We start from the raw sequence: 60948 nt of genomic DNA, 5'->3' as shown, positions 1-60948 counted from the left end.
GAATGTATGAATGTATGTATGTATGAATGCATGTATGTATGTACATATGTTATGTATGTAAACATGGTCTCACTATGCAGTCCTGACTGGCTTGGAACTCTATACAGACCAGGTTGGTTTCAAACTCAGAGATCTTTCTGCCTCAGAAAGGCAAATCCAACCACACCAAGCCATGGATAAATAAGTTAAACAAATTTGGTGCTTGGAAGTGGAAGCAGAAGGATCAGGAGTTCAAGGCCACCCTCACCCTATAAAGCCAGTTTCCATTGAGACTATTGTATCCAAACAGGATAGCCTGACTGACAGACAGGATGGACAAACGAAGAAAGCTGAGTCTCAGTGATTTGCCAAGATGGTCCAGGTAATAAATAGCGCGGGCAGGCTTCAAATCCAGATTGTTAATTCCAAACCCACGCGAACTTCGCAACCTGGCGCCTTCCTAACTACAATGTCATTCCAGTCTCTGCACACAAAGGTTAAGGAGCGATGACTTTCCTTACCGGCTGCTGAAGCACGAGCGACTCAGAGAGACTCAGCCTGGCGCTGGGCCCGGCGGGTGACCAGCGACAGTGGGCGTCTCCTCCTAGCCTGGCTCGCGCAGGTTACACCTTTCCCGCCCGCAGCCCCACGCGCGGCCCGCAGCGAACTACACTTCCCGGCAGGACGCGGCGCGCGCACGCGCACGGGGGGCCTCCGCCATGGCGACAGTGCTGTCCAGGGCTCTCAAGCTCCCGGGTAAGGAGTCTGCAGCCCCGCGACCACGCTGTGGAGACATGGCCTGGGGAGAGAGGCGAGGCGAGGCGAGGCGAGGCGCGGCGGGGCCTGGCTGTTAGCTGGGAGGGCTGCAGTGTCCGGGGGACAGGAAAGGGGCGCCTGGGTGTGAATCGGGGACCGGGGACGCTCGGGGACACTTGGGGACTCTCGGGGACTCCCGGGGCAGACACTGCTGGAGGCGCGCGGGGTCGGGTCGAAGGTGGAGGGGCGCGACGGTGACTGTCAGGTCAGAGCGCATGTCGCTGTGGTCTCCGAGGGAAGGCCGGCCATTGGAGCATCCTTCCCTGAGCACCGGGACTAGCTGCTGCTATCTGGGGCTGGACCAGAGGGGGAGCCGGGGGTTGCAGGACTGTAAGTGAGTGGCCTGGGCGGAACAGCATCCACTTACTGACAGCCACCTTGCCGCTGTGAGCTAACCCAGGCAGGTGTTCTCCTTCCTCCTGTGTGGAAGAGGAAAGATTAGGAAAATGGCTAATTGAATTACACGGGGTCACACAGCAGGGCACTGTGCTGTTTGAATTGCACTGTTTTAACCAAAGCGTATTTATTCTGTCGTTAACCAATTTTAAACATTTAGGGCTTTCGAAAAGAAAAATCGTGGCTCCACTTAAAAAAAAAAATTAAACACGAAGTTATAAGCGTTTACTGGCCAATCACTTAAGAGGGAAGCAGTTGTTTCCCCTGCCACGTTAGAAAGGGTATCTCTGATAGTTAATCAGCTTGAGGCCCTAGGAGGGCTGCAGGGAGGGACCGCGTTCTCAGAGTTTCTAGTCTGCTACCTTGAAAAAAAAAAAAACGGCCTTGTGTCTTAGATGACTTGAGACTCCATGTCTTTAGATCTTTCTCCCCTTCACTGGCTGCTTGGAACACTGGAAAGGACATTGATAAGATCTGTCTCCAGTGTGTACATAATACTGAAATTAAGAGTGAGACGCATTTCCCCCGCAGGATTCATTTACTTTGAACCCCGATGGTTTGAATGCTATCTTCTCAAAGGCATAATTAAATGGCAGGCGTTTGTTTGTTTGTTTGTTTGTTTTTTAGAGTCCTTGTTTTATTTCAGCATAGATGATTGTTATTCTCTGAGAATAAAACTGCAAAAAGGGTATGTACCTCAGGGCACGTGCTTACTTACCACCCACAGAGCCAAGTCCCCAGCACTGAAGAAAAAGCTAGTAATAGTCAAGAGGAGGTGGGACAAGAGATAATACTGGGACGAATATGAGAAAAGCCACAATCCTTTTGTATACTCCTCAAAATATTCTTTTAAAAAATAAGGGGGGGGCTTCTTGCCTGTGCTCTTTTGTGTCTTCATTCTGAGAATGTGGTGCACACAGAATACTCCTTGGTCTATTGGGTTATAGTTATTTCACCAGCGGAGAGTCCCGGGTGATGCATTCCTGTGTTTGGAAGTCAGTTTGGCCCTAAGGGATGAGCTGTGATCAATACTAAGGCCTACATACAGTATCAATATTTACTAGATGTGATGTGGATTTTTTTTTTTTTTCTGTCTTCTGGCTTGTTTTTCTCCTGTTCTCAACTCAGCCCTTTTCCTTCACTACCCCATATATAATTTGTGGCTTTTGTATTAGGTAGAAGTTGCTTTCTCAAAGCTGTTCTTGGATACCTTGTAACCGGGACTGTGAGATTGCAGTCCTGGTTGTGTTACCTTAGTTAACTCTCTTACCACTTATCTGTGCTGAGGATCCCATCCTGGGCCTTGTGTTGTTAGGCGTGCAAGCTACCAGCTGAGCAGCTCAGACGCTGAGCTACATCCCCAGCCATGCCCCAGACTAAATGCATTCTTCACTTGCTTAGCTCTTTAAGCGTTTCTAGTTTCCTCATCTGCAATAGTGGTGTTGTTCTAGAACATTCTCCACATGCCACACGCTACTTCGCATATTTATCTCGCAGGGTTATTTGGAGTAGTAAAAGAAATAGTTGTCCTTAGGAATTTAATTAGCTCCTGACACATTAGCTCTATAGTTTTGGTCATTAGTAGCTCATGAGGGTGATACCTGACCGAAGGCCTCATCCAGCGGATCCGCGGACAAAGCTCTGCTGGGGATGCATTTCATAATCAAAAACCTGTTCACTGAGCACAGGTTGGAAAGGTGTTTGGCTCCCAGGCCTGGCATGAGGTTAATAAGTAACAGAGGGACAATGTGGCCTTTATAAAGCTTGTAGGGCAGCTTATCTTTTAGGTATATGCTTCTTTAGCTTTAAAGTTTGAAGGTCAAACACTGGAGGGACTGTTAAAGCACAATGTTATTGTTGTGGTTTGTTTTATAATATGCGACTTAGAGAGTCTGTGCCCCTAGATAAACTAACCTATACTGGGCGTCATTTACTTTAGTATAGGTACACATCCCATCGCACGTGTAGGTTCAGTATATGCTGGGCTGTCACAGGGTAGCACGCTCTTCAGTAAGGACATTTGGGCACAGCACAGCTGCTTCCTCCACAATGTTCAGGGACACCATTGAGTCACTGTCTCAGCTTTCTAGGAGGAAGAGCAGGCTCTGCAAAGCTTTTATGTCTGTGTTATGAAACCATCGTCTTCTCTTATATTCTTTTCAGACATAAAAAAGTTAATTACATAAATGTGTATGTGTCTGTGTCTCTGCGTGTGTGTGTGTGTGTGTGTGTGTGTGCCTGTGTGGGTATGTTCACGTGTTTGCAGGAGCTCCTGGTGGCTGGAGGCATAGCATCCCCACCTGGAGCTAGAGGTACAGGTTTCAAGCCTCTTCACGTTGGTTCGAGGAGTTCAGTGCAGGTCCTCTGCAAGAGCGGTGCATGCTCTTAGCTACAAAGTCATCTCTCCAGTGCCTCTTTGCAGACATTTCACTGGCTGAAAACTGGAGCCTGGGAAAATGCCTCAGTGGGCAAGAGAGGCTTTGTACATGCCTAAGGAACTGAGTTCGAATTCCTGGCACCCACATAAAGAGCTGGGCACAGCCACACGTATACCTAGTAACCCCAGTGCTAAGGTGGGTAGAAATGGGAAGATTGCTGGTGCTTGCGAGCTTCCAACCGAGTGTAGGTTCAGGGTGAGATCTTTCTCCAAGAATATAAAGTGGAGAGCAATGCAATAGGGTTCCTGGCATCCTCTTCTGGTATGTGCATACACATCAGCATGTATACATTGAACATATACCACACATGCACCCTTCTTATATCATACCACACACACATACTGCACATACATATACACCATCTATACATACACCACAATACACATACATACACAATGCACACACATATATACCATGTATGCATACACCACAGTAAACACACTGCACATACATATACACTATGTATATATGATATATATCATACATACACACACCATATACATGTATACCACACACACACATATAATATATATCACACATCACATGTGCATACCACATACACACACACACACCCCTGTGCTCCCTGGAAGCAGCAGAGTCAGACTGAGTCTGGCTCCTAGACTGTGAAGCACAGGTTCAAGTCTGGCCCGAGTATGGCCTAAGGCTAATCAGGGACTTCTTGTTCTGCTCATTCATTGTCTTTCTGTGAATAGAAAAAAACCCTTTGCCTAGCCAAAATTTGCAGTCTGTAGTAACTAAGCCAATGTTTGTTTCCATACTCTGTGTTCGTGTAAATGCAAATATTTATCATGCTCTGAAGGTTGGTCTAGATCTGTCCCCAATCTCCTGGGATCTTTTAAAGGCAGCAGCCAATGGTGGCTCTATGCTCTGGGGTGCTTACTTCCTACTTCGGAGGCCCTGCACTTTATATCATAAGTTCTTTCCCTGAGGACTTTGTAGTTCTATTACTCTCTTCCCACTATCCATGTAGCCTAGGCCGGTCTGAAACTCATCACACAGCAGAGATCGACTATAAATGTCTGATTCCCTGCCTCCACCTCCTAAATGTTGTGATCTTAGGCATGTGCTAGCACCTAGCAGAAATTAGCCTAGTAAAAGGTCTTAAAATACATTTATTCTTTTGTGTATGTACAGGAAAGGAGTCAGTTTATACCACGTGGTCCTAGGGATTGAACTCCGACTGTCGGGTTTGGCACCCACTGAGCCATCTTGCCATCCCTTTCCCAGGCCGTCCTCAAACTCTTGAACCTGCCTAATTAGGTGCTTGTCTGCACCCCATTGCCTTTTGTCATTGTTAGGACTTGAGTCCCCTAAGCCTAGATGGCATGCTGTATTCCTTTGTCCTTCCTGAAGCCTTGTGCTTCTATGAGAATGCTCAGTGATGGTTATTCTGTACTGGGTTCCCTTTGGCCCATGTGCTCCATTTATTCCGCAGTTAATTGCCTGTATCCCAGGCTTCTCCATCTTCCTTTGAATCTCCTTTAAGTACCGGGTCCGTTTTCTTTTCCTCTTCAGTTATACGTCTCTCTGTATTGATCAGTTTCTTGGTTTGTGTTTGGTTTGAGGTTTTTAAAATTGTTTTTTAAAAAAATCATGTGTATATATGTATGCGTGGGCTTACACATGTAAGTGCGATGCCTGTGGAGGCCAGAAGAGGGCGTTGGGTCCTGAGTTGTCAACCGCCTAAAACAGACAGCAGCTGAACTCATTGAACTCCTATTCCCTGGGAGAGGCCTGTGTGTGCTTAACTATTGAGCCATTTTTCCAGCTCTGGATTGAATGTCTTGGGACAGGGTCTCCTTTTGAAGCCTGGGTTGGTCTGAAACTCACTAAACAGCCCAAGCTGGCCTGGAATTCCAGGCAGCCTCCCACCCGACCCCCTGCCTGCCTGAGCCCGCTGAGTTCTGGAATACAGGCGTGAGGCTCCACACTTGGTCTGTTTGAAAGCTTTGACCTTGGGAGGTAGGAGGAGGGAGGCCAGACTGCCTCAGTTCGAACTTACTTGCTTTTTAACTATGTGGGCCAGTTTTCCAAATGCTCCAGCCTCAGTTTCCCCCTCCAGAAAATGGGAGGCATTTCTGTCTTTTTTTTTTTTTTTTTTCTTTTTTTTTTCTGGAGCTGGGGACCGAACCCAGGGCCTTGCGCTTGCTAGGGCTAGGCAAGCGCTCTACCGCTGAGCTAAATCCCCAACCTAGCATTTCTGTCTTAAAGCTGTCACACAGTTTCTTGAGGGGAGATATTCAAAGTGACCAGAGGAATGGCCATTTGTGTAATTTAGGAAGGTTTTGCCTTCAGAAATACCCTTTTTTTTTTTCTAATTCTATAATTTTCTTTTGTTGTTGTTGACTTTTTTGACACAGACTCCTAACCATGTAGCCTTCAAATTTATGGTTCTCCTGCCTCAGCCTGTATGCAGACTGGGGTGTCGGACCAGTAAGAATGTCTTTTCTAAATTTGCTTTGTTGTTGTTTTCCCGTTGTTCCTGGCTCCTGATAGTTAACTCCCATCTCCTGAACTGTGGTTGCCTCTTAGAAGTAGCACATCTCTTTATGAATCCTTATTTCTGAAAAGTCGTTAAGTACTCAACATTTTTTTTTTCACCTTCCGGTAGGATTGGTGCCCCCTCCTCCTGGGAGCTGAGCTGAGGGTGGAACCCAGGACCCCATGCATGCTGGGCAAGGGATAATCTCTGTTCCTACTTGCTGCTCCTCCCCTGATGTCTTCTTTTCCTGAATTTGCATGCAGTGTTTTGTTGTAGCCTTTCTCGAGCCTTTGTAGAACTCTGCGGAGTCTTATGGCGTGAATGCCAATGTTGGTTTCTTTCTCCAGACCGCTCCTGTTTTGATGGGGTAGCTGTGTTACTGGCTGAGTGGGTAGCAGGGTTTGCCAAGGCAGAGAGCTGGGGCAGTTGGAAGCTCGGATTTAATGAGGACTTGGAGCTCAGATCCCTTTCCCAGCAAAGCACTTCCTCTGCGGTCTCTGCTGTCCGGGCTAGCAGAGCGCAGGGGCTCAGAGTCCCGCCGTCCCGCTGAGACAGCGCTCACTTCTTTTGTGCTGGTTTTAAATCTCTTGAACCCATGAACCTCACACTTACCTTTGTTGCTTGAGTTGTGAAAGTAGATCTGGGCTCTTTTTTTTTTGTTTCATTGTTTATTCTGTTTTTGTTTTTGTTTTCTTTTGAAGACTGAGTTTCACTGTGTAGACCTGGCTGGCCTTTTCTCAGAGAGATCCACCATCCTCCCTCCCGAATACTGGGATTAAAGGTGTTCACCACCATGCCTGACATTCTTTACTTTTAAGATGTGCTCTCCCTATAGAGTTCGGGCTGGCTTTTTATGTAGACCAGGCTGGCCTGGAACCTGTGGCAATCCTCTTGACTCTGCTTCCCATACCCAGGTGTTTTGTTTTGGAAACAGGATCTTATGTAGCCCAGGCTGGCCTGGGACTCATTTTCCAGATAGGGCTCTGATCCTCCTGCTTCAACTTTAAGTGGGAGGACTGTAGTGCTATGACAGGCTTTGTGTGGGGCCTTGTGCTTGCCTGGCCAGGCAAGCCCTCTCCGAGTTTTCCAGTTTATGCTTTAGTTGCCACAGCTTTAAGTTTTCCAACCAAGATTATGGTTATTTTGCACAGCTTAGCGATATTTTGTATCGAATCCTCTGAGTTCTTGTCTGGTTTCTGTCTCCCGGCTGGTCTCTGTCGGTCAAAGCAACCAGTCTCTTCAGGATTGATGATGCCTAGAGTTACTTTCTTTTTCTTTTTCTTTTTTTTTTTTTGGTTCTTTTTTTCGGAGCTGGGGACTGAACCCAGGGCCTTGTGCTTCCTAGGCAAGTGCTCTACCACTGAGCTAAATCTCCAACCCCTAGAGTTACTTTCTAACCACTGGGCAGCTTGCATCTTGTAGAGATCTGGGTCACCAGCACTTCTTGGTTTTGTACTTCTGCTTGGTGTCATGTTCCGTGAAATGGGGCTCATAGGTGTTTCTGTGACCCTAGACTTCATTTTTAGGGATGAAATTATTGGTTGGTTCACATATTCACGAGACAAGGAAGGGTCTTAGAACAAGTGGGCTCTACGCTCCCATGCCTGGGTGTGAATCCCGGGCTTCGCTTCTCCCTCCTAGGTCCTGTGGTCGTTAGGCAAATTACCTCTGTGTTTCAAGGGTCAACATGAGGATTTGATGAATTAAGACGTCCCGGATATCCCGGCCAGTGCTGAGGTTGGTAGGCAGTGGAGACATTTTAAATTCTTACCACAGTATCATCAGCACCATTAATCCTGTGGACTCCGTTCAGGTACTGATGCACGCATCTCCCGCTACTGCAGGAGACGGAATTTCCCGAGCTGGGCGGCGATTGTTCATGCACTGTGTGTTGGGGATGTATTTCATTCTCCCTCCTCTCCTCCCCCCACTCCCTCCCCCGCCTCTTATTCTTTTTCTGTCTCCTCCTCTCTTCTGGTTTTAAGGAAGGTTCAGTGACAGAAGCACCTTCCAGGACATTATTAATTAGACGTGTGTATTCCTACAAAAGAACATCCACTAATTATTTTTTATAGATTCACTAAAATTGCGTTTCTATAGCATGTGGTGCCAGGGCCTCTTCCTTCCAGGCACAGCACAAGCTTCCCAGTAAAACCGAATGGCCTCTCAGTTGTTCTGCTCACTGGGTCTTGTCAGTGGATTCAGTTGGGAACCTTGGGAGGCAGAGACCACCAAGGTTGACGGACGTAGGTGCTGCTGCTAAATTTTTCACTTGGTTCTCAAGACCCAGGGCTAAGGGGATAGATAGGGTGGCCTGGGGGGTGGTTCAGAATCCGGGAACCTTTAGGAGGGTTGGTGTGCGAGGCTGCCAAGAAGGCTGCCAACCTTTACTGAAACAGTGAATTATCTGGAGTGTGATGGCATGGCTCTGTCCTGTCTGTGGCCACACCACACCCTTGCATTTCTTTCACTTCCAGAAAACCTATTTTTTTAAAAGTACGGGCATGCCACACTGTACAGAGAAGGGTCACCCGAAGCTCTTCCTCAAGCCGTGGGTTGAGGAAGGTGTAGGGGTCTAACCTGGAGACGAGAGGCTGGGCAAAGGCTGTTGACCCATTTAGGCAAAAGTAATAGAGGCCCGAATTGATTCTGACCATAGTCCGGGCACCGAGGGCCATCCGTATGGCCTTACCTAAGCCTTGTAACAACCAGGAGGTAGGAATGATAATTATTGTTTATAAGTGGGGAAGCTGGGGCCCTGTGGAGTTAGGAGAAGGAAGGGCATGCGTAGCCGGTAAGTGAGACAAACTGGTCTTTACGTAGTGAACAGCCGAACCCTTTTCTTTCGGGACGAGAATTCCATTAGCCCTGCAGCCCAAGCTTGTGTACACTCACTATGTAGCCGAGGCTGTCCTTGCCCTCCTGACCTTAATTAATAACGAGGCTAACGAGGCTAACGAGGCTGTCCTTGCCCTCCTGACCTTCTATTTAATAACGAGGCTGTCTTGGCCTCCCATATGGCAGATGGAGCTCGGTGGGTTCCCTGACACTGGTCACATTCAGCTGGGTGCCAAGTGACTGATTGTCGGATGTTTGAAAGGAGATACAGTTTGAAACAGGAACTATATGAACTTTTAAATTTCACCCCGGGATCAAGATTCGATATGTTTTCTTTGGTTGTCAGGAGTACTGTTTTTGAAATTATTTATTTATTTATTTATTAGGCTGGGCAGTGGTGGCATACACCTTTGATCCTAGCAATGGGGAAGCAGAGGCCTGTGGATCTCTAAGTTTGAGGAACATAGAAACCTTGTGTCAAAAAAAAAAAATCTTATGTGTATGGGTGTTTTGTCTACATGTATGTCTTTGAACCACAATGTGTGCCCAGTTCTTTCAGAGGCTAAAAGATAGCATTGGATCCTCTCGAAGGGGAATTACAGGCAGTTGCTGGGAGTTAAACCCTGGTTCTCTGGAAGGGAAGCAAATACTCTTAATTGATGTGCCGTCTCTCCAACCCCTTTTTGCTTTTAAAAACTTTCTATGTGCATGGTTGTTTTACATGTATGTATGTATGCATGTATGTATGTTCAGCTCATGCATGTAGTGCCTATGGAGGTTAGGAGAGTATATAAGACCTGCACAGACTGGAGTTACAGATGGTTATGAGCTTACCATGTTGTCTGGGTTAGCCTAGAACTCAATATATAAACTAGGCTAGCCTCAATTTTGGGTTGGTCCTCAATCTTTTTGCTCTGCCTCCAGTGTGCTTAGAGTCTGAGATAGGAAGATCCTGGGCATTTGCTGGCCAGCTATTCTATCCCAAAATGGTCAGCTCAGTTTTAGTGAGAGACTGTGTATCAAAAAAAAAAAAAAATGACAAGAAGATCCCAAAACTTGACCTCTGATCTCTACGTAGGCACATACACAGGCAAGTGCATCCAAGCCAAGCATGATGGCCTGCAAAAATCACCTCGGCATGTAGGAAGTCAAGGCACAAAGTAAGATAGACCCAACCTAATAAACAAAAGATCGAACTCGATGTTCACTGTATACAACGAATAGCTCTGAAAAACGAAAATAGGGAAATGGAGAGATGGCTCAGCAGTTAAGAGCACTGGCTGCTCTTCCAGAGGTCCTGAGTTCAATTCCCAGCAACCACATGGTGGCTCACAACCATCCGTAATGGAATTCGATGGCCTCTTCTGGTGTGTCTGAAGAGAGCGACAGTATACTCATATACTCATATAAAATAAATAAATAAATAAATAAATAAATAAATCTTAAAAAAAAAGAAAAACAAAAATAAAGAGAAACTCCTAGTTAATTGATTACCACATTACCTAGTGTAGTCCGTGTTTTTGGAAAGTGCTAAGTGCTGTAAAATGATCCTGTGGGATGCTGTTTGATGAACAATTTATTATACAGACGCTAAGTTTCACCCTGCAGGTCTCCCCCCACATCTGGTCTCCACCTCTGTTTTCCTGCTCTGTTTTGTGTAGTATGCACACAGAAGTAACATCCCTAGGGGTATCAGCAGACAGAGACCTGTACCAGGAATCGGTCCTCCTCTCTAGCTGGACTGCCTTCCCCTTTTTAACTGAGTTAAAGGCTTAACAGTCATTCTCACTAGTCATAACTTGCCTGGTGGTTTCCAAAGAGAAAAGCTTTGCTCAGCCATAGCCTGACATGAAGGCACAGGTCACCCCCTGGGAGCCAGGGGTCTGTGTGGGCATGTACCCAAGCCTCTCTGTAATTTATCCCTTGGAGTCAACGTAGAGTCTGAGTAGTAGCAGTGTGCAGGCCGTCTGCCACCTCTCCCAGGACGCATGCTCAGAATAGCCATCTTTCCCCCTCTAGTGAAAGCTGTTCCTTAAGGATATTCAAATCACAGGACAGTTCTAAGAAGCGAGGTTTTGTCAAACTTCTTTAGCTGCCATGTAGTATTCAACTTGCTAACTTGTTTCCATAGAAACAACAGGAAAACCATAGACACTCTGTGAGAGACAGCGTACAGATGGGAATTGTTCTAGAAGTTTGTCAGGAACAATCGCGCCTCATGGCTCTGAGGAAATCTAATGCAGGAACAGACTAGGTGTGAGGAAAGTTTGCTCAAGAGCCAGAGCCTTGAGCTGGCTGTGGGCATGCACACATATAATCCCAGCACCGGGGAGGCTGAGGTAGGAGGGTCACCATAGGCTCAAGGACAGCCTGGGCTACATAGTGAGTCCCTGCCTCAAATTTATAGATGAATACATGCATGCATACATGAATAAATAAATTAAAAAACATTAAAAGTCAAAGCCATGGCCATCTTTGGTAGTGATGTTCACTCGAATTCAGAAGCTAATAAGAGGTGCAGGTGTTTGGGTTGGCAAGACGCTCTGCAGGTAAAAGCGCTTGCCTCCAAGTCTGGTGATCTAGTTCAATCCCTGGGACCCACAGGACAGCCATAGTTATAGATTATGCTACAGAACGTTGGAGGTTATTTTCCTATGCAACTGCAGCTGGTAACAGCTGTTCTGTTCTTCTCTTTAAAACAAGTGTTTATTTGCTGTGTACGGGCATTTTGCATATTTGTAGGCCTGTGTACAAACATGTGCCTGGCGCCCAAGGAAGTCAGAAGAGGGCTGCAGAGCTCCCAAAACTAGAGTCACAGCTAGTTGTGAGCCACCTTGTAGGTGCTGGGAGTAAAACCTGGGTCCTCTGGAGCAGCAGTGCTCTTAACACTGAACCGCATCGCCAGTTCTGCCTTCATTTACTAAACCGAGAGTCTCTTACACAGCAAACTGGCCTCACACTAAGCTGAATTTCAGATTCTGCCACTGGTTCCCAAGTGTTAGAATCAGAGGCCTTCACCGCCATGCCTGGTTTCTGTGGTACTGGGGCAAACTCAGGGCTTTGTGCATGCTAGGCCAGCATTTCACCTTAAACTGACGTCCACCCCTGCCTCCTTTTATGTGTATTTGGGGGACAAGATTTATTTTTATTGTTACATTTTTAAAAAACTATATGTATTTGCATGGGAGTGAGGTCAGATGACAGCTCATGGACGTGAATGTCTCCCATTGTGTGGGCCCTGGGGATTGAACTCAGGTCACAGACCTGCCAGGAATTGCCTTCACCTACTGAGCCATATCACTAGCCCACGGGAAAGCCCATATAGCCCAGGCTAGCCTCAAACTCATGGCAATTCTGATATAGCATCACAAGCATTGATATTAAAGGTGTGAACCATTATGCCTGGCTCCCTGCTCTCATGATTACTGTCTTAGCTCTCACACGGGGGAGCATGTATCTGTCCACACCTGGCTTATTTTGGTTAACACAGTGTATTCTTCTTTAACCCTGGTCTTTTCAATTTTCTTACCCCCCACCCCAGAGAATAATTCTGGAACAATGGACTCTCTCTGACCCCCTCCTCCGCCACCTAATTATACAGAAGGCCACTGCAGTCTAAATGCAGTGAGGCTAGGTTTGTTGTTGTGATTTTGCTTCCCTATCTGTCTGTCTCTCCAGGGAAGAAGAGCCCAGACCTCGGCGAGTACGACCCCCTCACCCAGGCCGACAGTGACGAGAGCGAAGATGATCTCGTGCTTAACTTGCAGCAGAAGAACGGAGGGGTCAAAAATGGGAAAAGTGCCCTGGGAGACCTGCCAGAACCCGACTCGGATGCGGATGTGGCTGGGGCCGCAAAGCCACACCTTTCAGAAGTCACGCCGGAGGGTTTCCCCTCGGAACCCCTTGGGGGTCTGGAGCAGAAGGCCACCTCTTCCCTGGTGTCCTACGTGCGCACATCTGTCTTCCTGCTGACACTGGTGATCTCCATGGTTCTGGTACTCCTCTGCGCCTTCCTCATCCCCTGTCCTCCCAGAGACCTGCATAGCACTTGGAGCCGGCGCCTGGGCTCCCAAGGAGGTGAGTTGCGGGATTTTAAAGAAGTGAATCTGTAAATTTTCATATGTTAGTTCCCCTCTGAGTCATTCTGTTTTTGTTCTCACTTAGTTTAGTGTAGTTTAGTTTGTTTTCTTGAGACAGGGTCTCACTGTAGCCCTGGCTAGCCTGGAACTCACTGTGTGGACCAAGGTTTTGAACTCACAGAGATCTCCCTGCCTCTGCTTCCCAAGCGGTCAGACTAAGGGCATACACCCCCATTCCCGGCCTAAATAGATTTTTGGAGAAAGTGTCTCTTTCCCGTTGCCCTGATTGGCTTAGAGTTCCCTGAGTAGACCAGATGGCTTCCTGCCCTCACCTCCCAAGTGCCGGTGTCACAGCTGCACACCACTCTGCCTGGCTTCCCTCCAAATCTTAAATTAATGTGTGCCGTGCAGTCTTTCCCCCTGTGCATAGGGTTGCTTAGGTGGTAGAGGTTAGACATGAGACAGAAGGCTAGACCTCTGGGCCTCCGACCCTGCTCTCTGAGTTCCCCGGAGATAGCTTGAGTTTTCCGCCTTGCTGCTGCATCCATCACCCACCTGAGGAACATTGTGGAGGCCTTCCAGTCCCCCGGCCACATCCCTGTCTGTCCCCAGAAGACTCTGGCCCTGGATTCAGCCGGATTACTAGTTGGCTTGAAAGCTTTGCCACACTGATATAGACACTGATATGTTCATTAATTTTGTCTCCCTTTGAATTTCATATATACAGAACCATAGCTCTCTCTGATTTTTGTTCAACATAATTTTTGTTTCGGGGGACAGGGTCTTACTGTGAGGCCCAGGCTGGCCTTAGCCTTGTAACTTCCTGTCTCAGTTTTCTGAGATTATTGCCATTTGCCACCACTCCTTGCTCGTCGATGCGAGTTCTGTGCTTGTTTGTTCCTGAGACACCCTCCTGTGGGTCAGGTTAGGCTTGAACTTGTGGAGTAGCTGAGTCTGACTTTGAGCTCCTGATCTTGCTTCCACCTCCAGAGCGCTGGGTTACAGCATCTGGTGCCACTGACATAGTTTGGATTTTTTTTTTCCCTGTGCTGGAGGTTGAAGCCAGAGCTTCAAGCAAACTGTCTATAACTACTCTGACACTCTGCAGTCCCCGTCCTTTAAAAAGAGACGTTCCTGAGGTTGATCTATCCTGACGCGCTATAGCTAGAGTCCGTTCATTTTCCCCATGTTAGGATAGCACAGGCTTTACTTTTCTAGGGTGAGAAACATTTGAATGAGTTCCGATCTTTTTAAAATAAGCGATTCTAAGAACATTTTTCATACACCTCCAAAGGGTTATGCACAAGTTTCTCCAAGGCAGAAGCCTGGTAAAGTTGCCCCTCAGAGGGAATGGGTGTCCTTTCTAAGCAGTCGCCCCTGTCTGCTGAGGTGGTTCTGCTGAGGTGGCTGTACCCACTTGTGCTCCCACTCTTGTCTGAGCTCCCTACACACTTGGCAGGCATTCTCTGACTCCTCAGAGAGAGGAGGGGATCCTCCTCCCTCACCGCTGCTCTGCACAGGCCTCTGCTGCCTACTGAGGAGGAAGGCCAGGGCTGGCCGGGTAGAGTTTCAGACTTCCCTCCCCCACTGCAGGTGGGATGGCATTTCCCACCCCCACCCCACCCCTGTGCCTATTTTGGCCTCAACTCTGGTGGGAGGGGAGGGTGACATGGGCACCATGTTCTGGTGCCAGAACAAGGTTCCAGAAGTCAGGTTCTGCAGCCTTTGCTGTGGGGGTGGGGGTGGGGTCATTATTATCTATAGTCAGTTTGCCTTGCCAGGCTGCACCCTTCCTGGGCCTCTGTCCAGGGAAGCAGGTTCCTTAGAGCTGCAGTGGCCCCGTGGCAGTTGTGAGTTCTGGGTTATTTCATTATACTTTATCTAGTGTGGCCAGAAGCCCCAGGGAATTCTATACATTACTTTTCCTTAGGTCTTGCAGTCTCTAGTATAGCTGACTTACCATCCCCTCCTTTCAGAGCCTGTCTCTGCTTGCTTTACATATAATGCCCAGGGCTCTGGGCGGGCATCAGGGGAGATGCTTATCTCTGCGGTCTTATCTGGGAACAGGCAGTCCACCAGGGCTGGGAGGGGTGCTGGCGGCATTTGTGTCTGTCTTCTTTCTAACCCGGCAGAAGAGAACTAGTCTGTGGTAACTGGCTCAGGCCCTTTTTGTTTCATTATGTGTACGCCAGGCGGGGACCTGTCTCCCCTGGAGTTGGCTGACGTGAATAGAGATGGCCTGCGGGACGTGCTTCTCACCTTTGTGACAACCAGGAATGGGACTGAAGGAGGTAAGAGACACATCTGGAGGCTGCCACAGGAGAAGTGTCAACCGTAAGAAAGCATTAGTCAGCTTCCCAGGGCCAGTGCACAAGGAGGTCTGCAGGGAACAGGTCACTATAGGTCTGCCATGCGCAATGAGCCCCATCAGAGCAGTCCTGACGTAAATAAAGACCATTTCGAAATAAAAGATCATTGCAAGAAACCAGGGCCCAGTGTGATGGTGCACGCGCGCGCGCGCGCACACACACACACACACACACACACACACACACACACACACACCCCTTTAGTCCCAGCACTCAGAAGGTGGAGGCAGGCCAGCTCCTGTGAATTTGAGGCCAGCCTGCTCTACACTGAATTCCAGGACAGCCAGTGTTAGGAGGGGCCCAGTCTCAAAGTGCATCCCTCCTGCACATACATAAAAGGAAAGAATGGAGGAAGGAAAGGAAGAAAGGAAGGAAGACAGACTGAGGCATAGCTGAAGGGACTTTGAGTGGCCACCCAGACCAGTGAAGAAGCCAGTTCTGAGAGGTGACTTGCCCATACCTTGTAGTGACAGCCTTAGTAATTAGATGTGTGTGTGTGTGGTGTGTGTGGTGTGTGTGTGTGTGTGTGTGTGTATGTATGTGTGTGTATGTGTATGTGTGTATATGTGTGTATATGTGTGTGTATATGTGTGCGTGTGTGTGTGTGTGTGTGTGTGTGGTGTTCTTGGGGGCAGAGGAAGCCTCAGGTGTCATTCCTCAGGAACTGTCCTGTAAATGAATTTTAATAAACTCTAGGAGTTTATTAATGACCCGGATAGGCCCCCAATAACAGCGGCAGAGTTCTCTGGGTTTATTTAATCAGCTTAGTGCGATTACTGGGGGATTAGCCCTAATCTACTTTTCTATATGCTAGACTGTCAATTCCCCCAGCTGAGCTCCCCAAGTTCTTGCTGTTTGAGTCTTACTGGGTTATTTCTGCTCTACCAGCCTGTCCTCGGGGTTATTTCTCCCTGGGTCATTTCTGCTCTATCGTCTGTCCTCGGGGTATTTCACTCAGCCAAGTGCTGGTGCTCAGACACCTCTCTTCTTTCTCTTCCTCCTCCTCCTCTCTCTCCTCTTTGCCTGTGACCTGTGACCCCAGCTCAGTAACTGAAAATTCCACCTACCTCTGATTTCTCCAGTAAGTTACTGTAGCTGCTTTTATTTAACCAGTGGCTTTAAATTGGGGAGCAACATTTATATAGCATCACTAGGGGTGAGAATCTGCTAGTGGGACATGGTAGGGACAACCAGATTTTGGGGCCAGTATTTAGCATTTGAATACATAGCAGCTCTCCACACAGTCCACATGATGTCTTGAGACAGCGTCTCTCACTGGCCTGGATCTGACTAGCAACCCTCAGAGGCCGCCTGTCTGCCTCCCCAGCACTGCAGTTACAAATGTGCCACTTCTCCAGGCTTTTTCTGTGGGTTCTGGGGATTAAACTCAGGCTTTCTTGCTTTTGTAGGAACCATTTTGCCAACTGAGCCATCTCCCCAGCCAGTTCTCCAATGCCCCCTGGTTATAGTGAATGCTGCTTCTACCTTGCTCTCTCTGTCCTCGTGGGTTTGGTCATCACTCACGGTCATCACACAGATGAGTGGGCCCGTGGCCTTCCTTTCCCCTTTCAGTTAGTTCTCCAGCTTTGTCCTCCCTGGGAAGGCTAGACAACACGGAGGATGTTTATCAGCTCCCTAGCCTTGTGAGAGAGACTGAGGAGAGTGACTAACTTCCCTGCTTCCCTCACAGCTGAGTTTAGAGCAGGGTGGCTATGAATTTGGCCATGGGTCAGAGCTGGTCTCAAGTTGCCCCTCTTAGAGGACTTTCTTTTTTGTCCTCCTTTGTCCCTGGGAACATTAACAGCTTTGAGGGCCTATACTGCCACAGTGGGGTCCTACACCCTGACACACCTCTGTCAATAGTCTCTTTATTAAAGCCTCCATAGCTAACACATGATAAGCAACCAATCAACCAACCAATGAACAATAACGCCCCTTACCCCCAAACCCAAAAAAGTAAACAACAACAAGAAGCAAAAATGCCTCATTTCCATGATCGCTACACAGGGTCCTGGTTTGCCTGCAATGGCTACTGAATTGGTAATGACTACAGTATGTCAGCTGTGTAAGACCCTACCAGGAGGGCGAAGAAATCCTAGCAAGTGCGTTTTGATCATTAGACCCAGAGTGAGTGTCCAGGTATGCTTCAGAGATTTTCGTGGTGTGCATCTGCCTGGCATCACTGAAACACCTTTCGGAAGCATGTTTGATATATGGATGCAACTTCGTGACAGGGAAAGCTGCTGGGTTTGGAGCAGACCTTCCTGGGATCTTACCTGATGGCATGCAGTAGGGTGAGAGATGCTGAAGCTGTTTGAGATTTGCTCTATATCAAGATACATAGTGGCAAGACTGAGGGGCTTGGATACTATGTAGACAAACAGGATTTGCCCCCAGGTTGTAAAAGTAAGAACGTAACTATATTAGTAGCTTCTGTGTGCCTGTGACAAAATATACCATGACCAAAACCAATTTACAAATGAGTTTATTTTTGGCAACGAACTCTTAAAGCCCTTCCTCACTTGGTGATGTACTTCCTCACATCTTAAAGGTTCCATAATGTCCTAAAATGATACCACCAACTGGGGACCAAGTGTCCAAATACCTGAGGCTGTTGGGGACATTTCTCCCTCAAATTGCAACAATAACCACCATTAGGAACTTTGGGTGTGCTGAGCTCTGTTGTAGGTACATAGCCCAGGAGAATAGATTGCTTCTCAACACAATCTTACCAAGTAGGCTAGCATTGCCCCCTCTTCCAGATAAGGAAACTGAGGCACACTGAGGTTGAGGAACTCTTTAGAGTCCCACATCTGGTAAAACAGACTTGGAGTTCAGCTCCAAGTATGAGGTTCTTTAGTTCATCTCCCCAACCCTCATGCCTCATGGATGTTCCACTGGAGCAGAGGGATAGAATCAGTTGCTCATGATCCATTCAACAAGCGTGCATTGGCTACAGTAGGCCCTGTTCATCCTCTCTTGGTTCAGTGACTCTCCTGTCTTTGCCTTCCAAGTGCTGGGGGTAAAGGCATGTACCACCATGCCTGAGCCTCTCATTGGGTTTCTTAAGTGGGAAGACTAGCACAGGACTGGTCTGGAAAAGTCTAGAAGGTAGTACGGGAGGTCTAGCACAGCGAACCACATCCTGTTTCCCATCTGAGGGAAGTTAGTAGCACTGAGGAACAGGAAGACTGAAGCCTAGAAATTTTAGATGTCTGAAAGTAGAAAGCCTAAGTGAGTCAAGATGCCCGGACCTCAGAGTGAAAGTAGGACTGGCAGGAAGTGTCACGGTTACTAAACTGTTACTAAGTCACTCACACCCTGGCCTGAGCCCCTGTGGCTTCCTTTCCCTAGGACCGGGGTGTTCTTTTCCTGCAGAGGGCGAGACCTGCTTGCTGATCACCTCTCTGTAAACTGCAGGTCATTTCTGAAAACCTGCTTTTCTGTTTCGGGAGCCTTTGCTGCTGCCCACTGGGTTTAGGATTTAAGCCCTGCTCTGCACAGATTCTAGGTCAGCCTAGGCGTCCCTGCACATTCCTTTCCTGCCTGAGTGGCTTGGTTTTCCCCCTCAACAACTACGACATGCTGTTCTGGATTCTGCTCCTGCCTCTTGATTTTTAAATTACATTTATTTAGTGTGTGTGTGTGTGTGTATGTGTGTGTGTGTGTGTGGCGTGCACACATGCGTGTAACAGAGCCCATGTGGAAACCAGAGGATCACTTTTAGGAGTTGATTCTCTCCTTCTCCTTTGTAGGAATGCTGGGATAGTGCTGGGGGCTGGAGACTGAACTCAGGTCTCCATCCTTGGCTGCCGATGCCTTACCTCACCCACTTTGCTGGCCTTACCCCTGTCTTTTGCCCAGCAAACAACCGGCAGCTCTGTGTATCGGGCATCTTCTGATGTGCTGAGAAATCAGCTATTACTGTCTCTCTTTAAGGATGCCGCTGTTCAGTGCGGGCTAAGGTGGCAGACAGGTAAACAGATACGTTGGCAAAGGTGCCAAAATGGAGACGTGGTAAGGCAGTGTAGAGGCGCCCACAGCAGCTGGTCTCGTACTTGTCCTACACGAGGTGTGAGGCAGGAGAGATGACAAGTTCTGTGTTCACACCTTGTCAAAACCACAGGAAGGAGCTGAGCACACATGTGTGAGCTGCTGCTTCACCACCCACCCGTTCACGGTTGGCGTTTAAGTTAAGCACGTCTCGCTTCTCCTCCCTGACTTCCCCTCTGCCCCTTCCTCACCTCCCTTCCCTGCCTTTAGGCGGTGGCTCACAACCGACAGCAGATCTTGTGTGCCTTTCGGGGATGAACGGCAGCACACTGTGGTCCAGTCCCCTCCCAGAGGAGGCTCAAGACGTCACATGCTTAGATCTGATACCGGGAAGCGTGGCCAAAACCATCTGCCTGGTGACGGGGACGCGCAAGATGCTCAGTGCATTCAACGCAACATCAGGTAAAGAGTGGCCTTGAGCACACGGTGTTGCCTCCGAGAGACTCTAAGATTTGAGCAGCCTGCAGGGGAAAAGATGGTTGTCCTGTGGCAGGCTGGAAACGGCTTTGCTATTCTGGTTCAGAAGGTGGTTATTAAGGGTAAGAGATAAGGGGCGGATGGAGTAAGTAGATTCTTGTTGGAACCTGTTTGGTGATAAGACAGGGTTAAATAAACTCTTACCCAAACAGATGCTCTCCGGGGACCTGGGCTGTAAAGAGTGTCTGTGCTCTGGTCTTTGTACAACAGGCAGGAGAGTATCACCTCCTTGTCTTTGAATTATGCTGGTCTGTATGTGACCCTGGGTACTGGCTGGACGCTAGGGAAAAGAACACTCAGTCTTGCACTGATACGGCCTTTAAGCTTATTTCCTGTTTTAGCTTCACAGGCCAGCAGTGATGAAAATGAGTCTCGTATGAAAAAGATATCTCCATATACTATACTCTTCTATAATACACTATAACATACTATTCTATGAGCCATAATGTCAAGAGAAGTTAAATAATGACGTCCTTCCCACATCAGAGGTACCAAAATGGGGTGCTTGAGACATGGTTTTACACTGTACCCCAGACCTTGAATTGATGAGATCCTCCTGCCTCAGCTTCCCAAATGCTGGGGTTGTAGGTGTGAATACCATACTTGTCTAGTGGGGTACCTCTGAGTGGGGAAAATTTACACACACACACACACACACACACACACACACACACACACACACACACCACTTTGTAGAGCAATTCCTTAGCATGCACCAAGTCCTGAGTTTGACTCCCAGCAGACACAGGTCTGTAATCTCAGCACTCATTTCAAGAGGTAGAACTAGGATCTAAAGTCAGGGACATCCTTGGCTACATAGTAAGGTCAAGGCTAACCTGAGCTATATGAGTGCCTAGACTTAAAACAAATCGTCAGAGTGCACTTACTATCCTAGCTCAGGACTGAAGTTCTTGATAGCCTTCTGTGGTTTCTCTGGTGTGGGCTCCTTAGTGCCTGCAGTGTCCTATGACAGACACATTCCTCAGCCCTAGTAGAGTGAGCCCCGACCTGCCAGGAGGACACAGACATCTCTCTTTGATACGCAAAATCCAGGTGTGTAGGGCTGGAGACATGGCTCAACGGTTAAGAGCACTGGCCACTCTTACAGAGGACCTGGCTTCAGGCCCCAGTAACAGGGCAGTTACAACCAGCTGTAACTCCAGTGCCGGGGTTCTGATGCCCTCTGCTGACTTTCCAGGGCATCACCCACACGCGCTGCACAGGCACGCATGCAGGCAAAGCAGCCGCCCACATAAAACAAAACAATAAGCAAGTAAGCTAAAATCCGATGGGAGGCCATTGCACGCACATGCAGCCAGATGCCTGAGGATTTCAGATCCCACGTCCTGCTTCCTTTGCCGTCAGAAAAAAACTAATGGGAAGATATGGGGGGAAGCTGCTGTCTCCTGTTCAGCCGTTGAGTTTTCTCTTCTGGACCTGCCTTTTGCTGAGACAGAAGGTGGAAGTGATGCTTTACCTCTGTCTCCCTCTCTAGGGAAAATCCTCTGGACTCTAAACCCAAACTCTCTGTCCAACGGTACCTTGGCCGCCCCGGTCGTGGTGCTGCCAGACCTGGATGAAGACGGTGTCCGAGATCTGGTGGTGCTGGCCATTGGGGAGTTGCAGGTACGGTTGGTCTCTAGTGATGGTCACTGTAAGTGCCGCGTAGGCCTTGTTGTTGCAATGGCTTAGGCTGAAGGAGATTCTCTTGGTGAGGGGTAAGTGAACCAAGAAAACTCCAAGTTCATTTCCTATGATACACGGTGGTTCTGAGGACTGTGGTTTAGGAGTGCACTGGAGTGGACAGATGGCTCTTGTGTGAATTCCTTCTGTACCACTCTGTAGCTTTGTGGCCCAGGGCAAGTTGTACCCTATCCATGCTCGAGTTCCTTCACACGTCTACAAGAGAAAGTTCATCTTTCCCTGGAGGCCGCTTATGAAAATGAAAGCTAACAAATAAAGTCCTAAAACACTGCGTATTTTCTACTCTGTAAATGTAACATTAGCTTTACTATACTGTACATATTTAAAGTTTACTTCAATTGTAAAGCAGGGTGGACGGACAGAAGGCTCATAAGACGTAAGTTTGGATATAACTTAGTTGGGTAGCATGATGGCTTAGCACCCATGAAGCCCTTGTTTGGTCCCCTGCAATGCATAAATCAGGTGTGGTGGAGATACTCCTGCACTCAGGAGATCAGAGGCTCTAGGTCATCTGTGACAACATAGTGAGTTTGAGATTTGCCTGACACGTGTGTGGGGAGACCCCAACAGCAACAACAACAGCAGCAATAACAGCAACAACAACAACAACAACAACAACAACAACACAAGCAAATGCTTCACCCTTGTAATCGCAGCACACAAGAGGTTTGAAAGTTCCAGGTGAGCCTGGGTTGCACAATGAGACCTGTCTAAACTTGTAGCTCGTGGTTTTAAACATCCATACCACCTTTTCCTTCACTGGACTGAGCTCTGGCCACTCCCTGCTTTCCTTTTGCTTTACCCGGCTTAGCTCCTGGATCTGCTGCCACCACCTCTAACCTGCCCCCCCCCCCCCACAGCTCCGGTACCTTTTAATTTGCCTATTAGGCACAATTGCTGGGCACGGATCACTCCTGCCTAGAAAAGTGTGCCCTTACCAATTTATTATCTCCATTTTCCTCCTGCACCAAACGGAGTGGCTTGTTCCACCTAGTCCCTGCAAACATCTTTGGCCATCTTCCCATAGTGGAGGCCACAGGCCCTAGCTGCCCCTTGGGGCCTTACATGATTGCTGTGTCCTTCTTCCAAAGTATGACAGAACCACCACTTTCCTTCCTTGTGTTGTCTCCTTTTCCTCCTGGGATCTGGAAGTCCCACCTGTACCTTCCCACCCCTCCTCCCCACCTTCTTTATTGACACATCAAGAACCAATTGATGAATGGAATTTTAACATCAGGACCTCCCTCTACATAAACTAACCAGACTAAAATCCTTTCTGATTCATCAAGGACCAAAGGGAGTGCCAGAAGAAGACAGACTTTCAGTGTGGATGTGGTAGCTCATATTTATAATTCTAGCACTTGGAAGCTGAGGCAGGAGGATTGCTGTAAGTGCAAGGACAGCCTGGTCTACTTAATATGTTCTAGTCTGTCCAGTATACCACAGTGATGCAATGCCTTGATTTCCTCCCTTCCCCCTCAAGAAAGATGAACTTTGATTCCAGCACAGTGACCTCGTAAGCCACAGTTCAGACATCGTGGAGCATCCGCTCGGTACACAGATGAAATAAAAGACCTTTTCCCCAGACTCAGGGAAGATCAAATTAATGAGCAGTTATCTCAATTAAAATTTTGTTTGTTCTTTTGAGACAGGCTCTTACTATGTAGCCCCGGCTGGCCTCAAACTCACCTAGATTCACCTGCCTCTGTCTCCCAGAGGACTAGGAGTAAGGTATGTGCCACCGTGACTGGCTTGCAATTTAAATTCAAGCTATATGCAGCTGGGTGGTTGCGGTGCACATCTTTAATCCAAGCACTCCGAGGCAGAGGCAGGCAGATCTCTGTGAGCTGAAGGCAGCCTGGTCTACAGATTGAGTTCAAAGACAGCCAGGACTATACAGAGAAACCCTGTCTTAGAAAAAACAAACAAACAAACAAACAAAAGGGGGACTGTATATATTTTATTGTATATATGGATGCTTTACCTCCATATATGTCTTTGTACCACTTGTGTGCCTGGTGCTTTTGGAGAGGAGAAGTGGGCACCGGATCCCCTGGGACTGGATTTACTGACATTTGTGAGCCACCCTCAAGTCCCCTGCAGAAAACCCCATCTTTGCTGGTCCCGCCTTTCTTATCTTAAAGATCAATATCACTGACTCAGTCTGTTTTATTTTTATTTTTGAGACAGGGTCTCCTTTTGTCCCCCTGCCTCAGATTCAGATTTGCCTGCCTCTGCTAAGTCATTGGCCTGATACAGGAATTATTCACATAGTTTTATTTTAAATAATTATTTTCTATGTACGAGTGCCCTGTCTGCTAGTTCACCTGCTTGCTGGAAGAGGGCGTCAGATCCGGTTGTTGGAGAATTGAACTCAGTACCTTTGGAACGGCTGAGCTATCTCACTAGCCACCTCACCCAGCGTTTTTAAACTTTGTATCCTAGCCAGTATTCAACGTGGGGGTGGAAGGACTTTGTTCCTGCTATAGGACGTGACTTTCTGAAGGCATGAGAGTGTGGGAAACTGCTTTCTGATGGAACCCAGTTCTCACAGCCCAGCAAGGCCACATTCTTGTGCGTCAGCACATTTGGAGATCTCGGTTCTTTTGTTTGAGATTTTGGGGGACAGAGTCTCACTGTCATCTCAGGCTTGCCTTAGTCTTCTGACAAGTTTCCCTAATACTGGAATTTCAGGTTTATACCACCAGGACTAGCAGAAATCCTAGTCTCAATGCCCCGTCTGCTTCTTATGCCCAGGAATGTGAAGGGCGGTGGGCTAGGCTTTTGAGACTCTCCACACTACAGGGCCCTTGTGAGAGGAATCAGCTCGCCTGCTCTTAACTCTGACCCTACCTGTCTATTGGTCAGCTGTCCTCACAGAGTTTACTCATTTGAGCAGTAGTATGCAGATGATGTAAGAGTCTCCATGCTGCCTGAAAGTGACAGTTACGGGATGTTCCGAGAGAACAGATGGATTTAGGCCGCGCCTACTGCCCACTTCTGCCTTGATTACAGGCAATGATGAGTGGGAGGAGCTGTGTGAGGCACAGACATAGAAAGGGAATACATTTAGGACTGTGACTGAAGAGTAGACGAGTCCTTAGGTCTGGGAGGGGTATGAGCTGAACCTGGCAGAAGAGCCTGCTTCGGTACGTGGGGACCAGTCTGGTCTAGAATGTTATGGAGAAGGGACCTGAGAAGCCTGTAGCCATTGCAGTCACACTGTGTGTCGGTCTGAATGTGAGCCCAGACCCATGGCCCTTTGTGTCCTTCTCACGCCCCAGGCTAACGCTAATGGCACTGAGGTGTGAGCCCCCTTGCATTGCTAATCAGCTTGGGGCTGCAGTGTTGGTGGAGATGTTTATGCTCACAGCTTCCATTCAGAATTCCCACTTCAGTTCCCATTTGGCATCTTGGAGTGAATCGATCTCCATCTAGCTCAAACCCAGGGACTGCCTGACCCCACTAAGTCAGTTACTCCAAAGGCTAAGTATCCATTCCTGACACAGTCTCCTCAGAGACAGGGCGCTCCTCTACCCCTGAACCCCATCTGCCCATAGGTTCTTTAACATCCGCAAAGAGTTCTGTTCATGGTTACCTCCACCCGAGGATACCATTACTTCTTTTAATGCAGATTCAATTTCTGTTCGTAGCTGAAGACTTTCTAACATTTGCTCCTGGCTTATAGTCACCAAATGAGCTCTTCTCTTTTCATTAATCAATGTCTCAGTCAGGGTCTCCATTGCGGTGAAGAGACATCACGACCAGGGTAACTCTCGTGAGGTCAACCTTTAACTGGGGCTGGCTTTAGGTTCAGAGGTCCAGTCCATTATCACCAAGGCAGGAGCATGACAGTGTCCAGGCAGGCATGGCAAGGGAGGAGCTGAGAGCCCCACATCTTGATCTGAAGCTCACTAGAAGATGGATTCCCTCAGGCAGCTAGGAGGAGGGTCTCAAAGCCCACCCCCATCGTGACACACTTCCTCCAACAAGGTCACTAACAGTAACACTGTTCCTAACAGTGCCACTCCCTGGGCTAAGCATATTGAAACCACCATAATCAATTAATTGGTAAAATGATTTCTTCTTATAATTTTGATTCATCTTCCAACCTAAGGCCCTTTAGAGCATTAAGTTTGCTATATAGTGTTTTAGCTGTGCTATATGCTTACTCTAGTGATGTAGTCTTTGACAGGATGTTTTAGGACATACAAGAGCAGAGTGCTATGACCTTCCCTAAAATCTCCCCTCTGGTATTGACAGAATAAGTCATTTTTGATGTGTGTGCTGCAAACCACACTGGTCTATCTTTTCTATAAGAATTCATAATTATAAACCTTGTCAAGCACTTTATCGAGGGGCTGGGGCGGTTACTCGGTGATTGTGTTTGCTGCTCTTTCAGGGCACTGGAGCTTGGTACCCAACACTCGTGTCACATGACTCGCAGCTGCCTGTAGCTTCCGGTCATGGGGATCGGATGCCCTCTTCTGGGCTCTAAGGGCACCTGCTCACACATAGCATATACTACACACACACGCACATGCACACGCACACGCACACATACACATACACATACTAAAAATAATGGAGAAACAGAGTCTTTAGAGCTCAGGCTAATAAGCTGTGGCCAGTGGGTTGTTTGTCCCACTGTTGGTTTTCCCACATAAATTTTTGTTGGAGCATAGTCATTTCTTGTTCTCCCTATGACAGACTCATGCCAGGAGAATAGTAGAAAGCAGTTGCTACTGAGACCACGCCACTGGAGAGGCCTACAATATCCACCAGCTGGCCATTTGCAGAGAAGTGTTACTGATTTCCAGAGCGAACTTGACAGTGGCCAGGCCAGACATCTGACGTTACAGGAGAATTCTGTGGGCTGATACAGGGGCACACCAGTGTGTTAGCCACTGCTGAGATCTAATACCTGGCAAAGTCATCTGAGGGGAGGAAGGTTTCACTGTGTCTTACAGTGTCAAGAGGCAGGATGGGGGGAAGGCATGGTGGGGGTAGCAGAAGCTGAGGCACTGTCACATTGTATCCACAGTCAGGAGCAGGGAATCAGAAATGCCCATGCTCACTCCTTTCTTTCTATTGAAACTTCATTTCATTTATGTGTGTGCATGTGTTTGTATGTATGTCTGTATGAGTCTTTGTGCACACATGTGTGTATGTGAGTGTCCTTGGGAGGCAGATGAGTTTTGATCCCAGAGCCAGGGTTGCAGGGATTCGTAAGCTGCCTGACTTCAGTCCTGGGATTGAGTCCTCATGGTTGAACAACAAGTACTTACAACAGCCTTCTCCGCAGGCCCTGATTTTTTTTTTTTTTTAAATGTTTGTTCAGTTAAGACCCCAAGCTGATAGGATGAAGCTGCCCATATCTAGATTTGGTCTTCCTACTTGATTAAACTTTCTAGCTGGAGAGATGGCTCAGTGGTTAAGAGCACTGACTGCTCTTCCAGAGGTCCTGAGTTCAATTCCCAGCAACCACATGGTGGCTCACAACCATCTGTAATGGGATCCGATGCCCTCTTCTGGTGAGTCTGAAGACTGTGACAGAGTAGTCATATACATAAAATAAACAAACAAATCCTAAAAACAGGATACATAAGATAAATATTTAAAAAAAAAAGAAAAAGAAAAAAGCTTTCTAGAAACATCTTCAGACACACCCAGAGCTGTGTTTCCTTGGCGATCCGGATCTCTCTGGTAAAAACTGGTTATTGAGTAAAGACCCTCCCTTGTATCAGCATCGTATATTTAACTCTCCATCTTTAGGCGATGACACAGTCGACGACCACTGTGATTCCTCATCTGAGGAATCTTAGATACTCTTCATACACATCTAATCGGGGAGTATGCATTCGCCCCGGTTCTTATCTCTGGGGGAATGAGCAAGCACATTAGGCTTCGTGCTCTCCAACCACGGGGAGCGTCTCCGAGCCCTTAGCTCAGGAGGCCTTCGGAAATGAAAGGCTCCATTAATACGGCTCCTTTCTTTCACTTCTTCAGCCGGATCTGTGTTTCCTGCTCGTATCTGGCCGGACAGGGAGTCCCGTGGGCCGACCTGTGAAGTATAACATCGTGGGAGTGGGGAATCTGATTGGTCCCCAGGTTTACATCACCGCCAGTGGAGCAGTCTACATCCTGTTTGGCTTTGGTAAGAAGCAAGGCTGGCTTTGGCTTCTGCTCCCCTGGTATAGGTGCCCTGGCTCCTGTGAGACAGGGGCTGCTGGCGTTGGCTCTTTTCCGTCTCCATTACAGGGCCTGTCCCCTACTGCAGGTCATGAACTCTGCCTCCCCTTGATGCGGTCTCTGGAGAGGGACTGCCCGCATCGGCTTGATCACTTTCCCATCACTCCAAGTGGGACCGCGCTGGGGTGGGGTCCGCCCTGTGTCCCCTGCCCAGAACCCCACGCTGGGAGATAGCCTGGGCGAGCTCTTTTAAACCCAACTTCTCAGTGTTGGCTCTTCCTGTGGCACTAGGAAACATACAAGCCGTCGCCCTGCGGGACATTTTTGTTCAGGCCCAAAACCGCGACAGCTCACCACCCTCTCTGCAGATAGAAGAGCCCGAATGGGAGAAGCACAGATCTGTCAACCTTTCTGAGCTCATCGATGTTTACAGGTATTGCCCATCCATGTCTTTGACCGTAGAGAGGCCTTTTGGACTCATACATCATGGGGTCTCTGAGTTTGGGCTGACTAGTGAGTGAGGGCAGAGGTGTGGGGAAGGGGAGCTAACCTTAAAATACCAACCTACGCCAAACACAGTGAGGAATCGTGTCTCTTGGTGTGGAATGTTGGCTGTAGGATTACGTCATGCATAGACTATAAGGATTGGCACTAATTTATGGTTAGGACAGCTAAAGGATGCATTTATAAAATGGTTGGAAAGCTGTGTGGAAGCTCTCACCTTTTCTTCCCTGTATTTTCCTCCTAACCAAAGATTCATCGTGATAGACCAGGAACAGGATACATGAAATAAAATATTTTAATTTTTATTTACTTCTCAACTTGTGTTGTCATATGCAGTGATCTATGTATTTTACCTACACAACTCTTGGCTTGAGTAATAATTGTTTTGTTCCTTTCTGTCAGAAGTTGCAAGTCATGTCTAGCATTTTCCCTCCTCCGGTATTATCATGTTATTTTAGCGAATTTGATGGAATGGTTCCAGTAATGTAGAAAAAGAAATAATTTGATGAAGTCAATGCCAAGAGTTACTGCCCACGCTTAATGACAATTTCAGGCCACCTGTTCCCATCTCTGCCTGTCCTCTGTGTCCTTGTCCTTGGCTCTGTTACTGTCCCCAGAGGGTCCAGGCAGAGAGGATTTCCAACCAGGAAGAGTTGGGAGTCCACATCATGGACTGCGGTTCACTCCTCTGCAAATTGAAAATATTTGGAAAGAATTGTGTATGCACCCAACACGTACAGGCCGTTTTTTCTTGTCATTATTTCCTAAAGTGTGTAGATTGCAAGCATTTATACATTGTACTGAGAGTTATGACTAATCTAGGTTGACTCACATTACATAGGAGGATACTGGTTGTATGGCGACAATGTATCGTTCAGTGCAACGATGATGGGCATGTGAATTTGGTACCTGCAGTAGGTCCTGGCACCGGCTCCTGCACAGACACTAAGGGACAATTGAATACACAGTTGTCATCAAACATCAAACATCAAACTGAACAGATTTCTCATCCACACCAGAGAGTGACTGTTGGGTTTTTGTTCAATGTAGTGATGGAGTTGAGCTTCTCCAGTTGGTGAAGGCACCAGATTCCAACAGCAGCAGCCTCCTGATTACAACCAGACAAGGCCTGGTCCTGCTTAGGGGACAAGACCTTATGCCTCACTGGAAACTGAATCTTCAAGGCCTGCGCAGGTTTGCAGAGCACCCTCCGTGGCTGCTGTTCTGAGCAACTCTGAGTTAACTCTCTCGGGTTAAAATTATCTAAACCGATTGCTCGATTGCTCGTTGCCCGAGGCTGGTGCAGGGGAGGGGAGGGAGGGAGGCGCCCGTTTCTTTCTGTAAATACTGTTGATTGCCCCCTTGTCTGTCTGCAGCCAGCCCACTCCTGGGTATTTCACTGATGACCAGACATTGGACTTCCTTCTGCAGACACAAGACGGAGTTGGGATGAAAAAGGTAAAAAAGGGTCTCGAATCAATCAGAACATTCAGAAAGAACGAGCTCTGTGTCCAGCCCTGGGTGAGACACTGGGAAGAATAAGAACTGGAAGCCTGGTCTCTCCCTTCAGAGAACTCCAGTCTAGTGGATGGATAAAGTGGAAACTCACAGACCTTTGCTAACATCTGCAATAGCAGCTTTTTTTTTTCCATCTTTATTAACTTGGGTATTTCTTATTTACATTTTGATTGTTATTCCCTTTCCCAGTTTCCGGGTCAACATCCCCCTAACCCCTCCACCTCCCCTTCTATATGGGATTCCCCTCCCCATCCTCCCCCCATTATCACCCTCCCCCCAACAATCACATTCACTGGGGGTTCAGTCTTAGCAGGATCAAGGGCTTCCCCTTCCACTGGTGCTCTTACTAGGCTATTCATTGCTACGTATGCGGTTGGAGCCCAGGGTCAGTCCATGTATAGTCTTTGGGTAGTGGCTTAGTCCATGGAAGCTCTGGTTGGTTGGCATTGTTGTTCATATGGGGTCTCAAGCCCCTTCAAGCTCTTTCAGTCCTTTCTCTAATTCCTTCAACAGGGGTCCCATTCTCAGTTCAGTGGTTTGCTGCTGCCATTCGCCCATGTATTTGCTGTATTCTGGGTGTGTCTCTCAGGGGAGATCTACATCCGGTTCCTGTCGGCCTGTACTTCTTCGCTTCATCCATCTTGTCTAATTGGGTGGCTGTATATGTATGGGCCACATGTGGGGCAGGCTCTGAATGGGTGTTCCTTCTGTCTCTGTTTTAATCTTTGCCTCTCTATTCCCTCCCAAGGGCATTCTTGTTCCCCTTTTAAAGAAGAAGTGAAGCATTCACATTTTGGTCATCCTTCTTGAGTTTCATGTGTTCTGTGCATCTAGGATAATTCAAGCATTTGGCCTAGTGTCCACTTCTCAATCAGTAATAGCAGTTTTTCTAGACTAATTTTAGGTTCTTTCTGGAGCCTGTACTTTACAGTTAGGTGGGAGGGATCATTTACGAGTCTGGGTAGGGAAAGGTAGGTATAAATGGATGTCCTATTCCAATACAGTCACAATCAGGTTTAGAGAAGTCAGAGCTCAGTTTCTGGGCATGTGGGAAGCTTTTGCTAAAGGAAGGCGACATGGGTAGGGTCTTTAAGATTGGATTTATGCTATGCACAGCACAGAGAACCAGGTCAGGAACACTAAGACCAGAGCTCAGAGGCGGAGGTGCCGTGACAGGTTGAGGGATGCTGACCCACGGTGTGAGCATTTTGCCTTTTCTGCAAGGTTGTGTGTAGGCGGACGCAATGCTTTGGCAGCCATTTTCCATTCAGTGTTCAGAGTTATAGAGTTTTTGTGTTCCTTTGTTTTGCTTTTTTGAGAAAGGGTTTCTCCGTGTAGCCCTGGCTATCCTGGATCTCTCTCTGTAGACCAGGCTAGCCTTGAACTCACAGCAGCCCTCTTGCCTCTACCGCCTGAGTACTGAGATTGAAGGTGTGCACACTGCTGTACAGCTCCGAGTTTTAGTTTTAAAAAACAACCTGCCTAGATTTTATGTTGACAATCAAAGCCAACCAACTAGGGGCCGAAAACGGCCAATAGAACTGTTTATGCTTCAGCCTTGCAGACTTTCCTCTTACTATTTCTTAAGTAGCACGGCAACAACTGTTGATTTGGCGTTCATTACACTGCAGTAGGTCCAGCAGGTAACCTAGAAAATGATCTAAGTGCACACGAGAGCGTGTGTAGCTATGTGCAAATGCTTGCCCTGTATAAAGGGACTGGTTCCGTCCCCGTGTCATGTCAGGTATTGGAGCCCAGTGCCTCACAAACATGGAGGAAGATGAATACCCGCTCTCGGGATGTTTGCCTTAACGTCTGCTTTTGTGTGCTTTCTTGTCCTCTGCTCTCCTACAGACCGGCTCTCCCCATCTTCTCATTCACAGATGACGGTGGTAGACGGCAGCTCTGGCTCCATTGTCTGGAGTTACAGCGTTCCATGTCACATGAAGGAAACCCCAACCACTTCTGCAATCACTTCAGACCAGAAGTCCGTCTTCCTCTTCTGGGCAGAAGCGCTGACTGCTGTCTCTCTCAGTTCTGTAAGTGAGGGGGGATAGAGGGGTAGGCGGTGGGAAAGGGGGAGGGTGGGGCAGTTCCCTTCTCTGTCTCACAGCCATAGCTGCGGTGGCTCCACGGGGCTGACTGGGGCTCGTGATGTTTTCTCATCAGTCACCTTCTAAGGGCTTGAGTGGAAACAGATTTGTGCTCCCCAGCTGGTCTTCCCCTTTGCCTTCTCATGAAGGATGCGAACACTGGCTACTGCCCTCAACTGCAGACTGACTACAGTGTCCTTAACTACAGACTGACTACAGTGTCCTTAACTGCAGACTGACTGACTACAGTGTCCTTAACTGCAGACTGACTACAGTGTCCTTAACTATAGACTGACTACAGTATCCTTAACTGCAGACTGACTACAGTGTCCTTAACTGCAGACTGACTGACTACAGTGTCCTTAACTGCAGACTGACTGACTACAGTGTCCTTAACTGCAGACTGACTGACTACAGTGTCCTTAACTGCAGACTGACTGACTACAGTGTCCTTAACTGCAGACTGACTGACTACAGTGTCCTCAATTATAGACTGACTACAGTGTCCTTAACTGCAGACTGACTACAGTGTCCTTAACTACAGACTGACTGACTACAGTGTCCTTAACTACAGACTGACTGACTACAGTGTCCTTAACTGCAGACTGACTGACTACAGTGTCCTTAACTACAGACTGACTGACTACAGTGTCCTCAACTACAGACTACAGTGTCCTTAACTACAGACTGACTACAGTGTTGGTCACTGGTGGGTTAGGGATAAGAAAAGCACCGTGAGGTACCATGTACAGAACCACAGGACAATATGCTGCCGAGGACAAGGACGAGGAGAGATCATTGTTTGGATCATTGTTGGGCAGAAGTTGGCCAGACTCTGAATCAGTATATTTAGACAGCAGAGTGTAAGAAGGGCGGGAGAGTGCTGGGAGCTGGGTGCAGAGGAGGCCTAAACCGAGGAGTCGGTGGGAATCATGGGTAGGAAAGAAGCCCTGACACCTCGAAGGCAGATGTCAGTTTTTTGTTTCATACCGCGGTATCCGGGTGGAGTGTGTGAGCAGCGGGGTGGGGTGGGCGGGGTTGCTCGCTAGAATGTGTTGGAACTCAGCCGTACCCAGCTGACTTAGTCCAGGGGAATGGGAACGCACTCTGCCTCATTCGTTATGTGCCAGATGCTGGAACTATCTGTGGGAAACTGAGCTTAACAGGAACCTCTGGAGAAGGCAGGGGGTCCCGGGACAGGGGGGCATGGTAGACACACAGTTCTGAATTTGTCAGCCATGACCTCCCGACAAGTTACTTTGTTCTTTTTTTTTTTTTTTTTAAGACCCCCTGTTCTTTACTCACAGAGATGCTAATCTGTCCCCTCGCTTTGAGGATCAGACTTATCTGAAGTCTAGGGTATGGTTTTAGCTCAGCCGTGCCCTCAGTCCTGGTTTCCTCATGTACTAATGAGGGGATTGGACCAGATGCTCTTCCAAACGAACTCCTGTATGGAACTCCAAGAGTATCTTAAGAACATGGGGGCCCAGATATGAACTGTGGATGGGGCTGGCAAGAGAAAGATGTCCTTGTGAGTAAGTTGACCAAGGTTGACAACCTGAATTCAACCCCTGGGAACCCTGTGGTAAGAGAAGAAAACTGACACCCCTCCCTCCTAACCAGGAGTCTTCCGACCTCTGCTTGTACACTGTGGCACATGGGCCCATATACGCATACACACTTCATATGCAGGTGTGTGAACAAAAGAAGGGACATTGATTTTAGTCAAGGGCGATTAGGGAGTATTTTACGAAGGAGGTTGGTTTCAAGTTAGGGCTGAGGACGAGAGGTCGTATAGGAGGCTGCGGTGGGGAGGGTGCTTAGATGGGCGGAGACAATGTGAGTGATTGGCACTGGCTCTTTAAGGAACCAGAAGGATTTGGTGTGGATGGAGAATATCCTCAGAGGTTTCTTAAAGCACAGGGTTGGTAACAAACGAGTGCAGATGGAGTTTAGAGTTCAATGATGTGAGAGCGTTAGCTTTTTGTGTGGTCGGTCGGTTTTGCTTTTGTTTTCATTTTGCTTTGCTTTTGAGATGGCGTCTTTCTACATAGCCCTGGCCGTCCTGGAACTCACGATGTAGACCATGCTGGCCTTGAACTCACCGGAGTTCCTATGCCTTTGCCTCCCAAGTGCTGGGGTTAAAGCATGCTTCGTGGCACCCAGATTGAAACGCTTCAACTTCAAAGTGCATTCTGTAGGCGTGAGGGAAGCGTTCAGTTATTTTCATGTCATGTTAGCTGAGCCTATGGTCTGTCCCTCCATACATGGGCAGACAGAAATGGATTCTTCTGCTTTAAGGCCTCACCGAGGGAGTGTCCTGGCCCCGCTTCCCCGTCAGAAGGGTGCTTCTCATATAGAGTCCAAGGAGGCGGGATCCAACTGTCTCTGTACTTTAACAAGTGTGTGGCTGTCCACACATGGGCTACCACAGTCCGTCCATCCCCACTCAGAAGGCATGATGATAAAGTGCCCCTGTGGGTGTTTCTCCTGCTGCCGGTTTCGTCAGCACTCAGATCTTAGCACTTTGTATTTATAATTGGTGGTTTTCCTTGCTTTAGTAAGTCTGGCTCTCTGAGGGGCTGCTAGGTGATTCTGGTATTTACCCCGATGCTTGCTATTGCTGTCAAACCAAGTCTTTATATACGCTAGGCAAGACGACCATGGAGTCATATGCTAGCCCTGTGCAGTTGGTTTTGGCATACAACGAAAGGAGAGATACGTGGCTACTGTTCAGGACAGTTTTTCTCTCTGCAGAGCCTTACCTGCTGTAAGGATGAATGAGAATTCCAGCTCTGCCCTAGGTCGAAGACAGGAGTCTCCACAGACTTCCTCCTCTCTCTCTCCCCTCTGCGTTCCCTCCTTCCTGCTTACACGTGCAAGTGTTCTCTCCCCCCACTTCCCTTCTCCTTCCCTTCCCTCCTCCTCCCCTCCTCCTTCCCTCTTCCTTCCTTTCCCCCTCTCTTTCTCCCTTATACATTGTTGGCTGCAGACGATGGCTTAGAGTCGGGAGAAACCTGTGCTCTGGCCTCTGTGTAATCACACGGTCCCTGTAACTGGGATCAGGACAGGGTCTGACTGGACCCCTCTGCTCTGCTCCTTCCCCTGAGGGTGTCCCATGTGGGAAGTGTGGTCACCCGAGCTCTCCTTTTCTGTGACTGTTGCCAGGACGACAGCTCAGGAGCCGAGCCTCCCGGTCTTTACCACCTTTACCTGCTGCACCCGGCCTTCCCCTCTGTCCTCCTGGACCTGAGCAACACCACTGGCATAGTGACAGCTGCGGAAGGTGAGTCCCCATGACAGAAGAGTGTCCTGCCGATCGATACCTTTGCTCACCAAGGGAAGGATAAGGGCGTTTCAAGAGGCAGTAGTGTTACTTCGCTTGGTGTCCCCCGAACCCGGGCTTCGCTGGGGAGCTTTCTCAGTTCTAGGGTGAGAATACATAGTCTCTGGATGTGCTGAGAGCTGAGGGGAGGTGTACCCTCACTCCAGGACTCCAGGGGTGAAGGTGGGGCCTCCACTGTGTGCCCGATGACTGTAGGGTTTAGGATTGGCAGTTAACTGTGTGGGGAATAATGGAAGGAGAGATGTTGGTTTAGCCTTGCTTCTGTGAATATTAAATACATTGTATCGAAAGTGGAGTCAACAGAAGAAAGAAGCAGAGGAGAATTGTTACGATAACCTGACCACTCTGAACCTTTGGGAGTATTCTTCTTCATTGTGCATCTGTCTAAGTCAACTATAAAGCAGACTTGAGAGCTTATCCTGGAAAGACTTCATTCAGGAACCCCAGCCCTGGAAACAGGCCTACTGCTGTCTGCGGGTCTCAGCTGGGTGGGCAAGGAGAGAGACCAGTCTAGCCACATCTCCCCGGTGTCTTTCTTTTCCAGCTGGGGAGGGAACAATTTGACAGGCCTCATAGAGCAGGCTGACCTCAGACTGGTTCTGTAGCTGAGGATGGCCTTGAACATCCTGCCTTTACCTCCCAAGTGTTTGATTGCAGGTGTGTAACCCTCACACCAAACTCCTTCATGCCTTTTTATTGCCCCCGTCAACTTGCTCCTTACACTTCACTGCCTTGAGCTGAGGCAGTACCATCTGCTGTCCTCTACGCACTGGGCTTCATGGGACAGAAAAGCTCATCCGGAATGTGCAGGCTGTCAACTGGGTGGGGAGTGGGTGGGCGTCGGCTTGCAAATCCACACACGAGATATAAATAAGCTGGTTTGCAACTTCTTCATGAGACTCGGTAAATAAGAATCTCACAGGCCGGGGATGTAGCCCACTCGGCGGAATGCTCGCCTGGCACGCAAGAGGCCTGGGGTTTGATCCCAACACCGGGGAGGTAGAGGCAGGAGAGTCAAAGGTTGTCCTTGGCTACAGAGCCAGCTCAGGGCTGCCTACCAAGCTAGGCCAACACTCTGCCCTGTCATCTGTGTGTCCTCCAGAGTAAAGCACTGCAGTTGCCTGAAACCCTGGGCAGAAGAGAAGAGAAGAGTGGCTATAGAAGAAGCAGGGCGAGCTGAAGCAGCGGATGGGAGGGACACTGGCTGAGTTTGAAGCCCATAGTGACAGCGTAGTAAGGGGAGGTGCCAGTGAGCCTGACAGGGAGTAAAGCTCTACAGTTGTACGGAAGGAAAAAGAAAGAAGAACCTCACATTCTTCCCTTTCAGACTAGCACTGCTAATTCCTATTTTAAAGCCAAGGCAGGACCTTGTGCTTGTCGTGCAAACCCACGCCATGATGAGCTGCGCTGCTGGCCAGAGCCATCCCTCTCCTGCTAACTGCTTCCCGTCCTTGTCCTTCCTCAGTTGGAGTCAACGACATCTGGAAAGATGCCTTTTATGTCACCAGGACAACCGGGATGAGCCCCGAAGGACACACTACCTCTCTGGTGGTCAGCAAGCTTAGCCTGCGCTGGGGACTCATGGAAGGCCAGATGGTTCAGCTGAAGGAGACCACCCCGAAAATCGGCCGTGGGGAACTGCGAAGATTCCTATCTAGGATAAAGTTTGTTGATTCTCCCTACCAGGTAACTAGCTTATTAATTACTTCTTAACTAAAAAAGAAAAAAAAATTTTATCACATCTACGTGTGAGGCTCACACATGTCCTGACACAGGTTTAGTGGTTAGTGGACAGTTACAGAAGTTGGTTTTCTTCTGTGTGGGTTGTCAAGCACTTACAGATGTGGAATTTCTTAACCACCCCAGTGACTGGATGGGGTAGATCTTCCTGGCATTTACTTACGTAGGGACCACTGATCTTCACGTCCATGCAACTCCGGTTGACAGAACCTATATACTACAGTTACCTCGCTAAAAACACCAGCCCTTTCCCTTAAAAAATTTTGTGCCAAGTTCAAAGTTGAAGAGCTTGTCACTGAGAAGGACCAAGTCCCTGGGGCTCACGAACTGTCGGAGCTCAGCTACAGGGACTGGGAAGAAGCATTCCGATCTTTAGATTTCCCCCTGCTTTGGAAATCCCATGTAAAGAGGGTAATAACAGTCCTTTCCCCACAGATGTAGTGCAATGGAATTCTTCAGATTCGGAAGAACTCTCCGGCCCGGCCCCTGTGTCAGTTCCCTCGGGAGGATGACCTCGGGGCCACGCAGCACTTGAGACCACTGTACTTTGGCAGCCAGTTGGAGCTGTGGGACGTAGCATGGTCCGCTTAGCTGGGGAGTCTCGCAACCTTCCTGTCCTTGCACTAACCCCTTCTCCTGAGAACTCTGTGTGGATCATTTGGAAATGTGACTTAGAGCTGTTCTATTTTTATTTTTTTTGTACCTTTAATTTATAAACCCTTGTGGGGAAATCCAGAGGCCTACGAGCAGGATAAGTGTTGTTTTGTATTAGGCCCTGTGTGTGCGTGTGCGTGTGCGTGCGTGCGTGTGTCTGTGTGTCCAATGTTGTAACAATTTCTTTTGAGATACGCCCCAAGCTTCAGGGATCCCATTTCTTGACCTCGTGAAGTTCGTCTGGCTCAGCCATCTTCTGCGTCTGGATGGCCTATCTCTGATCCCGAGGGTCACACACCACTGTTTTCCCTCCGCCTGTACTGTGGTTCCTCTCCAACTCTAGACAGCAGTGAGAAACACTGGACGTTACAATGGGGCTGGTTATCCAGTAGGCTCCTCTGTCTCCCAGACTCTCCACCTGTTGAGTGGCCATGAGAACAGACATGCTTCTGTCACAGAGGGTAGGGAGGGACTTTCGAAGACTCCTTGTGTCATGCCCTTTGCACTTAGATGGCGCTGCAGCTATGAGCTTCGATTCTGCAGTAACGGCAGAGGGGTTGCATGCACACTGTCCTCGGCTTAAAGGTTGGCAGTCCCGCGGCCTTGTCCTGCTGCCGCTCTACCCTCTTGCTCTGAGTCTTCTCTGGGGCAGCTCCATCTCTTCCCGCATCCTCTTTCATTCAGGGATCTGCTTCTGCTCTGACCCATGTTCTTCCCTCCTTGTAGAGCGTTGGAGCATATTCTGAGTTAGTTCTCATGTAAATACTGTAACTTTTTATAATAGTCAAGTTCTTCAGAACTATCGCCATCCTTTTCTGCCCCTTCTATGTAAATGCGTGACCTCTTTTAACTCTTTCAAATGTCTGTCATTATCCGATATGTTGTCCGTTCTCATGGTGGCCAATGAAAACTTGTTGAGGAAAAAAACAGGTTCTCTCCTCACTTGGGCGTGTGTCTGTTTAGCTTGTGTTAATAAAGAAATCCAGGAAACTAGATTCTAGGTGTAAGGGGCTACTATGAATTGCCCACAATAGGTGTTATGGGTAACAGAGGTTGGTACCTGGTCCATCCTGCAGACTGGCCTCACCAGACTTCTTGGTACCTCTGCCATAAAGGCCAGAAAAACATATTTGAAAGTCATATGGGACCAGGTTGGCTTTGAGTAGGGGAAACAATGAATGGGATCCTTTACAGTCTGAAGATGGTTCTAGGTTCATTTCTAGTAAGTTGAATTTCTGCCAATAAAAGGGCTTAGAATATAGTTTGTGGACTAGTTTTCAGTGGACCAACATGTCAAATGGGTGGTTGTCCTAAGGCCTGGTTGAGCCCCCCTAGGCACAGGGTGTCCTCTGCAGCGATGTCCATGGAGAAGCCAGCCAGTGCAGGAAGGGGTACAAAGATGCCCAGGGGAGACCTGGTGTCGCTGGAGGCTGTTTACGCTGGTTGAGTCTTAGGGGAGAGGAGGCGACACAGATGCTGTCACTGAATGTTCCGTGTTCTGGTAAATAACACCCTAACTTCTCCTTACTAGAAGTGTGAGTCGCTTCCTCACTGAGTGCAATGGAAACTCTAGGCTTACCTCCTGTTGCAGCTGGTACAGAAAGGTAGCTAAGGGCTGAGAGGGCTTCATCCGGCCTCCTGTCAAACGCCTCCCTAAACTTCCTCCTCCTCGCAGGCAACGGCTCACCCAGTTATCCAAGATAGGAAGTGTTCAATGTGGCAGCCCGCAGAACCAACCTGAGCACTCCTCGGAAGTAGTGCCCTGTGCAGGGCAAGGGTCTCCCCTCCTCTCGGCTTCCCCTTTCCTTCCTTTGTAAGCCCCCCTCCCCACCCTGCACAACATCCTCCCCAGCCCCCAAACATGTGGCGTGGTGACACCAGTTAACCCCAGTAATGTGAACCTGCTGTCCACGTTACCTGTGTTGAGGAGCAGCCGGGTTTGTTGCCGGAAAGTACCGTTTAACATGTGAACTGCTACAGAACAAATAAACGCTGTGTACAGGAAGACACACGTGTGCCCTTCTCGTTCTTCTTGCTAACCAGGATTCTACTTCCCTTGTAGAAAGAAGGTGCATAGACAGCTGGCATCCCTTGTGGGGGAAAACAGTAGGACCAGTTTCTGAGATGAATGGGCAAGTGGGTCTCCAGAGGGGAACATCTGCCCCGGTCTCAACGGTAGAATGAGATGTGCGAGACTCCTCTGGGAGCCCGGGAGGCCATTTCTAGAAGGGATCCTGATGCTATAGGTTGTAGAAACCTCCATGTGGCAGCATGCTACCCTCCTAATGGCTTTTAGGGCCATATTTGTTGTTTTAAAATTTTATTATTTCATGTGCCATGGCATGTGTGCAGACGTTAGAAGACAACTTTTAGTCTGTTTCCTTCCACTGAGGGATCCAGGAACCCACTTCAGGCTGTCAGGCATGTGTGGTAAGCACTTAACCTCCGAGCCACTTCACCAGCCTAATTTTTTTTTTCTTTTTTTCGGAGCTGGGGACCGAACCCAGGGCCTTAAGCGCTCTACCACTGAGCTAAATCCCCAACCCCCAGCCTAATTTTTTAAAAAGCTGTTTTGAGATTTATTCTGTGTATATGGGTGGTTTGCCTGCCCATATGCACATGCTTGTGCCTGTGGGGGCCAGGAGAGGGCGCTAGATCCCCTGGAGCTGGAGTTACAGCCGGTGGAATGCCACCGTGAATGGAATGCAGGTCCTCGGGAAGAGCAGCCAGGGCTCTGAACCGCCGAGCCTTCTTTCCAACTCTGTAACCAGCCCGTTTAATCATGCTTTACTGGCCACCACGAGGGCTCGAGACACTTGTAATGCAAGTGCTCAGGACGCCCTCGTGGTGTCTCCATCTTCCTGCGCCTGACTCCCTCAGGAATCCGAGCACATCGCAGATAAGCCACCATCAGATGGCTCAGCAGTGTTTCGTCAACTTCCAGACAGCTGAGCTCTCAAAGGTAGGAACTGTCTTACACTTGCCCTTTTTATCTGCGTCACGTAGTCTAGAACCTGCCTTAAGCGATCAGGGAAGAGAAGGTGGTTCTGGAGACCGAGATGGATAGAGCGAAGCAGTGTGAAGGGGAAGGAGGCAGAGCAATGCCCTCTGGGTAGTGGTGGTGCACACCTTTAGATCCCAGCGCTTGGGAGGCACAGGGAGGTTCTCTTAGGCTTAGCTTCTAAAAATAAGGCTCAGGAGACAAGTTTGCTTAAGCAGATGTTGATAGCGAATGACACCTATGGTAGGGCTGAGCCTGCTTCCCAAACCCACTTAACTCCTAACACTGCTCTTCTACAGACGACTCGGTCGCTTCTTTCAGCTCCTGGCTGTTTTCTTGTTGAAACTTCTTGTCCTGTAGCGCCGCGGCCGAGTAGAGGTCTATACTTTCGGAGACAGAGCGGATGGGATGGCTGGGGTGCTGATGGCAACGGGTCGAAGGTTCCCCTGCGTGGACTGCGCAGGTCAGCGGAGGAAGGAAACAGCGGTGGTGCTGTGCCCGGCAACTGGGGGTGGTGTTAAAACTTGTACCGTGCCTACACTTGAACTCCAGCACCATCCTGGTGTAGGTGTTGAAGGTGGTGACTGCTGATGCCATGCAGCAGGTGAAGGAAACCCAGGCCGTGCTAGGGGCAAACACAGGAGGGCCAGTAAGAGTCTGACTCTGGAGAGAAAAGCGTCATGCATTCTACCAGAGACGAGGTGCTGTCTTTAGGGTCATATGGGCGCCTGAGTCTATTGCCTTCTGCCACGATACCGTAAAGGACGGCGACCAGAGGACTTCATTGGCCTTCGTTTTGTAGCCAAAGAGAAAACAGGAGGTCTTCTGCACTGAATTCCCCAACTTGCCACTAGCTGTGCGTTGATGCCTCCCTGTGGTGTGTTTATTTACCCCTATACAATTTCCTAGATCCCACAGACTTCAGGCTCTGATCTATGTGGTGGGCAGGCTCTGACACACCCCTGTCCCCCCTTCATTCTTCCCTCCTTGGCCTGTGTCAAAGAGATCCCTTCACCCTGATCCTGAAGCCTCCCTCCACTGCCCAATGTTGTTGTTTAGAACTTAACTGTTTCCAAGCTGAACCTTTTGAATCATTCAGGAAAACATTTTACTACAGCTCTGAAGGAGTCAATTATTATGGATACTGTGGTTTACACTGTAGTTTATAGTGGAAGCTGGGTGGATCTGAGAAAGGACAAAGCACTTTCCTAAAGACCAGGGAGCCAAACCCCTAAATCTCCCTGTCATCTTGGGAAGCCAAGGAAACAGGAAGTTTTGTGAGGTTAGGACCAGATGCCTGGGGACCAAAGGCTGGTAAAGGCAGGCCCAGAGCTGTCCTATACACTGTTATCCCTGACAGTAGATGCCTTGCAGCCTGAGCCCCAGAGCTCTGTTTCTTTGTGTGTGTGTGTGTGTGTGTGTGTGTGTGTGTGTGTGTGTGTGTGTGTGTGTGTGTGTACAGCCTCTTGGATCTGTCCACCTTATTTGAGGCTACACGTCTTTTGTTGTTTGCCACTAAGTACACAGTTCCACTGGCCTGTGAGCTTCCAGGAATTCTCCATGCCTCCCATCCCTCTCCATCTATACTGCTCAGGGATTGTAGACACATGCTACCGGGTTTGTCTTCTATATGGGTCCGAGGGATTCAAACTCAGGTCCTTAGAGTTCCATAGATCATGCACGCCGTTAGTCTCAGCACTCAGGAGGCAGAGGCTAGTAGATCTCTTGTGAGTTAGAGGCTAGCCTGGTCTATAAAGCAAGTACAAGACAGCCAGGGCTACCCAGAGAGAGAGAGAGAGAGAGAGAGAGAGAGAGAGAGAGAGAGAGAGAATATATGAGAATGGGCAAAAGGCTGACAGGTTGGGGCAAACAGCAAAGCTGACATGGGGCTGGTGGGCTGATTCAAGTCCTCAATGGTAAAACATTGCAGCTTGGGGAAATGGCTAGGATCCGACGTGGGAAAGCCCCACTGTCCCTTGATTCTGATGGAAAGGTGAGCCCAGCAGAGTGTGTATTCTGTGCCATTAATGCCCTCGGCATTTTGTTGTTGTTGCAGTTCTAATGTAGGTTCTCAGGAAAAGTGAGACCTTGGACTCCTGAAGGTGGAGGGGCTCCAAGTAAAGATAACGTTCAGCCTGGATGCGTGGCATACACCTGTAATCCCAGCACTTGGGAAATAGAGGCAGGAGAAGCAGGTGTTCAGGGCCAGCCTTGGCTACATAGTTAGAGGCTACCTTGGGCAATGTGAGGTGTATCCTACGCCCCATAAAAGAAATTTAAAATGATTGATTTGAGCCCTTTGTTTTCAAGGTTAGAGTGTGGAAGGGAATGGTATCGTGCGAGGCAACTGGTGTTGGCGGGCGCTCATGCTGAACTCCAGCACCAACCTTGTGGTGATAGCTGGCGCCAGACAGTTCTATTTCTAGCAGGTTTGGTAGAATTTGAAACTCTGGAGTTAGGAAGAAGTTACTCTTGGAGTAAGGGTGTATATACTGGATGCAAGAGATTTCAGTGGAGGCTCATGGGCGGATCAGATGGAATTTCATCCAAATTTCAAGATTATAATTATTGTCCGTATTTCTCTAATACCCCGAGTCATAAGCTATAGAACAAAGTTCCTACAAGCCATGTAAAACCAGCCTTGCCGCTCAAGGACAGTGTGTAGATCAGACAAAGAAGCCACTGTCACTGCCACTGAGCAGAAACCCTGACCAGATTGCATCCTAAGAGAAAGAATGTTCTGTGCACCCTCTGAAGGCAGAAAGAAGAGGTAGATAGATAGATAGATAGATAGAGAGATAGATAGATACAGATGATAGATACAGATGATAGATAGATAGATAGATGATAGATACAGATGATAGATAGATACAGGTGATAGATGATAGATAGATACAGATGATAGATAGATGATAGATAGATAGAGATGATAGATAGAGATGAGATAGATAGATAGAGATGATAGATAGATACAGATAGATAGAGAGATAGATAGATACAGATGATAGATACAGATGATAGATAGATAGATAGATGATAGATACAGATGATAGATAGATACAGGTGATAGATAGATGATAGATAGATACAGATGATAGATAGATGATAGATAGAGATGATAGATAGATAGAGATGATAGATAGATACAGATAGATAGATACAGATAGATAGATAGAGATGATAGATACAGATGATAGATAGATACAGATGATAGATACAGATGATAGATAGATACAGATAGATAGATAGATGATAGATACAGATGATAGATAGATACAGATGATAGGTAGATAGATGATAGATATAGATGATAGATAGATAGATGATAGATACAGATGATTGATAGATAGATGATAGATACAGATGATAGATGATTGATAGATAGATACAGATGATAGGTAGATAGATAGATGATAGATAGATAGATAGATAGATAGATAGATAGATAGATAGATAGAGACAGAGAGAGGAGGGGGTCTCCCTGGTCCTGCTCTGCATTTGACTGGCGGATGAGGCAGACCTGGAGTTGGGTTGGGAAGGTCCAAGGCATGAGGGTTACTTACTAGAAAGCCCAGCCATAATTCCAAGAGTGTGGTCTCCAGTCCTCCGGACCCAAGTTGGCAGTTGCCTGGAAGACTTGCAAATATAGCATATGAGCTACCATCCCCAGCAGGCCTATGGAGGAACAAGAAAGCAGAGGCTTGTGTGGCATCCAGCTATTGGCACCCAGGTCAGTCTGCCCCAGGCATCTCCTCGCGCACCTACAGTGGTCAGGAGCGGTGACAAAATCTGAGTTGGTCTCATGGCCATTGCTCATTTTGAGTTCTTCCTAGACGTTGGTCTTCACCGTGTGTGTGTGTGTGTGTGTGTGTGTGTGTGTGTGTGTGTGTGTGTGTGTGTGTGGTTTTATTTCACTTTAAATTTTAACCAGCCGTGGCAGGGAGGTAAAGCTATATACTCTGGTTGGAAAGTAAAGCCAGCCAAAAGTTTTACACGTTGAGGAAGCTTGCAAATAAAGGAACCTAGAAGTGAGGGCACGTCTGAAGGACAGAACAGTTTCACATGCTACCTCAATTTAAAGCGAAAACTTAAGTTGCCTTACTGTCACCTCTCTGCGTGTCATTGTAGGCACGAGCGTGCGCGGCTGCCTGTGTATATGCACGAGGGTCCTCAGGCTTCCCATCTTAGTCCCTCAAGGTCTCCTGCTGAATTTGGAGCTCACCACTCTTTGCCTAGGCTAGCTGGCCAGCAAGCGTTAGTGATGCCCCTGACACTCTCAAGCCCAGAGCTGGGGCCGCAGGTGCAGGTGGCCACGCCCAGCTTTTTATGTGATGCTGGAGATTCTAACTCAGGTCCCCCAGCTTGAGCACCAAGAGCTCTTACCCATTGAGCCACCTGCCCAGCTCCTCCCCCGCCTTTTCTCCTTGCCCCCCAGGCCTTTCCTCCTCTCAGGGACACAATTCCAAGCCTTGAAAGGTGGCTCTTCACGAGGACCCCTGTGAACCAAGGCATGGTGCTGTACACCTCGAATGCCAGCCCTTGGAAGTGTGAGGCCACCCGGCGCTTGAGTTACTCTGTCTGTGTAGTCTTCCTACCCAGGAAGGCCCTGGGCTGTGTCGCTGCACGGTCACTCACCTGACAGGACCAAGCAGACTGCTGCAAAAGCGCTTAGCTTGAGCCCACAGCCAGGGTTGCTGGTGAGAAGCAGATCTGTCAGTAGCAGGAGGAAGCTGATGAATTGAAGTCCGATATAGGCAGTTTGTGCTCCCAGCGACAGCCAGAGGACCTCTGCGAGGAGCCAGGGAAAGAAACCCCACCCAGACGGTGAGCAACCACTGTGGACGCACGTGCCCACTAGAAGTCAGAGGCCCGGAAGAGCAGGAGGAGAGAGACAAAGCTGAAAAACAAGCACCCAGTGTCCACGAGGAACCTGTGTATCACTGTGCGTGTGCGAGTGGGAGCATTATGTTTTTATTTTCTGGTCCTCTCTCCTCTTTTAGTAAGGAAAAACTTGGATGAGGCAGCGTCCACCTGTAGTCCCAGTGGTAGAGACAGGAAGAGAGTGACTTCTCAAGGCTAGCCCAGCTACAGAGACCCTGTCTCAAGGAAACAAAACCAAAGGCAAACATCCCCTCCCCCAACACTAAGAAAATAGGGAGGGAAAGGAGTGTTTTTTGCCTTGTGAGCTGCATTCCCACATGTGAGAGTGAGGTAGAGAAAGGAGATCACAGCGCAGTTTAGATCCAGAGAGGCCCAGGTCCACAGTTACCGAACACAGCACGTACTTGCCAAGGGCCCCCAGGGGAGGTGGAGGAGAGAAGCCTTCTCCATTAGCCACTCCCCTCCAAATCGGAGAGCGGGGTGACATGAGCCTTGCAACGTGGCAAATTCCAGTAGTCCTTTCTCACCTCTCTGGGCTGGTGGTGTGAGTTCAATGAAACGTCGGCACTTCTCCCCTGAAACACAGAAGGGTCAGTGTCACAAGGCGCTTCTGGGAACTGTGGCATGGAGATGGCCCGCGGAGCCCTGCTCCATGTGCTCTGACAGCCCCCGAGGAGCTCACGGCACCACTCAGGTGATGTCTGTTTGAAAACCGGAGCAAAAGCACTGATGAATTAGGCATCATTTCCTGGCCTTCACCTCTGATTGTGAAGATGAAGAATCTAGGTCAGAGCTTCAATTTCCTGCCTTGATGTTAACAAGTCCTTCTCTGATGGACCAAAACTATGTGTAGAACTGGGACTGGGACAGGGTCAGATACCACAAGGCTATGGGTAATAAGCATCTGTGCTCTCTCCTCCCTCCCTCTCTCCTTCCATCCCTCCTCTTCCTCCCCTTCCCCTTTCTTACCTCCCTCCCCCATTTTTATTTCTCTTCCATGTTTTTTCCCCCTTAGCCCACTTGGTAGAAATTTTAATATTAAGTTGAACATGATCTCAGGTTTTAGAACTCTTCCAGGGCCCCAGTGTGACTTTTAAATATTCTGAATGGGGAAGAGGAGGAGGCAGAGGCAGAATATAGGTGTCGTTCTTTCTAATCAAAGGCATACACATTGACTGGTGTGGATTGAACAGTGTTTTTTCAGAGACTTAGAAACATCTATCTGTAGTTCCTCCAGGGCATCCTAAAATCAATCAATCAGTCTTCTATATTATCTCTATAATATCCATCTTTTATACTATGTATCTATCATCTGTCTTTCATATTATCTATGTATGTATCTAAGTATGTATGTATTTATCAATCTGTCTCTTTTCATCTATCTATCTATCTATCATCTATCTATCTATCTATCTATCTATCTATCTATCTATCTATCTTTCTTTCTTTCTTTCTTTCTATCCATCCATCCATCCATCCATCCATCCATCCATCCATCCATCCATCCATCTACCATCTATCCATTTTGAAACCCCAGGAATCAACACAGGGCTTGCACATGCTAATTATTCAATCCCAGCACTACATGTCCAACTCTTTTCAAGACTGTCTCACTAGACAGTCCAGTGTGCTCTTGAAATCACCATCTATCTCAGGTCTTCCTCATACTCCCCATCCTCCTGCCTCAGCCTCTGGAGTGTTGGTTCTGTCTATAGGAGCATGCCACTATAATTTCCCCTTACCCTTTAAACTGCAACACTAGTGCTTAGCCAAAAAGGGAGGAGGACTGAGGTGTGCTGTACCTCCGCCCTTTTATTTAACAGGAGCGTCAAGTCCTACAGGAATGAAGTTGCTCATGCAGAGGTCTGGTTGGGCAGAACTAAGGTTGTTTCTAACAGCAGCAGTAGCCCGCTTGAAGGAAGATTCTAACGATTCTAATGTGTCAGGTCTGAAAGCTAACGCGTTGTTAAGCCAGATTTGCTGAAGTTAGAGAAGATGAGAAGCTTCAGGGGGATTTTGACTGTATTAAAAGGGGCCACAGAGAGGAGAGGGGTAGCAGAAAGTAGAGCTTGGGCGTGAGGCCCATGAGGGTTTGGGAAAACATACACCTTCCCTTTGCTGCTCTGACTCTCCTCAGCCCATTGGACTTTCTTTGCCTGCATAAGATCCCAAGATTGCCCGCCTTAGCCTGGTATGGTGTCTCATATCAGTACTCAAGAAGCCATAGCAGGAGTTGCGGCAAATTCTAGGTCAGCCAGGTCTACACAGTGAGTTCTAGGACAGCCTGGGCTACCAAGTGAGTCAATGTCTCAATAAACATTTTTCTCTTTGAGAGGGCAGGCGAGATGGCTCCAGTGCATGCTTGCCAAACCTGGCTACTTGAATTCGATCCGCTGGCCCCCCAGCTGGAGGGGGAGAATGGATCCCTGAGCACTGTCCTCTGACCTCCACATGCATATGCAAACCCCTGTACACAGCCGCACACAACACAAAGAAAATGTAATGGAGAAAGCAGGTCGGGCCCTGCAGCTGGTGTGAGAGAATTACCTGGCTCTTCCACGGTTTCCTCACAGGATAGCCACATGCCACTGCGGAAGGTAAGGAAGGAGAAGCGGTCATCCCCAGCCTCCCAGGTGTATTGTACCACCTCCTGGGCTGATGTGTTGGTGATGCCCCCATCCAAGGACATCGGCATGTCAAAGCACTTGGCTGCCAGACTTTGCCCGCACAGGGGCTTGGGCACCTTCTGTGCCCCCACAAACCACTCGCTGCTGAGCAGGGATGCTGTGGAGAGGCCGAGTGATAGCATGTTGAGGATGGCAGAAACGAAGGTCCGCTGGTCAGAGGGACCCTTCTGGAACTCCATCTGTAACACACAAGCAGGGGAGGACGACACAGAGCTGAAGAGTGTGCCCCACTCTCTCATCTTCCCTTCATCACTGACGAGCAAAGCCTGCCACTCGAACGCTTTCTCCGGGAGCCCCGTGGAAGCCTTGCTTCTACGTGGCCAGGAGCACTGTAGTGATGTTCGCCGTTAAATTGGACCCCGTGTGGCTCCTGCAGCGCAGCAGTGATTTTCATAGGCAGGACAATGGATAGACCCGGGACAGGCTTCCAGAGGGACAAAGGTGATACCAGACGGGAGACATTAAGGTGGGGGATCCTAAAGTCAGAGTGAATTGGATGTGAGCAGGGCAGTATCTTACCTATCTGCATCTGGAGGCAGGAGAGTTCCGTGTTTGCCTGGTTTCTGGCTGGCAAGCCCCAGGGAATGTGTGCACGTGTGCCTGGGTGGAAAACCTCCTCAGGACCCCACTTAGAGTTTGCAGCCTCAGGCAGAGGCAGCAAGGGGACAAGGACAGCTCATTGCAAATGCTCTGAGCTGTCAGCCCCCTTTTGCCTACTTTTCATAATTATTTGTTCATGTATATAAAGTAGTAGGTTTTATAGTGACATTTCCATACTTACATATTATATTTTGCTTAAATATTTCCCTAAATAATTTATTGTTTCTAATTTTATGTCATATGTAATATACATCAATCTAGAGTCTGTGTTTAAGAGAAACATGCATTATGTCTCTCCTCTGTTATCCCAAGCCATTCTTCTCTCTCCTTTTATTCACCTTTTATTCTTCTGCTTTTCTATCCTGTAGACATACATTTATTCATATATATATACATATAATATATATTATATATATGGGAAAATGCAATATTTGTCTGAGTCTGGCTTATTTTGTTTACCACGTTTCACTTGTTTTCCTATAAATAGGTTTATTCCTTACAGCTGAAGGTAACTCCATGGTGTGTCTGTATGATCAAGTTGTGTCACCCCAGGGGAGGCAGTTGGAACTTCTGTTGCCTTCAGGATAAAAGTGAGAGTGTACGTATCTCATTCTGAGAATGCTTGCTTAGAATGCATGGAGCCCTGGGTTTGAACCCAGCACTGTGTAAATCCAGTGCAGTGGAGCATACCTGTGGTCTCAGGACCTGAGGAGGAGAGGCAGGAAGGTCATTCCTAGCTACTTTGAAGTCAGCCTGGGCTACATCAGATCCTGTCTCAAAAGTAAAGACCAGTGTTAACCGTATCAACCTCATTACGATGATGCGATTTGAACTGAATTTGATTTAGAAAAATAATCGTGGTCCGTTTTGAGCACCATAAGGTTCTTTAGTAGCAGGGGAGCAGCAGAGAAGCCTGCGCTTAGCTTCCAGATGGTTCATAAAGCAGACCGCCCTGAGCTTCCGTGAGATCTCTCCCATCAGAATTAATCAGACCCAAATCTGCTTAGCTTAAAGATGTAGATAACCTCCCAGGCCAACACACAGACTCCACAATCTCCGTGTACCCCAGCTTAGCAGAGTCTACATCTAACAGCTTATGAGGGTGACCCCTCGCTCTTCAGGATCTCCGGGGATGGGAGCACTCCACACCACACGCACCGCAAACGTGACACCGATCCCGCACACAAACATCCAAAACGTAAAACGCAAGAATAAATGGCCCCTGGAAATATGATTTTTAAAAAGAAGCACCCGACGCGTGAACACCAAGAAACATTAAGTCTTTGTAAGACTCAGGGTGACCTGGACCGAGGACAAATCAGTTCATGGATCAACCCATCTAGGAGCAGGAGGGATGGTGGCTTACCAGAGTCCACCGTCATTTGCCGTCTGCTCCACACGCTCAAAGACGTTATCTTTCTTTTGGTCTACAAAGTTACTGGCTTCCACCCTCGTTCCAGCTTCATGAGCTACCCTTGTGGAGTATTCTGTTTATTGATTTTCATAAATTAGCAGCCAACATAGTAGGCTTCACGGTGGCATTTCCCCTTTGCTCTTGCTCTTTGTCCCCAACTCACTGCCTACTGCCACCAACCCCTTCCTCAACCCTTCCATTCTACGACCCACTCCCTCCTTCCATTTAGAGCTTTTCTCCTCACGATCCCTTTATGGTCCACGAAACTCCTACATGAAAATAATCAGAGCACCTGTAGATGAGAGAAAGGCAGTGTTCTCTCTTCTGGGTTTGACTTATTTACACAACATATGTGTGTCCAAGTCCATATATTTTCCTGCAAATTTCGTGATTTAATTTTCCCTCCCAGATGAATACAGTTCCATTAAGTATGTACAGCAGATTTTCCATATCCATCTGTGGTAGTCATGTAGGTTGGTTCAGTGCCTTAGCTCCCATGAAAACTGTGGCATTGGACATGATGTGTGAGCATTTTTGTGTGTGTGTGGGGGTATCCTTTCTAATTATCTGATATCCATAGCTTGAACAGGAAAAGAACTTCAGGTGAACATGTTCTCTAATCATTCTATAAAAAGATCAAAGCTGAGATCTAGGCAATTCCCAATCTCCACCCATGGGTTCTATTGTAATAGGGATATTGAGCCATCTACTCTCATTCCATACCAGATCAGCTCTTGGCTTTATCATTAATCCATTTCAAGTCACATATTTACATATGTCCCTGTAGGTTATTCAGAAATAAAGAATATCGAGGCTTACCTCAGGGATGTATACCTTGTGGCCTCAAGCAAGATGCCAAGCAGATAATGAAAGAGAGGATTCGAGAAGCAAAGGATGAACTTGAAAATGACCCAAAGAGGCTCTTTCCAGACAGAACACCCACCAGGGATAGGTGTTGTCCTCTCTTGTGTCTCCACTGGTTGGAGACAGGGTCTCAGGTAATTTGTGACCTCAGTCTGACTACGTGGCTTTGTGCTTTGAAGCTGATCCCCGATCCTCCCGCCCCACCTCTCACATGCTAGAACTACATATATGTGCTGCCTTGTCCAGAATTGTGAATGCTGGGCGAGCGCTCTACTGAGCTTCCACAGCTCCAGATTGACAGTTAGAAGGACATCTCACCAGGGAGACTTTTCAACAATTCCTATCCCCTGTGCAGCATCTTTCGTCACATGACTTCTCTATGTAGCTGACACTTCAAACTCAAAGAACAAATCTCATTTCCCATGTTCCTTAGGTGTCTCTAGAGTGACAGAACCTAAGAAGAGCTCTCTCTCTCTCTCTCTCTCTCTCTCTCTCTCTCTCTCTCTCTCTCTCTGCATATGCTGACAGATCCCTTCCTGAGGTGACCCTCTCCTCTCTAAAGAGACAGGGTACGAGCCCTGTAACTGGCACAGTAGCATCTATGTACATTAACAGAAAAACATGGCATTAGCGAATGACAACAAGGACAGCCAGTTGACAGGGTGCACCTCTTCACAGAGCCAGGGGCTAAGGTTTCTCCTGCGAAATCAAAGGGGGAAGCTGGTTACCTTGGCCATGGTCGGCGTCTGGTGGCCTGTCGGGAAGGGTGGACAGATTTCGTCTGCACAGGTCTCTTTGGTGCAAAGCAGCAAGAGAGAAAGCAGAGTTCCCTCCCTCCTCCCTTGCCTTCCCACCCCTCCCGTTCTAGCTCATAGTTTGAGGAATGCCTCTTGATTAAATGCTGCTATGCAGTGAACGTGGGCATTTAATAATTGACAGTGTAATCACAGCCCAGATGTTCCTGGAGATTATGCCAGAGTCCAGAGCAGCACAGATCTGCTCTTGCAGAGGGGACATTCTGTACAAAAAGCAAAGAGCGATTGAAGTTCCCTCTACCTCTTGTTCCCTAGGTGAGGGGTGTGACCAGCCAGGGCTAGACTTTTTACAGCAATACACAAAAAATATTGATCCACTCTAACTTCTCAGTGTCCTGCAGGAAGCAGCTTTAGGGTTTGCATTGTCGAAGCCTCAGGAGTCACAGATAGGACTACTGGCTTGTTTGGTGTGCAGTCTCCCTTTTCTGGGCAGTTCGTGAACAGTTGCTCCTCTCCGCTCATGTTGAATGTGTTGGGTGGGGACGAAGATGAGGATGGGGTGGAAGAGAGCAGGTCTGAAGATCTGGAGAAGAGCTAGGGTCCGATGGTCCTATAATGACCATCGTTTTTTCCCCAACTTTCAAGCAAATGGACATCTTTTTATTTTCCCCAAACAAGCTACAACGACAGCAGCAGCAACAACGAATCCAGTCAACTGTTGAGGAGTGGGTCACATCTATCCTTTGGGCAGTCATTAGAAACACAGAGCATTTTTTCCGTCATCACAATCGAACAGACCTACATTTTCCAGCAGCTACTCTCTTCCTTCAACCCAGAATGTCTTCAGTTTCTTCTGACACTTCTCACTCTCTTCCTCCAAAGAGACAGGGTTTCTGTGTAGCCCCGGCTGTCCTGGAAGTTGTAGACTAGGCTGGCCTCGAACTCAGGGACCCACCTTCGGCTGCCTCCTTCTGCATGCCGGGATTAAAGGCATGCTCCACCGCCACCCCGCATTCTTTTGCCCTTTCAATTTTAGTGTAAAAAGCCATTCGTTCTTTGAAAATGGTTTTCTCCTCTTTGTCTTTGCTGCACCATGCCTTTCCTGAAGCTGTTTTTGTTCCTTTTCGCAGTGCGTGTGTGTGCATGTGTGCGTAGCAGGGGCGTGGCACGTGTGGAAGAGGACTCTGAGTTGGTTCTCTTTTTCTAACATGTGAGTTCCAGAAATCAAACTCAGGTCGTCAGACTGACAAGTCCATTCATCGGCTCGACCATCTTTCAGCCCCCCACCCCATCCCCCAAGATCACTTTTATGTGTCACCCAAGCACCCGTTTATTCATTGTGACACAACTCGATTTGCTTTGGGAGAAGGAGACAAGAATTTTGCGGTTCCATTTGGCTCTGGACTAGGCATTCCTGGATGCATGGTTTCTTCATGCCGCTGGGTGGCGCTATACCCCAATACTTTCTTCTTTCCTACCCGTTCCTTTCCTACCAGTCAGCACAAGGCGGGTAGAGGTGGCTCCTCTCTGCAGTACTGCTCCTTTTGAGTTCCCTTGGCTTTTGACCAGATACAAATCTACAGACTGCCATGTGTCAGCCTTATGGAATTCAGGACTGAAAATGAAGGTTGGGGGAGGGGGAGAGCGGTGTCCGGCCACTCCCAGCAAGACCTTTCGAAGGGTTATTCCCTGTAGTTCATTTTTGGTGGCCAGTTGCCGTTCTCAGTGACTCACTAGATCCTCGAATGCCTCCCACGGGAAACGCAACAACAGAAAATAGTTAGCCAGCGTCTCCGGATGGAGTTTTGCGCACATGTTTCTCTCCTTAATTGTATCCCCTTTCTCTCTCCACCCGAGAACAGTGACCGATTCTTTTCCCTTCTTGACGCTTCCACCCTTCAAATACTTGGAGACACGTCTCATATCCCGCCTTGAGTCACCGCTTGGCACAACACCGTGTCTTTGGTTTTTATTGCCTCTGCTCATAAACCGCACCCCCGAAGCCTTAATTGCCTCAAGTTTGCCTTCTTCAGGGAAAAGGGGATGGGCGTGGCAGGGTTGGATGAGGAGGCCCAGAGGTGGGTTTAAAATGAAGCTAATGAAACCCTACCTCTTCGGCCCCTCACTTATTTGAGCTGCTTCCAAGGGCCTGTTGCCCAATCCAAACTTGTAATTTTGTATTATTTTCCTTAAAGGTTTCCAAAATATTAGTTTAGGCCTCCACCGCAGCTCTGATCCACCCATTCCTAGGGTGCTTGGCTGAATACTTGCTGGATGTGACCAGTCTTAGTTTCCTCTCTGAGGCCCCAAAGTCCAATTTCCTCTTTTTAAAAAAAAAAAAAAAAAAAAAAAAAGCAAGCAACCAAGTTTCTGTGCTTTGCCACACAAAAAAATCAGAACACAGCATCCCATTCACTTCCTTTCATTGTCATTTGGGCTTGCTATTTCCCGGACCCGGACCCTTTCTTTTCCTCTTAGAACAGAAAAAGTAACTACTGGTCAATGTAACAGATTTAATTAAGCTTGTCTCCAAAGCTCACAACTCAATGTGGAGACAAATATCCCGCATCTCAACCCAGTGTTTAAACTTGCTGTGTTGGGACTGTTAGTGGGAAGTTATGCTTTCCTGGGGTCATTCATGCACCTTGGCATTCATGACATCACAGTGCCAAGGCCTGAGTCTGGCCGTCACTTGCTAAGGTTCTCAGCCAGCCTTCTCTGTACCGTAGGAAACCATTTTTACTAGCTGTGCATGAAGAGAAATGACGGTCTTGGGACGCCCATACTTTCTAGGCAGAAGTTCAGTTTATTGTATGACGAGTACGCTGTAGATTAGAGGTGATTCAGAAGGTTGAATGAGAGCTGGTGTGCTCACCTCTTCCCTGACACGAGCCTGGGGCTAAGGGATCTAGTCATTTTGTCTCCTAAGCCGCCCACCTAAGATATCTTGTTTGCCCTGCCTTGAGTTTCTCTGTCCTCCCAGGGGCCAGAATTCTTGACCCATGGCCTCATTAAGTAATTCCTTTCTGCTACCCAACAAGCAAAGAGCTGGAGTGGAATTTAAGTGCTTCGGCTGTCACTGGCTGACCCACAAACAGCTCTGCTCTCTGCACCTCCACATTCTGACAGGTACACACCTTCCATGTAACTCATGTGCCCTCTGTATCTGTTAGGCTCCTTTGACTCGAGTGTGGTAAAGCACTATGTTTTAAGGATTGCTGACTCCAGCACTGTCTTCAAGTGAAGGAGTTTGGTATGGCTAACGAGGCTCACGCACACGTGTTGGGAAGTCTACCGGCAAAGACGTGAACACAGAACATGTGTGCAAACATCGTCAGGGACACACCACTCTTTCCAGTTCTCATAAAAAAGCACCGGGGAGCCACAAAAAGACCCCAGAGGCCTGAAGGCGTACCAAAGGCCCTTCTACATGGAGTTTTCAGACAGATATGCCAATACAGTTCTTCACACCTGTGAACATTCCTGCTTTTCCATGAGCAAAGGCTCAGAAAATAGCAATGATCTCATTACCAGTATTATCTTTAGTCTGACCAGAGGACAAACAGATCACTCATAACAGTGACGGATCGGAAATGTTCTGAACATTTCAAGACGGGTGATTCCCTACAGATTAGCATCATGTCATTTTGATGTGGCTGGAGCCTTCCGAACTTTAACTGCATATCGTGGGACATCGAACTCCTTCGTTTGATGAGACTGAGAAAGGTTTCCCAGAGGACATTTATGACCTTTCAGATGCCCGCTCCGTATTTAACTCAGGACCTCCCATTTTACCCCACTTTTAAGGACCCACATAACCCCAAGTGCTCCCAAGGTGGGTCACAAATACTGGCAATTCCCTCATTTAATGCTTGTTGGGAGGGGCCAAAGGAAAACACTTGGGACCTCCCTCCAGCCTTTCCCTTTCCGCTTTGTCATGGAATTGTTTGAAGGCTTTTGCTTTGGCAGTCATTTCCAGGAGAGGAAGCCCTCCTCCCCTCCCTCTGCCTTTCTTCCATGCCCTAAGCTACTGGCTGGCATGAATCAGAGGGACAGCCACATCTGCACTTCCTGTGGGGCAATCTTTCACGTGCAAGTGACTGCTTAGGACACTGGGCTGGCTCCGCTCCGGCTGGCTGCCCGGGTGTCTCCAGGACTGAGGGATTCAGTGATGAAGAGGGGTGCCAGGAACGTAGCTTTCCCTAGAGTACAGGCTCGCCCTTTCCCACCCTAGCGTGCATTCCTTCGTTGCATATTTTCCTTCCCTTTCTCCCCTCATCTTCACCCTCTCTGTCTCGGTGCCTGAGCCAGAGGAGATTTCTCCACGCTTCCCCATGAGTAACCCTCCAGTCGGTGTTTACTACGGCGCCCCAGTTGCCTAGCAGCGGGCGTGGTTGCTATGGCGACGCACCAGGACGTGTTTTGAATTGTTTCGCAGTGCCGGGCCCTTGCGCAGCCCGCGCTTATGACTTCTAGGACGGGTGTGGCAAGGAACCACGAGGTTTCTTCCTCTTTCTCTTCCTGGGGTGGGTCCTGCGTCCGGTTGGCCTACCCGGCATGCAGGCAAGGACCCGCCCAGGGGAGAGACCGGATCCTGGGATAAATTCCTCACACCAGGTGGGACAAGTGCCCCGCTTGCTGTCAAATTTCAAATCAAGCATTTCCCTGTTCCCCCCAAAATGCGGTTCTCTAGGTCCTTTCTGAAGAAGGGGTAAAGTAGGCCTGCCTCGTTTTGTAGATAGGAGAGGTGAGAACATGAACCTCTCAACACATGAGGTCTAGTGGTTACCTACCTGCTTCCCCAGGGACTGACAGGGGAGGTGGGGAGTCCTTTACAGTTTTGATCTGAAGATCTAAAGAGGTTGGAAGGAAAGTGGAATCTAAGGAAAAAGCATCCCATACTACCGGGCCAGGGGCTAGACAGTTCGCTAACCGCTCCCTAGGCCCCAGTACCCTACCAGATACAGAGGCGTCTCCATTGTACCGCTTGAATCCGGTCTTTGATTTGCACGAGATCACAAATGTAGACATGGCAGTCGGCATTCAGTCCTGCAACCCTAGAAGGCTCACTGCTTTTGAAGGAACGTGCCCACACAACAAAGGGCAGGCAGACACTTTTAACAAAAGCTGCAGATTTCGGGTGGCATCAGGGAAGGGCCTCCAGAATGAAGCGAGGGTTCAAGTATTCTGGGCTTTCTATTTCTTAGCTTCATGTCAACAGACTTCCCTGTAAGCCTGCCCCTTCTCTAGAGAACCAATCCTAAAAGATAATAAAATTTCAAGCTCTGACTGGCTTCTGCTCTCACGTTCATATGTGTAAGGGCTCCCCCAGTTGATGGTTGATATTGGGTACTTTTGGGTCTTCTATATGAACTTGGGGAAGCTGCCTTAGCCCACACTGCCGGCTCTTCTCGGTTTTGAGAAGTCTCACAGATGCTCCTGTCTTAGGCTAGCTTGGCCTTCTGAACACACTCGTTCACTGCGCCGTAACCATATATTACTTCCCCCCACCCCGTGTGTGTGTATGTGTGTGTGTGTGTGTGTGTGTGTGTGTGTGTGTTTTCATGCCACTAGAGATCGGGCTCAAAATAGTGAATTAATCAGTTTTCACAACATTTCCAAAAGCTGTGTACCTACCTCCTGGGTGAGACAAACATTTTGAGTCAGCTGACAGGAGTCGCTCATTCACTGATGAGGTTCTGAAACGGGTGTCTCAGTTTCTGCTCCGACCGGTCTTAATTAGTTTCGTGGCTCAGATGTTGAGGGAGAGGATGCACCAGGCCCCCCTCTTGCCAGCAGAGGGGTAAGGTGGTGTGTGGAGAGCTGAGCGAGGATGAATGCCTTCAGTCAGGACATCAGCTTGGGTAGGGCACGGGTTACTATGACGTCACTCTGTGATGTCATAGTAGCAGGCAGGGTTCTCTCCCCTGGATGCCCCACCCACTCCCCTCCCAACCCTAGAAAGACCAGGCTGGGAGAAGGACACCCTCAGTACCTCTCAGAAGCCAGATGTCTCCTGAGGTCTTTTTTTTTTGACCCAATTGATAAGATATAATTGCCCAATTAAACATACAAAGCCCGGTACCATCCATCCCTTAGGAGCATTAATAACAACCTGTAAATACACAGAGCAGAATCTTAACGTCACCTGCCATGGCTTCTCACCCTCTTCTCTCCTCCTGAGGTCTATCAATCCGTGCTTATTGTGTATAAAAAAAGACCTGGGGAGTTCATTCAAACATAAATCTGAAGGCTAGGAATGGCTGGCATATGGCACCAAACAGATCACAGTGGCTTGGGAGGCTTGCCCACTGCTGTGAAAGAGAATTACAGTTGTGAGTCCCATAAATCTTAAAATGTTCTAACACCACCCCCCATTCGAAACAGCAATACCAGTGAACTCTTACCCAATGCTGGGTGACAGCAGAGCCCCTCCCCCAACAGCCACTTGAAGAACACATTGTTCTTATCTTAAAACGTAAATGCATTAAAATGAAATATATCGACTAAGTTGTACCATCTCCATTATGAGGACTCAAAAGCCTCATGTAGTAAGTAGCTACTGTGTTGGACTTTCTAACTTTAGACCATTCCTGAAGAGGCCATGATGCACAGAGTGGCCATTTTAAAGGACCACCGTCTGGAAATCTGGGAGACATTCACCACCAGGTTTATTTTTATTTGAAACAGGGCCTTAAACTGAGTCTGGCCTTGAACTCTCCATCCTCCCCCTTCTACCTCCCAAGTGCCAGGATGACGGTGGCGTCCACCACACCTTGAGATTTCAGTCTTGCTTTGCAACAGGCTCTGACCGTAGCTAAACCTGGTCTGGAACTCACTATATAACAAGATTGGCCTTCGACTCATGGCAATCCTCCAGCCTCGGTTTCTTGAGTACCAAGACTACAGGTGTGAGCCACTATGCCAAGTTCACGCTGAGTTTTAGGAGACGCAGTTCAGTTGATGCTGATGTACAGCTCAGAACTGAAAGGATCTGGATAAGGGCCTGTCCTGTGCAACGCGGAACCCTCGATCCCTCTCCGAGATCCTTTCTCTTCCTTACCAAGGCATCCAGATCCTAACCTCTGGGACCCTTGATTCTAGACTCAATCCCCTTACTCCAGCTGCAAGAACTCTCCTTTCCCTCTGAGCTTCCATAGCATGCCTGGTCTGCCGACGCAAAGATTTTTCTTCTTTATTTCCTTTTCTGTTCTCTTCCCATCCCTTCCCCCTCCTATTTTCTCCCCTCCCCTCTCCTCCCTTCCCCCGTTCACTTCTGTCTTAGGGTTTCTATGGCTGAGAGGAGACACTGTGACCAAGGCATCTCTTATAAAGGACAACATTTAATTGGGGCCAGCTTATGGTTTCAGAGGTTCAGTTCATTATCATCGTGACGGACAGCATGGCAGTGTCCAGGCAGGCACGGTGCTGGAGGAGCTGAGAGCTCTACAATTGTTCCGAAGGCAAACAGAAGACTAGCTCCCACATGGCTAGGAGGAGGGTGGTCTTAAAGCTTACCTCCTAAAGTGGCACGCTTCCTCCAATAAGGTCACACCAACCCCAACGAGGCCACACCTCCTGGGACAAGCAGATTCAAATCACCACATTCCACTCTCTGGCCCTTATAGGCTAGGTCAAACCTGTCTATGGAGGGCCATTCCTAGCCATAGCATAATGCAAAATACACTAGTCTAACTTCAAAAGTCTCATAGTCTATAATAGTTTCAACATTGTTAAAAGTCTAAAGTTCAAAGTATTTTCGGAGATTCATTCAATCACTTAACTGTAACCTCCTATAAAGTAAAAATCGGAAAGCAGATCACATTACCTGAAACATCATAGGATATACATTACCATTCCAAAACATCACAGTGAGAAAATACTGGACCGAGCAAGACCAAAATCCAGCTGGGCAAGCTTCAAACTCTGTCATCTCCATGTCTGATGCCAAAGCGCTCTCCAGATCTCCAATTGACTACAACAAACTTCTCCTGGGCTGGGCTGGTTCTACTCCCTGTTAGCAACTTTCCTCGGCAGATAACCCATGACTCTGCATCCCTAACATCTCAGGGTCTCCAAGACAACTTCAACATCACAGCTTCTTGTTCTAATGTCTGGGACCCACACATGATCTTTTGGACCTCTCAAAAGGACTCGCATCACTTCTCCAGCTCTGCCCTCTGTAGCACTCTAGGCTCCACTCCACAGCTGCTGCTGTTTCTAGTGCTCCTCCCACGGTACTGGCATCGCTAACATGCTGGGGGTTCTCACTGCAACTAGGCTTCACCAATAGCCTCTCAAAAGGCTCTCTTCATGGTGCCAAATCTCAACTTTTTTGCATGACCCCTTCAGTCCTGGGTCGTCAATTGCAACTGAGGCTGCACTTTCACCAATGGCCTTCCCTGACCTCTCACAGTGCCAAACCTCAGCTGCTCTCCATGATCCCTTCGTGCCTTCAAAACCAGAAAGACTGGGGTGGTTCTTACACAACCTTGGCTATCTCTGGGACACAGCTTTGTGCTCTCAGAAAACACTTCCAGAAGATTTCACCTCAGTGAAATCAGTCTCTCCTTAATCACCACCAATTTCTTAGCTCCGGTTAACCAGCATGTGTCCCAGTAGTCTTCTTCTACTCTTAATTCTAAAACCAGAGACATATGGCCAAAGTTGCCAAGTTCTGCTGCTTACTGGAGCTGGAACATAGCCCCCCTGTTCTATTACATTATCGCCAGCTTTCTGTTTTCCAACTCTTTCTCCGCCTAAACTTGGCTGTCCTGGAACTTGCTCTGTAGTTCCAGACCTTGAACTCAGAGATCTGCTTGCCTCTGTCTCCTGGGACTAAAGGTGTGTACCACTGTGCCCAGGCCTAAGCTTTTCACGGCCACTATTCCTCAAGATCTGGATCACAGTTGCACTCTCAATTTCCAAATTAGAGTTCCTTTCAGATTAAAAAGCCCAGTGAGAACGATAACTAAGTCCCTTGTTCAACTGCAAATGCATAAACAATACGCTCAGCAGGGTGGGACCTTGCTTTGAACATTGCCACT

General features: G+C 48.2%; 2 protein-coding genes across 2 annotated transcripts; one reads left to right on the top strand and one right to left on the bottom strand.

The window, feature by feature from the left end:
• Positions 1-661: 661 nt before the first annotated feature.
• On the top strand, positions 662-39706 carry Fam234b (family with sequence similarity 234 member B). The gene is made up of 13 exons (XM_032905528.1): positions 662-735; positions 12649-13047; positions 15242-15340; positions 19682-19873; positions 21444-21574; positions 27662-27809; positions 28136-28277; positions 29399-29542; positions 29725-29806; positions 31750-31905; positions 35128-35245; positions 36771-36991; positions 37481-39706. The coding sequence occupies exons 1-13, from the start codon at positions 699-701 to the stop codon at positions 37484-37486; spliced, it is 1875 nt and encodes a 624-aa protein (XP_032761419.1). The 5' UTR covers positions 662-698; the 3' UTR covers positions 37487-39706.
• A 1199-nt stretch (positions 39707-40905) lies between these two features.
• Gsg1 (germ cell associated 1) lies at positions 40906-57763 on the bottom strand. The gene is made up of 6 exons (XM_032905527.1): positions 57539-57763; positions 48129-48447; positions 45986-46156; positions 45336-45488; positions 44264-44375; positions 40906-41325 (listed from the first exon to the last, which is right to left on the bottom strand). The coding sequence occupies exons 1-6, from the start codon at positions 57584-57586 to the stop codon at positions 40980-40982; spliced, it is 1149 nt and encodes a 382-aa protein (XP_032761418.1). The 5' UTR covers positions 57587-57763; the 3' UTR covers positions 40906-40979.
• Positions 57764-60948: the final 3185 nt, after the last annotated feature.

The sequence above is a fragment of the Rattus rattus genome, chromosome 6 (genome assembly GCF_011064425.1).
Source record: "Rattus rattus isolate New Zealand chromosome 6, Rrattus_CSIRO_v1, whole genome shotgun sequence".
NCBI classification, from domain to species: Eukaryota; Metazoa; Chordata; class Mammalia; order Rodentia; family Muridae; genus Rattus; species Rattus rattus.
This window is presented reverse-complemented; position numbering and strand designations above follow the sequence as displayed.

Excerpts from the sequence above, each read along its gene's own strand:
- Fam234b (XM_032905528.1), top strand. The coding sequence starts at position 699 with ATGGCGACAGTGCTGTCCAGGGCTCTCAAGCTCCCGG. Across the intron at positions 29,543-29,724 it reads AATCTTCAAGGCCTGCGCAG|CCAGCCCACTCCTGGGTATT; the intron begins GTTTGCAGAGCA and ends GTCTGTCTGCAG. Across the intron at positions 29,807-31,749 it reads ACGGAGTTGGGATGAAAAAG|ATGACGGTGGTAGACGGCAG; the intron begins GTAAAAAAGGGT and ends TCTCATTCACAG.
- Gsg1 (XM_032905527.1), bottom strand. The coding sequence starts at position 57,586 with ATGAGCGACTCCTGTCAGCTGACTCAAAATGTTTGTCTCACCCAGGAG. Across the intron at positions 48,448-57,538 it reads ATGTTTGTCTCACCCAGGAG|ATGGAGTTCCAGAAGGGTCC; the intron begins GTAGGTACACAG and ends TGTGTGTTACAG. Across the intron at positions 46,157-48,128 it reads GGAAACCGTGGAAGAGCCAG|GGGAGAAGTGCCGACGTTTC; the intron begins GTAATTCTCTCA and ends TCTGTGTTTCAG.